The 72,089-nt window shown below is 40.2% G+C and overlaps 1 protein-coding gene and 1 pseudogene across 2 annotated transcripts; one reads left to right on the top strand and one right to left on the bottom strand.

Annotated features, from left to right (window-relative positions):
- Window positions 1-25,843: 25,843 nt before the first annotated feature.
- On the top strand, window positions 25,844-63,305 carry FMO1 (flavin containing dimethylaniline monoxygenase 1). 2 transcript variants are annotated; one of them, XM_004027892.5, is made up of 9 exons: window positions 25,844-25,964; window positions 35,469-35,606; window positions 44,930-45,118; window positions 52,739-52,901; window positions 56,131-56,273; window positions 58,199-58,398; window positions 59,391-59,746; window positions 60,517-60,589; window positions 62,546-63,305. In XM_004027892.5, the coding sequence occupies exons 2-9, from the start codon at window positions 35,475-35,477 to the stop codon at window positions 62,886-62,888; spliced, it is 1,599 nt and encodes a 532-aa protein (XP_004027941.4). In that variant the 5' UTR covers window positions 25,844-25,964; window positions 35,469-35,474; the 3' UTR covers window positions 62,889-63,305. The 2 variants fall into 2 exon arrangements, with proteins under 2 accessions (XP_004027941.4, XP_018882108.3); XM_019026563.4 differs by having other exon boundaries at window positions 25,844-25,973.
- Window positions 47,947-49,098, bottom strand: LOC129527470 (high mobility group protein B1-like; annotated as a pseudogene).
- Window positions 63,306-72,089: the final 8,784 nt, after the last annotated feature.

Here is a 72,089-nt window from a genome sequence, read left to right as displayed (position 1 = left end):
TTTCCTTTTTCTTTTTTTGAGACGGAGTCTCACTCTGTCACCAGGCTGGAGTGCAATGGCGCAATCTCGGTTCACTGCAACCTCTGACTCCCTGGTTCAAGCAATTCTCCTGCCTCAGCCCACCCAGTAGCTGGGATTACAGGCACGCACCACCACGCCCAGCTAATTTTTGTATTTTTAGTAGAGACGGGGTTTCACCATGTTGGCCAGGATGATCTTGATCTCCTGACATGATCCACCCGCCTCGGCCTCCCAAAGTGCTGGGATTACAGGTGTGAGCCACTGTGCCCAGCCAAGGGAAACACATTTTCTAATAAACTTTAGCTATTATTATGGCATCAGCCTTCCTGCATGGGAAAGCTTCTATACAACCAGAAAACATACGTTTAATGTGTCACTTGAAGGAACTCCATTTTTAAGTGTTCAAATGATCCAGCAGGTGTGTATCACCTGAAGTTTTTATTTTCTTATCAGAACTATGAGTTTGACAATTTATAACCAAAATTGGTTATAAATTTTAGCAATTTTAAAAGTCATGCCATCAATATTTTTTCATAATTTGAATCATTTTATCTCTGTCATGATGAATATGGAATTCAGAGCTCTTAATAATGGAAGCTTTAAGGACTCAGGAAGGACCAAGCAGCTGTCCAGACTCTTCATGAATTAATGCTTAATATTGCATTTACGTCTTTTTAAATACCAATTTTGTTTCTCCAATTCAGGTGAATAGTACTGCTCATTAAATAGGTTATCATAGGTAATTTGACAGTGATCAATCTTTTAAAGTTTATTCAAATTGCATATCTTAACAATTTCAGTACTTTTATGCTGACTTAGCATAAAAGTCTGCCAAATCATTTCACTGATATCTAATTAATTCTTGTCCTGACATATATTGGGTTCACAGTTTTATGAACCAGTCAATTTTTTCATTGTAGAATTCTTAGCCAGTCCAATGGTATGATCTTAAAGTTATCAGAAAACTATATTTGTCAGTGTCCTTTTCATGAATCTTCTTGAAGATGAAACACTTCAGGCTTATAGTTGCCCAGGAAAGTACCATAGTAAACAATTAACCATCTGTGAATGACAAGACTTAAAATTGCCATGGTTAAAAACCTGATGAGACCAGGCATGGTGGTACATGACTCTAATCCCAGCACCTTGGAAGGCTGAGGCAGGATGATTGCTTGAGCCCAGGAGTTCAAGACCAGCCTGAGCAACATAGTGAAACCCTGTCTCTACGAAGAATAAAATAATTAGCCAGGTGTTTTTGTGCATAGTAGTCCAGCTACTTGGGAGACTGAGGTGGGAGGATTGCTTGAGCCCAAGAGCCCAAGGCTTCAGCGAGACGTGACCATACTACTGCACTCCAGTCTGTGTGACAGAGTGAGACTCTGCCTCTGAAAAAAGAAAAGAACAGAAAAGAAAAGAAAAGAAAAGAAGAAAAGATATGAAAAGGCAAGAAAAGACAGACAAGAAAAGAAAAATAAAAAGACCTAATGAAAATTCACTACAATAATGATGGAATTGATAAGGAAATGAAGTTACTTCTGTTTCATACAACATTTTAAGATAATAACTAGAATTATGAATACCAGCATTATATGAGGACGACTTGATATCTATGAATTTCATACAATTTCCAAACCATATAGTAATAACACATACACACAAAAATAACCCAAAGAAAGTTAAGCATTACTTATTTTTGACAGTACTATTCATATAATTTAATGTATCAAATAAGCCCAAATACTTATTATCTATCTTTGTAAGGATGGATATCCTTTTGATGTGTTCCAAGGGCCCATGTGGAAAATCTCAAAGTTAATTCAAGGTCAAGAAAAAGGTTTAATTTTACATTTTATATTTGGGAAGTCTGTCCAAAATATCAAAGGTTTGAAACACTTGAGCAAAATATTTAATAGGATCACAGGTCACTGTGAATAGTAGTAATTTATTTAACCAAAGTGATAATTAAAAGACTTCAAAGGCAAATATAGAAAGCTACATACTTGTAGAAAAACTTTAGCTCTCCTAATAGAGAAGACTCAGTTCTCTTATGAAATCAAAGACCTAATAAAGACAGCGTGAAGCACTGGATATTATCTTAGTAAAATACAGAATATTTATCTCCTACACCAATTATCTAAAATGGAAAGAAAAACCCTTCACAATTTCCTGTTAGGAGTAGACCAAGAAAATGTTGTTTTAACAGAAACACCAAATTCTAGTTTTGTATCAGTGTAGTTCTCATACTAATACTGAACTTTTAGAAAAACTTGTAAATAGTTCTTTCTAATCCTAGCTAGCCTGGTCACACATGAAATTTATTCCACATGATTCATCTTCTACATTGAAAGAACATACAAGAAAAAAAAAAGATTTATCTTCCACAAACTCTCTACAACTTTTTCATCATTCAGTTTTTGTCCTGTACTTTACCTCTTCTCATTTTGGAAAAACCAGTCATTCTACTTTAGTCCAAAAATTATTCTTTTTTCCTTAACAAAACATAACATTCTCATATCTTATAGCTTTTCCTTATCAAAAGTAAATCTTACTTTCCTTGTATTCTTGCATACAAAGTTGTTTCCATTATTAGTTCTAGTGATTTTACTTACATGTATTAATTAGAATTCTTAATCTCTAGTGACTTTAATTTCCAGTGAACATTAGGAAGCAAGCAGCTGTGAACTGTCTGTCACACCAGCAATCTTTAAATTGGCAAATGTATGATCATAGTTTCTAGAAGCACATCCTTTCTCATAGTACAATTTGTCAGTGTGGCATAGAAGATATTTACTAACATTCCCAAATATCCTTAGTCTCTCTGCAATAAGAAACTGTAGAGGAGGCAAAATTGCATGTCTATCCTCCTAAGGGTTTGTTTTTGTTTGTTTGTGTGTTTGTTTGTTTGCTAGGCCTGAGAATTAAATTGTTGTTATTACAGATTACCCTCAGCCTCAACTTTTCTTTCTTGATAAGAATGTCAAAACTTTCTGGTACAGAAAGAATTTTTTTACATAAGAACTTTATCTTACATCCATTTAACTCACTTTTTTTAACAATTTCACTTGGATTGCTTGTAAAGGTTAAATATTAAGCAGCTAGTCATCATCTTAAGTTATTTTTCTTGCTGACAAGTTTTGTAATATAGACATAAAATACATTTATTTTATTGGTAACCCTAGGTAGGAAAAGTCATGCATCTGTATTATATTTAGTACTGAAAAATCTGAAGACATGCCTGTACAGTATCCTAATTTATCAAAGATTACCCAAATCATGTGAACTTGAAAACTACTTGGGTTAGTTCTTATTTTTCTAAACAAATACTTCATTTATGTAAACACTTATTTTTCTTAAAGCCAATTAGAGTTCTTCTACCACTTAATTTAGCAATATCATAAGTAGATAGAAAAATATGACACATATATATCATATATAGAGACATATATAAACATATAGACAGAAACAGATCTTACAGCTTTCATTCTAAAATTTTAGCCGTGTGCCAGTGCAATAATACAAGCTCACTAATTTATTAAAGAATATCTGGATCTAGGCTTGGAACAACGGCTCATGCACATAATCCCAGCACTTTGGGAGGTTGAGGTGGGAGGATCACTTGAGACCAGGCATTCAAAACCAGCCTGGGTAACATGGCAAGACCTTATCTCTACAAATGAATTTTTTAAATTACACAATTTTTTTTAAAGAACATCTGAATCCAAATATTTTCTGTTCATTAGAACTAGGATTTTTTGCCCAATGGCTAAAGATTTTGACTGGCATTTTTGAAAAATACTTTTAAGATGCTTTTCATTTGCCTTCTGTAAAGAAACTTTTTTTTTTTTTATTATACTTTAAGTTTTAGGGTACATGTGCACATTGTGCAGGTTAGTTACATATGTATACATGTGCCATGCTGGTGCGCTGCACCCACTAACTCGTCATCTAGCATTAGGTATATCTCCCAATGCTATCCCTCCCCCCTCCCCCCACCCCACAACAGTCCCCAGAGTGTGATATTCCCCTTCCTGTGTCCATGTGATCTCATTGTTCAATTCCCACCTATGAGTGAGAATATGCGGTGTTTGGTTTTTTGTTCTTGCGATAGTTTACTGAGAATGATGGTTTCCAATTTCATCCATGTCTCTACAAAGGACATGAACTCATCATTTTTTATGGCTGCATAGTATTCCATGGTGTATATGTGCCACATTTTCTTAATCCAGTCTATCATTGTTGGACATTTGGGTTGGTTCCAAGTCTTTGCTATTGTGAATAATGCCGCAATAAACATACGTGTGCATGTGTCTTTATAGCAGCATGATTTATAGTCATTTGGGTATATACCCAGTAATGGGATGGCTGGGTCAAATGGTATTTCTAGTTCTAGATCCCTGAGGAATCGCCACACTGACTTCCACAATGGTTGAACTAGTTTACAGTCCCACCAACAGTGTAAAAGTGTTCCTATTTCTCCACATCCTCTCCAGCACCTGTTGTTTCCTGACTTTTTAATGATTGCCATTCTAACTGGTGTGAGATGATATCTCATAGTGGTTTTGATTTGCATTTCTCTGATGGCCAGTGATGATGAGCATTTTTTCATGTGTTTTTTGGCTGCATAAATGTCTTCTTTTGAGAAGTGTCTGTTCATGTCCTTCACCCACTTTTTGATGGGGTTGTTTGTTTTTTTCTTGTAAATTTGTTTGAGTTCATTGTAGATTCTGGATATTAGCCCTTTGTCAAATGAGTAGGTTGCGAAAATTTTCTCCCATGTTGTAGGTTGCCTGTTCACTCTGATGGTAGTTTCTTTTGCTGTGCAGAAGCTCTTTAGTTTAATTAGATCTCATTTGTCAATTTTGGCTTTTGTTGCCATTGCTTTTGGTGTTTTGGACATGAAGTCCTTGCCCACGCCTATGTCCTGAATGGTAATGCCTAGGTTTTCTTCTAGGGTTTTTATGGTTTTAGGTCTAACGTTTAAATCTTTAATCCATCTTGAATTGATTTTTGTATAAGGTGTAAGGAAGGGATCCAGTTTCTGCTTTCTACATATGGCTAGCCAGTTTTCCCAGCACCATTTATTAAATAGGGAATCCTTTCCCCATTGCTTGTTTTTCTCAGGTTTGTCAAAGATCAGATAGTTGTAGGTATGCGGCGTTATTTCTGAGGGCTCTGTTCTGTTCCATTGATCTATATCTCTGTTTTGGTACCAGTACCATGCTGCTTTTGTTACTGTAGCCTTGTAGTATAGTTTGAAGTCAGGTAGTGTGATGCCTCCAGCTTTGTTCTTTTGGCTTAGGATTGACTTGGCAATGCGGGCTCTTTTTTGGTTCCATATGAACTTTAAAGTAGTTTTTTCCAATTCTGTGAAGAAAGTCATTGGTAGCTTGATGGGGATGGCATTGAATCTGTAAATTACCTTGGGCAGTATGGCCATTTTCACGATATTGATTCTTCCTACCCATGAGCATGGAATGTTCTTCCATTTGTTTGTATCCTCTTTTATTTCCTTGAGCAGTGGTTTGTAGTTCTCCTTGAAGAGGTCCTTCACATCCCTTGTAAGTTGGATTCCTAGGTATTTTATTCTCTTTGAAGCAATTGTGAATGGGAGTTCACTCATGATTTGGCTCTCTGTTTGTCTGTTGTTGGTGTATAAGAATGCTTGTGATTTTTGTACATTTATTTTGTATCCTGAGACTTTGCTGAAGTTGCTTATCAGCTTAAGGAGATTTTGGGCTGAGACGATGGGGTTTTCTAGATAAACAATCATGTCGTCTGCAAACAGGGACAATTTGACTTCCTCTTTTCCTAATTGAATACCCTTTATTTCCTTCTCCTGCCTGATTGCCCTAGCCAGAACTCCCAACACTATGTTGAATAGGAGCGGTGAGAGAGGGCATCCCTGTCTTGTGCCAGTTTTCAAAGGGAATGCTTCCAGTTTTTGCCCATTCAGTATGATATTGGCTGTGGGTTTGTCATAGATAGCTCTTATTATTTTGAAATACGTCCCATCAATACCTAATTTATTGAGAGTTTTTAGCATGAAGGGTTGTTGAATTTTGTCAAAGGCTTTTTCTGCATCTATTGAGATAATCATGTGGTTTTTGTCTTTGGCTCTGTTTATATGCTGGATTACATTTATTGATTTGCGTATATTGAACCAGCCTTGCATCCCAGGGATGAAGCCCACTTGATCATGGTGGATAAGCTTTTTGATGTGCTGCTGGATTCGGTTTGCCAGTATTTTATTGAGGATTTTTGCATCAATGTTCATCAAGGATATTGGTCTAAAATTCTCTTTTTTGGTTGTGTCTCTGCCCGGCTTTGGTATCAGAATGATGCTGGCCTCATAAAATGAGTTAGGGAGGATTCCCTCTTTTTCTATTGATTGGAATAGTTTCAGAAGGAATGGTACCAGTTCCTCCTTCTACCTCTGGTAGAATTCGGCTGTGAATCCATCTGGTCCTGGACTCTTTTTGGTTGGTAAACTATTGATTATTGCCACAATTTCAGCTCCTGTTATTGGTCTATTCAGAGATTCAACTTCTTCCTGGTTTAGTCTTGGGAGAGTGTATGTGTCGAGGAATGTATCCATTTCTTCTAGATTTTCTAGTTTATTTGCATAGAGGTGTTTGTAGTATTCTCTGATGGTAGTTTGTATTTCTGTGGGATCGGTGGTGATATCCCCTTTATCATTTTTTATTGTGTCTATTTGATTCTTCTCTCTTTTTTTCTTTATTAGTCTTGCTAGCGGTCTATCAATTTTGTTGATCCTTTCAAAAAACCAGCTCCTGGATTCATTGATTTTTTGAAGGGTTTTTTGTGTCTCTATTTCCTTCAGTTCTGCTCTGATTTTAGTTATTTCTTGCCTTCTGCTAGCTTTTGAATGTGTTTGCTCTTGCTTTTCTAGTTCTTTTAATTGTGATGTTAGGGTGCCAATTTTGGATCTTTCCTGCTTTCTCTTGTGGGCATTTAGTGCTATAAATTTCCCTCTACACACTGCTTTGAATGCATCCCAGAGATTCTGGTATGTTGTGTCTTTGTTCTCGTTGGTTTCAAAGAACATCTTTATTTCTGCCTTCATTTCGTTATGTACCCAGTAGTCATTCAGGAGCAGGTTGTTCAGTTTCCATGTAGTTGAGTGGCTTTGAGTGAGATTTTTAATCCTGAGTTCTAGTTTGATTGCACTGTGGTCTGAGAGATAGTTTGTTATAATTTCTGTTCTTTTACACTTGCTGAGGAGAGCTTTACTTCCAACTATGTGGTCAATTTTGGAATAGGTGTGGTGTGGTGCTGAAAAAAATGTATATTCTGTTGATTTGGGGTGGAGAGTTCTGTAGATGTCTATTAGGTCCGCTTGGTGCAGAGCTGAGTTCAATTCCTGGGTATCCTTGTTGACTTTCTGTCTCGTTGATCTGTCTAATGTTGACAGTGGGGTGTTAAAGTCTCCCATTATTAATGTGTGGGAGTCTAAGTCTCTTTGTAGGTCACTCAGGACTTGCTTTATGAATCTGGGTGCTCCTGTATTGGGTGCATATATATTTAGGATAGTTAGCTCCTCTTGTTGAATTGATCCCTTTACCATTATGTAATGGTCTTCTTTGTCTCTTTTGATCTTTGTTGGTTTAAAGTCTGTTTTGTCAGAGACTAGGATTGCAACCCCTGCCTTTTTTTGTTTTCCATTTGCTTGGTAGATCTTCCTCCATCCTTTTATTTTGAGCCTATGTGTGTCTCTGCACGTGAGATGGGTTTCCTGAATACAGCACACTGATGGGTCTTGACTCTTTATCCAACTTGCCAGTCTGTGTCTTTTAATTGGAGAATTTAGTCCATTTACATTTAAAGTTAATATTGTTATGTGTGAATTTGATCCTGTCATTATGATGTTAGCTGGTGATTTTGCTCATTAGTTGATGCAGTTTCTTCCTAGTCTCGATGGTCTTTACATTTTGGCATGATTTTGCAGCGGCTGGTACCGGTTGTTCCTTTCCATGTTTAGCGCTTCCTTCAGGAGCTCTTTTAGGGCAGGCCTGGTGGTGACAAAATCTCTCAGCATTTGCTTGTCTGTAAAGTATTTTATTCCTCCTTCACTTATGAAGCTTAGTTTGGCTGGATATGAAATTCTGGGTTGAAAATTCTTTTCTTTAAGAATGTTGAATGTTGGCCCCCACTCTCTTCTGGCTTGTAGGGTTTCTGCCGAGAAATCCGCTGTTAGTCTGATGGGCTTCCCTTTGAGGGTAACCCGACCTTTCTCTCTGGCTGCCCTTAACATTTTTTCCTTCATTTCAACTTTGGTGAATCTGACAATTATGTGTCTTGGAGTTGCTCTTCTCGAGGAGTATCTTTGTGGCATTCTCTGTATTTCCTGAATCTGAATGTTGGCCTGCCTTGCTAGATTGGGGAAGTTCTCCTGGATAATATCCTGCAGAGTGTTTTCCAACTTGGTTCTATTCTCCCCATCACTTTCAGCTACACCAATCAGACGAAGATTTGGTCTTTTCACATAGTCCCATATTTCTTGGAGGCTTTGCTCATTTCTTTTTATTCTTTTTTCTCTAGACTTCCCTTCTCGCTTCATTTCATTCATTTCATCTTCCATTGCTGATACCCTTTCTTCCAGTTGATCGCATTGGCTCCTGAGGCTTCTGCATTCTTCACGTAGTTCTCGAGCCTTGGTTTTCAGCTCCATCAGCTCCTTTAAGTACTTCTCTGTATTGGTTATTCTAGTTATACATTCGTCTAAATTTTTTTCAAAGTTTTCAACTTCTTTGCCTTTGGTTTGAATGTCCTCCCGTAGCTCAAAGTAATTTGATCCTCTGAAGCCTTCTTCTCTCAGCTCGTCAAAATCATTCTCCATCCAGCTTTGTTCCGTTGCTGGTGAGGGACTGCGTTCCTTTGGAGGAGGAGAGGTGCTCTGCGTTTTAGAGTTTCCAGTTTTTCTGTTCTGTTTTTTCCCCATCTTTGTGGTTTTATCTACTTTTGGTCTTTGATGATGGTGATGTACAGATGGGTTTTCAGTGTGGATGTCCTTTCTGTTTGTTAGTTTTCCTTCTAACAGACAGGACCCTCAGCTGCAGGTCTGTTGGAATACCCTGCCGTGTGAGGTGTCAGTGTGCCCCTGCTGGGGGGTGCCTCCCAGTTAGGCTGCTTTGGGGTCAGGGGTCAGGGACCCACTTGAGGAGGCAGTCTGCCTGTTCTCAGATCTCCAGCTGCGTGCTGGGAGAACCACTGCTCTCTTCAAAGCTGTCAGACAGGGACATTTAAGTCTGCAGAGGTTACTGCTGTCTTTTTGTTTGTCTGTGCCCTGCCCCCAGAGGTGGAGCCTACAGAGGCAGGCAAGCCTCCTTGAGCTGTGGTGGGCTCCACCCAGTTCGAGCTTCCAGGCTGCTTTGTTTACCTAAGCAAGCCTGGGCAATGGCGGGCGCCCCTCCCCCAGCCTCGCTGCCGCCTTGCAGTTTGATCTCAGACTGCTGTGCTAGCAATCAGCGAGATTCCGTGGGCGTAGGACCCTCCGAGTCAGGTGTGGGATATAGTCTCGTGGTGCGCCGTTTTTTAAGCCGGTCTGAAAAGCGCAATATTCGGGTGGGAGTGACCCGATTTTCCAGGTGCGTCCGTCACCCCTTTCTTTGACTCGGAAAGGGAACTCCCTGACCCCTTGCGCTTCCCAGGTGAGGCAATGCTTCGCCCTGCTTCGGCTCGCGCACGGTGCGCGCACCCACTGGCCTGCGCCCACTGTCTGGCACTCCCTAGTGAGATGAACCCAGTACCTCAGATGGAAATGCAGAAATCACCCGTCTTCTGCGTCGCTCACGCTGGGAGCTGTAGACAGGAGCTGTTCCTATTCGGCCATCTTGGCTCCTCCCCCCCACACTGCCTGTAAAGAACCTTTTAAAGAGAGAATCTTTGATTCATTTAATCTTTTAGATGCCTCTTTGTACCACTTACAGAATGCATTCCATTTTTTTTTTTTTTTTTGGCTTTTTGCATTTGTTTTCTAATGCACTTTGCAAGTGAACAATTTTATCTAGGTTAAAACATCCCCACTGTAGTCACTAGTAAAGTTAACCCATTTTCCCCAAAACATACAGGTTCTGGGCCCAGAATTTGTGCACGTAAAGGTAGCCAGTGTTGCAGAAAGTGGAGTCTCAGACTCCTAGAGTCCCAGACTCCTTTTTGATTTGAAAGGTACCTACATGAGGCCTCTAACTAGATCCAATCTAGTTAATTATTAAGTCCAATTTGATCCTATACCCAGTCAACTAAAAAGTGCTCAAGTAAGGTTAGAGAGTTTATCACACAAATCCATGGAGCTCAAATTCAGGACAGAATTCACCCATGACTCCAGTTGTTACAAGAGATCAATGGGCACAATGAGCCCTGGTGAGTACTTTTACTTTGTCACTCAGTGCTCCTGGGGGTCCCTGAAGGTCTACTCCAAATCCAACTTCTGACACCAATTGTTCAAAGAAAAGCTGTAGACAAATTAAATTTAGCAGAGTTTATTTTAACAAAGAAAAAAATGTATTAATCAGGCAGCTGCCTGAACCACTAAAGGTCCAGAATGCTTCGCCCAACAAGATGGGCAGGCAGTATTTACAGATGGAAAAAGGAAGTTATATACAGAAAGAGCCTGATTGGTCACAGCACAGCATTTGCCTTATTTGGACATGTCTGAGAAGTCTTCACCTGTGATTGGCTGAAAGTTCAGCTACTATAATTGGCCAAAACTCAATTACAAAAATGCACCCTCAAGTTAGGTCATAGTTTGTTTACATTTTAAGTTAGAATATAGTTTCCTACAGAGGCATCTTTAGGCCAATTTAATTAACTAAATTTATTGATTAAATTAATTTATTAGATAAATAATTTATTAATTTCAACAATACAGTAATAGCAATTATACTTGGCAATCAAAGCATTACTACAAGTCATTGGATCATTTTAGGTGTGGAAGGGACTGAAGAGAATGCTCTTAGATAAGAAAACAGGCTGAGAGAAATCAAGGCACTGCCCAGAGTCACATGACTGGTCAAGTCTTCTGAATATCGTGTATTGCTTCTTCTACTACCAGTCCAAACAAACCGCTGTAATAACTGGCTACTCAAATCATGTAGATGACAGTTGTATATCTAAAACTTGTGCTTTAATACTTAGGTTTCCATCTATATGCTCCACATATTCTGGGAGAAGGATTTTAATTATAACTAATAAAAAGAGTTTTATTGTTAGACATCCCTGCACTTTGAGCTGCTGGCTAATAGAGTAATTGATTATTAAAGAGCATCAATTTCTGTAGATGTTGAGCTATTTCAAGTTTTAGCAACTTGAGTAACCTGGATAAAATACTTAAAGCCACTACACGTTATAAACAATTCAATTTTATTTAATTATATTTAATTCTGACAACCTCTTTTGTGCATCAGGAAACTCAGAGAGTCAGAGTGATATGGTTTGGCTGTGTCCCCACCCAAATCTCATCTCAGATTGTAATCCAAATTGTAATCTCCACATGTTGAGGGAGGCACCTGATGGGAGGTGATTGGATCATGGGGATGGTTCCCCCATGCTGTTTTTGTGAGAGTGAATGAGTTCTCACAAGATCTGGTTATTTGATAGGTGCCTGGTGCTTCCCCCTTCTCTCTCTTTCCTGCCACCATGTATCCTGCCACCATGTAAGATGTGCCTTGCTTCCCCTTGACCCTCTGCATGGATTATAGGTTTCCTGAGGTTTCCCCAGCCACATGGAACTGTGAGTTAATTAAACCTCCTGTCTTTATAAATTACCCAGTCTCAGGTAGTATCTTTATAGCAGTGTGAAAATGGACTAATACACAGAGTAAACAACTTTCCCAAGTTATATGGCCTACAAGTGGGCTCAGGTAGGGTTTACTGCCAGGACTGTCTGACTCTCGGCCCTGTGCTAAATGCTGGCATATAGGATGATTAAACTATTTTTTAAAATCATGTTTTATCTCTGAATTCTTCAGTGTGCATCTTATATCCCAGATGGAATATTATGTTAATGTTTTGTTCCCTCTTTATATACAAAAATTACAAGTGATCCTCAACAGTATTGAAAAGTTGACAAACTACAAGTTGTCAAAGAAATTTCAGAAATGATTTTAAGATAGGTGGGTAGTGCATGCCTGTAATCACAGTTAGTTGTGAGGCTGAGGTAAGAGGATCACCTGAGCCCAAGGAGGCTGAGGCTGCAGTAAGCCATGGTTGTGCCACTGCACTCCAGCCTGGGCAAGAGAGTGAGACCCTGTTTCCCCCTCAAAGAATGGTTTTGTTTTTGTCCACATTCATAAATATTGTAATGATTTAGGTATTAAGGTATCTGTATAAAAAAGGGAACTGCATTTGTTCAGTAAAAATATCCTCATAAGTGCCTGAAGAAAAAAGTAGATACTTTGAAGGACCTTGTTTTGGGCAGAATTGCATTCCTCAGGATAACAGAAAGAACTTTCAAACAATTTAGAAGAGGAATGAAGGAAAAAATTAAGAACAAAGAGAAAGAATAGAGACAGTGGGATAACAGAATGCTGTGTAGGTTCAAAGTGACGTCTCCCTGTGGCCATCTGTATATTCAGTAAAGTTATTAAACACAAAAACTATGTAGTGGAGGTGGATTTTTTGTGGAATTGAAAAGGAGCTAAGCTTTATACATAGATTGATAGGAGGCAAAACAATAACAGCACAATCTGAGGCCAATGCAGACATGGACAAAGCCATGAAGTAGTAAGCAGAAGTCATGGACAGAGCTGTGAAATTGATGGCATGTGCCTGGGTACAGGGAGACCCCAGCTGCTATCCAAGTTACATAAATCTCAAAAAAGTCCTCAGGTTGCCTAAGCCTTAGAAAAGTTGCTAAAAACTCTGTGTATCACATAAGAGACCAGCTTGGAGTTGTTACTTTTACAAGACTCATAGTATCATAGAAAGACCTAAATATCCTCTTCAAGCAAGGACATATGGCTTACAGTTTATTCATTTGTTAAACATTTATAAAGTACCTACTACATGCCAGGCACTGTGCTATGTCTGGGAATACCCAGAGGCACAAGAAAAAAACAAATGCAAACTTTTGAGCTTTAGTTAATCGAGTTCTGCAACTATTTACAAAGAACTTCTATAAATATTATCCTACCTGATCCCCACTGCAACATCGTGGGTTAGGCAAAGCAAAAATGATTAACCCCCTCTACAGATAAGGATGTTAAGGAACTTTGATTCCTCACTAGTATCCTTTCTGCTTCACTCCACTATACTATACTATTCTAAATATAACAAGGCTGTGGGACCAAGACGGACAACAAGAAACAGTGGCATTTGAAGGCTCCCATTGAAAAAACCATAATATGTATTGGGGGAATCTGCCCCCAATATTTCAATGTAGGTTCTTTCTATTTTCCATAAGTGTCAGTCAGCTGACAAATAAAGAGAGACAGTACAAAGAGAGGAATTTTACAGCTGGGTCGTGGGGGGTGACATAACATATCAGTAGGGCCATGATGCCCGCCTGAGTCTCAGACCAGCAAGTTTTGATTAAGGGTTTCAAAAGGGGAGGGGGTATAAGAACAGAGAGTAGGTACAAAGATCACATGCTTCAAAGGGCAAAAAGCAGAACTACTAATAAGGGTCTAACAAAGATCACATGCTTCTGAGGGAACAGGACAAAGGGAAAAAGCAGAACCACTGATAAGGGTCTATGTTTAGCGGTGCATGTATTGTCTTGATAAACATCTTAAACAACAGAAAACAGGATTCAAGAGCAGAGAACCAGTCTGACCACAAATTTACCAGGGGGGAGTTTTTCCCCACCCTAGTAAGCCTGAGGGTACTGCAGGAGACCAGGGTGTATCTCAGTCCTTATCTCAACCGCATAAGACAGACATTCCCCCAGGCGGCCAATTATAGACCTTCCCCCCGGAATGCATTCCTTTCCCAGGGTATTAATATTAATATTCCTTGCTAGGAAAAGAATTTAGTGATATCTCTCCTACTTGCATGTCTGTTTATAGCCTCTCTGCAAGAAGAAAAATATGGCTGTTTTTGCCAGACCCCACAGGTGGTCAGACGTTATGGATGTCTTCCCTTGTTCCATAAAAATCGCTGTTATACTGTTCTTTTTCAAGGTGCACTGATTTCATATTGTTCAAACACACATGTTTCACTATCAATTTGTAAAGTTAACACAATTATCACAGTGGTCCTGAGGTGATGTACATCCTCAGCTTATGAAGATATAAGTGATTAAAGTAAACACAGGCAAAAGAAATTATAAAAGTATTATTTGGGAACTGATAAATGTCCATGAAATCTTTACAATTTATCTCCCTCTGCTGCTGCTCCAGCTGGTCCCTCTGTTCGGGGTCCCTGACTTCACACAACAAATATGCATGTGAATCCTTCACTGGCAACCAAGGTATCCAGGTTCTCTCACCAGAACTGATTAGGACGCTGGTTTGACCCACTGAGAGAAGGAAGAACAGTGTAGTATGGCGGCCCACCTGAGAGCCACATGGGGCTGGGGAGCCCCCTCTGCTCAGCCAAGGGGGGCAGTGAGCATATTACCCAGCTGGGAAAACTGTGCTTTTCCCATGGAACTGTGCAACCCATGGATCAAAGAATTTCACTCATGAACCCACATCACCTGGGCCTAGCATCCCAACCCCAGAACATGCAGACTCTTAACAGCCTTGCAGCTGGAATCTGCTTAAGCCTATGGAGCTCCCAGGGGGAGGGCCGATCAGCATCATGGCTGCATCTGCCTGCTGTCTAAGCCATTTGAGCTCCTTGCGGGAGGGGCAGCAGCCAGCACTGGGACTCACAACTGCCTAACACGCTGAGCTCCCTGGCAGAGGGAAGGGCAGCACCCATCTTTATAGCCCCAGGCTGTGCTTTTCCCCTGCTGGAGCCAGGGAGGCTGGTCAGCTTGCTCCCAAGACTTGTCCCCCACAGCCCAACACACCAGCTGTGGCAGTCTGCAGGCAGAGTGCCTCTTCAGGCCTGACCCTGACCCATCCTTCTTCAATGGGTGGGGCTCCCTTGCAGGAAGAACTCCAATAACTCCAGCCAGAGGCTCAGAGACAGAATGCAGATTCCCTGGGGCCTTAGCCACTAGCGGGAGATGTGGCCACAGTCTCCGCAAACCAGAAGACAGCCTTTCTTCCTGGTAGTTCTGAGGAATCCATGCAGTCCAGATGACTGGGTTTCCCCCAGTGAGGCACACCCCCTCCACCAAGGGACAAAGTGCTCCATTAAAGGGGTCCTGTTCCCCATGCCACCCACATAAGTGAGACTCTCCAACAGCAGTTGTCAGACACCCCATACAGGAGCAATCCTACTGGCATCAGGTTGGTGCCCCTAGAGGTCAGAGGTCCCAGATGAAGGAGCAGGCACCCATCTTTGCTGTTTTCCAGCCTCCTTGAGTGACATATCCAGGCACAGGAGCGAATCAGATGAAGAAGACCTGAAGTGAACCCCCAGCAAACTGCAGCAACCCTACAGAAGAGGAACCTGACCATTGAAAAAAAAATAAACAAGCAGAAAGCAACAACAACCGAATCACAACAACAACTAAAAGCCCCCACAAAAACCCCATTCAAGGGTCAGCGGCCTCAAAGACCAAAACTAGACAAACTCACAAAGATGAGAAATAATCAACAAAAACATGCTGAAAACCCAAAAGGCCAGAGTGCCTCTTCTCCTCCAAATAATCACAACGTCTCTCCATCAAGGGCACAGAACTGGACAGAAGATAAGTTGAATGAATTGACAGAATTAGGCTTCAGAAGATGGGTAATAAAAAACTACACTGAGCTAAAGGAGTATGTTCTAACCCAATGCAAAGAAGCTAAGAACCTCGATAAAAGGTTAGAGGAATTGCTAACTAGAATAATCAGTTTAGAGAGGAACACGAACAATCTGATGGAGCTGAAAAACATAGGATGAGAACTTCATGAAGCATACACAAGTATCAATAGCCGAATCGATGAAGCAGAAGAAAGGATATCAGAGTTTGAAGACCACCTTGCTGAAATAAGGCATGCAGACAAGACTAGAGGAAAAGAATGAAAATGAATAAATGAACCCTCAAAAAAAATGGGACTTTATAAAAAGAGCAAAGCTACAATTGGTTGGAGTACCAGAGGGAGACGAGGAGAATGGAAACAAGCTGGAAAACACACTTCAAGACATTATCCAGGAAAACTTACCAAATCTAGCAAGACAGGACAACATGCGAATTTAGGAAATACAGAGAACACCACAAAGATACTCCATGAGAAGACCAACCCCAAGACACATAATCATCAGATTCTCCAAGGTCGAAATGAAGGAAAAACTGTTAAGGGCAGCCAGAGAGAAAGGCCAGGTCACCTACAAAGAGAAGCCCATCAGACTAACAGTGGACCTCTCGGCAGAAACTCTGCAAGCCAGAAGAGATTGGGGGCCAATATTTAACATTCTTAAATAAAAGAATTTTCAACCAAGAATTTCATATCCAGCCAAACTAAGCTTCATAAGCAAAGGAGAAATAAAATCCTTTCCAGAAAAACAAATGCTGAGGGATTTTGTTACCACCAGGCCTGCCCTGCAAGAGTTCCTGAAAGAAGCACTAAATATAGAAAGGAGAAACCAGTACTAGCCAATGCAAAAACAAACCAAAATATAAAAACCAATGACACTATGAAGAAACTACATCAATTAGTGTGCAAAATAACCAAATAGCAGCATAATGACGGGATCAAATTCACACATAACAATACTAGCCTTAAATGTAAATGGCCTAATGCCCTATTGAAAGACACAGACTGGCAAATTGGATAAAGAGTCAAGACCAATTTGTGTACTATATTCAGGAGACCCATCTCACATGTAAAGACACACACAGGCTCAAAATAAACGGATGGAGGAAAATTTACCAAGCAAATGAAAAGCGAAAAAAAAGCAAGGATTGCAATCCTAGTCTCTAACAAAACAGACTTTAAACCAATAAAGATCAAAAAAGATAAAGAAGGGCATTACATAATGGTAAAGGGAATAATTCAACGAGAAGAGCTAACTATTCTAAATATATATGCACCCAATACAGGAGCACCCAGATTCGTAAAACAAGTTCTCAAAGACCTACAAAGAGACTTAGACTCCCATACCATAATAGTGGGAGATTTTAACATCCCACTGTCAGTATTAGACATATCAACAAGACAGAAAATTAACAAGGATATCCAGGACTTGAACTCAGCTCTGGATCAAGTGGACCTAGTAGATGTCTAAAGAATTCTCTACCCCAAATCAATGGAATATACATTCTTCTCAGTGCCACATAGCACTTATTCTAAAATCAACCACATAATTGGAAGTAAAACACTCCTCAGCAAATGCAAAAGAATTGAAATCATAACAGTCTCTCAAACCAAAGTGCAATCAAATTAGAACTCAGAATTAAGAAACTCACTCAACTATACAGTTACATGGAAATTCAACAACTTGCTCCTGAATGACTCCTGGGTAAATAATGAAATTAAGGCAGAATCAAGAAGCTCTTTGAAACCAATGAGCACAAAGAGAAAATGTATCAGAATCTCTGGGACACAGCTAAAGCAGTGTTAAGAGGAAAATTTATAGCACTAAATGCCCACATCAGAAAGTTGAAAGATCTCAAAAAAACACCCTAACACCACACTTAGAAGAGCTAGAAAGGCAAGAACAAACTAATCCAAAAGCTAGCAGAAGACAAGAAATAACTAAGATCAGAGAAGAACTGAATGAGACACAGACACAAAAAAACCTTCAAAAAAAATCAGTGAACCCAGGAGCTGGTTTTTTGAAAAGATTAACAAAGTAAATAGACTGCTAGCTAGATCAATAAAGAAGAAAAGAGAGAAAAATCAAATAGACACAATAAAAAATGATAAAGGGGATATCACCACTGACCCACAGAAATACAAACTACCATCAGAGAATAATATAAACACCTCTATGCAAATAAACTGGAAAATCTAGAAGAAATGGATACATTCCTGGACACATACACCCTCCTAAGAATAAACCAGGAAGAAGTTGAATCCTTCAATAGTCTAATAACAAGTTCTGAAATTGAGGCAGTAATTAATAGCCTGCTAACCAAAAAAAACCCAGGACCAGATAGATTCACAGCTGAGTTCTACCAGAAACACAAAGTGGAGCTGGTACCATTCCTTCTGAAACTATTCTGAACAATTGAAAAGGAATGACTCCTCCCTAACCCATATTTTGAGGCCAGCATCATCCTGATACCAAGCCTGGCAGAGACACAACAAAAAGAGAAAACTTCAGGCCAATATCCCTGATGAACATCAATGCAAAAATCCTCAATAAAATACTGGCAACTGAATCCAGCAATACATCAAAAAACTTATCCACCACGATCAAGCCAGCTTCATTCCTGGGAGGTAGTCCTGGTTCAACATGTGCAAATCAATAAAGGTAAACCATCACATAAACAGAACCAAAGACAAAACCGCATGATTGTCTCAATAGATGTAGAAAAAGCCTTTGATGAAATTCAACATCCCTTCATGTTAAAACTCTCAATAAACTAGGTATTGATGGAACATATTTCAAAATAAGAGCTATTTATGACAAACCCACAGTCAATATCATATTGAATGGGTAAAAGATGGAACCATTCCCTTTGAAAACTGGTACAAGACAAGAGTGCCCTCTCTCACCACTTCTATTCAACAGAGTATTGGAAGTTCTGGCCAGGGCAATCAGGAAAGAAAAAGAAATAGAGTGTATTCAGATAGGAAGAGAGGAAGTCAAATTGTCTCTGTTTGCAGATGACATAATTGCACATTTAGAAAACTCATCATCTCAACTCCAAAACTCTTTAAACTGATAAGCAACTTCAGCAATCTCAGGATACAAAATCAATGTGCAAAAATCACAAGCATGCCTTTACACCAACAATAGACAAGCAGGGAGCCAAATCATGAACGAACTCCCATTCACAATTGCTACAAAGAGAATAAAATACCTAGGAATACAGCTAACAAGGGATGTAAAGGACCTCTTCAAGGAGAAATACAAACTACTGCTCAAGGAAATAAGAGAGGACACAAACAAATGGAAAAACATTCCATCCTCATGGATAGGAGGAATCACTATCATGAAAATGGCCATACCGCCCAAAATAACTTACAGATTCAATGCTATTCCCATTGATATTCTTCACAGAATTTAAAAAATTATTTTAAACTTTATATGGAATCAAAGAAGACCCGGTATAGCCAAGACAATTGTAAGCAAAAACAACAAAGCTAGAAGAAACACACTACCTGACTTCAAACTATACTACAAGGCTACAGTAACCAAAATAGCATGGTATTGGTACCAAAACAGGCATATAGACCAATGGAGTAGAACAGAGACCTCAGAAATAACACCACACATCTACAACCATCTGATCTTTGACAAACCTGCCAACAACAAGCAATGGGGAAAGGATCTCCTATTCAGTAAACGGTGCTGGGAAAACTGGCTAGCCATAGGCAGAAAACAGAAAGTGGACACTTCTTAAGCCTTATACAAAAATTAACTCAAGTTGGATTAAATACTTATATGTAAAACCACAAACCTCAAAAACCCTAGAAGAAAACCTAGGCAATATCATACAGGACATAGGCATGGGCAAAGACCTCATGACTAAGACACCAAAAGCAATTGCAACAAAAGCCAAAATTGATAAATGGGATCTAATTAAACTAAAGAGCTTCTGCACAACAAAAGAAACTATTATCAGAGTGAACAGGTAACCTAGAGAATGGGAGAAAATTTCTGCAATCTATCCATCTGACAAAGATCTAACATCCAGAATCTACGAGAAACTTAAACAAATTTACAAGAAAAAAAACAACCCCATCAAAAAGTGGGCAAAGGATATGAACAGACACTTCTCAAAAGAAGACATTTATGCAGCCAACAAACATGAAAACAATCTCCACATCACTGATCATTAGAGAAATACAAATCAAAACCACAAAGAGACAGCATCTCACACTAGTCAGAATGGCAATTATTAAAAAGTCAAGAAACAATAGATACTGGTGAGGCTGTGGAGAAATAGGAATGCTTTTACAGTGTTGGTGGGAATGTAAGTTAGTTCAACCATTGTGGAAGACAGTATGGTGATTCCTCAAGGATCTAGGACCAGAAATAACATTTGACCTAGAATTCCAATACTGGATATATACCCAAAGGAATATAAATTATTCTACTGTAAAGACACATGCACACATTTATTGCAGCACCATTTACAATAGCAAAGACATGGAACCAACCCAAATGCCCATCAATGATAGACTGGATAATGAAAATGTGGCATATATACACCATGGGATACTATAAAAGGAATGAGATCATATCCTTTGCAGGGACATGGATGATGCTGAAAGCCATCATCCTCAGCAAGCTAACACAGGAAAAGAAAACCAAATACCATTTGTTCTCTCTCATAAGTGGGAGTTGAACAATAAGAACATATGGACACAGAGAGGGCAACAACAGACACCAGGGCCTGTTGGGGGTGAGGAGTGAGGGAAGGGAACTTAGACGATGAGTCAATCGATGCAGCAAACCACCATGGCGCATGTATACCTATGTAACAAACCCATGCGTTCTGCACATGTACCCATTTTTTTAGAAAAAAATTTAAAAAATGATACCATGTAATACCTTTTGTATTAATTACAAACCCCTTAGGCAGACTCAAGATAGAATTCTAAGTGATATGATAGATACGATAGTTTCTAATGTACAGTTGCAGGCTTTGTCACAAATGTTTATCCAGCTATAAAGATGTTTAAAGAAATTCTAAAAAAGAAAAACATAAAAGTGGCTATTTCCTCCAATCTTCAGATGGTAGATACGTGAGTCACTGAATCACCACTACTGACACTAGTAAACTCATTTCAAGCATAATAATTGGCCTTAAGTAGTCTTGGTTCTCCCTCCAACTCCACTTTCAGTGCTTTCATTCTAAAGGTGGGTTCTCAGGAAAAGAAAAATAATGACCTCGAGGTGTAAGGAACAGAGGGAATTACTTCCTTTAATGTGTGGCATTAAAAAACAAACACTCACATTTTAGAGTGACAGGCATCCGTGGAGAAGATCTGTGTAGGTAGGGGACCTTTGATGCTTCGAGTGTAGCAGGAAGTTGTGAGTTAGGGAATTGTGTTTGTCTTAACTTTGTTTTTTGTAGAGAGAAAAACAATTGCACGGGGTGGGTCCAATTTTCAGACTAAGTAAATTCTATGCTCTCTTTCAGCTCTAAAATTCTGTGGCTCTAAGTGTGAATCAGAGAAGTGAAATAGAGTAATGGAAGTGAGACTGAAGAAGATGGTTGACAATGAAGAAGATGGTTGACAACTCAAGATGAATGAAAGACAAATCTAACACCTGAAACCATAAAAATACTAGACGATAACATCAGAAAAACTCTTCTAGACATTGACTTAAGCAAAGACTTCATGACCAAGAAGCCAAAAGCAATTGCAACAAAAACAAAGATAAATAGATTGGACTTAATTAAATTAAAAAGCTTCTGCACAACAAATGAAATAATTAGCAGAGTTAACGGACAACCCACAGAGTGGGAGAAAATCTTTGCAATCTATACATACAACAAAAGACTAATATCCAGAATCTACAAGGAACTCAAACAAATCAGCAAGAATAAACGAACAATCTCATCAAAAAGTGGGCTAAAGACATGAATAGACAATTCTCAAAAGAAGATATACAAATGGCCAACAAGCATATGGAAAAATGTTCAACATCACTAATGATCAGGGAAATGCAAATCAAAACCACAATGCAATACCACCTTACTCCTGCAAGAATGTCCATAATTTTAAAAATATAAAATTATAGATGTTGGCATGAATGTGGTGAAAAGGGAAAACTTTTACACTGCTGGTGTGAATTTAAACTAGTACAACCACTATGGAAAACAGTGTGGAGATTCCTTAAAGAATTGAAAGTAGTTCTACCATTTGATTCAGCAGTCCCACTACTGGGTATCTAACCAGAGGAAAAGAAGTCATTACACAAGAAAGATACTTGCACAAGCATGTTTACAGCACCACAATTTGCAATTGCCAAAATATAGAACCAGCTCAAATGCCCATCAATCAATGAGTGGATAAATAATTTGTGATACATATATATATATATATATATATATATATATATATATATATATATACGCACACACACCATGGAACACTACTCAACCATAAAAAGGAACAAAATAATGGCATTTGCAGCAACCTGGATGGAGTTAGAGGCCATTATTCTAAGTAAAGTAACCCAGGAATGGAAAACCAAACATTGTATGTTCTCACTCATAAGTGGGAGCTAAGCTATGAGAATGCAAAGGCATAAGAATGATACAATGGACTTTGGGGACTTAGGGGAAAGGGCAGGAGGGAGGTGAGGCATAAAAGACTACACACTGCGTACAGTGTACACTGCTTGGGTGATGAGTGCACCAAAATCTCGCAAGTCACCACTAAAGAACTTTTTCATGTAACCAAACACCACCTGCTCCCTAAAAACCTATCGAAATAAAAAATATACTTTTTAAAAAAGAAGATGATTGAGAAATACAATGAAGGAGCCAAGAAACATCCCTCTAGTGCATTGATCAATAAAGACTTGGTATGATGCATTAACAACCAATCCCCAAACCTCGATACCTTGAAATAAAACAAAGATTATTTCATGTATGTGTCCATTAGTGTAGGCTCTGCTCATCACATTCACCAGGTATTCGGACTAATAGAAGAGCCATCTTGAAAGCTGCTGATTACCACACTGAAGGAAAAGAAAGTTCTATGGAATCTTACTGGCAATTAAGTGCTCTAGCCCAGAAAGGACACCTTACTCTAGCTCACAGTTCTTTGACCAGAACGAGTCACATTCCTCCCAACCAACCGCTAGAGGGCCAAGAAGAACAATCCTACCATTCATCTTCCCTGAAGGTAGGAGGTCCAGAATATTTCCTAAAGAGCATTATCGTCTACCAATTCAGCTTCTTAGGGTCTAGGTCCACTCGAATAAGGGGACTACATATCCTTCCTTATCCCATGGCCTAGAGTACAACTGACTAACAAAAATCCCTAAAAATAGCAGAAACTGAAGTTGCCACCGAAGGCCGGTCTTCTCATTTTTAATTACTACAAGTCTCTTGCTGATTATGGAAAATGAGATGATATAACAAAATCATCATCTTATTCTCAACCAACAGTTTAAAGTCCTATGATTCTCCTTATGTTAGCAGCATGCCTGGTAAGGCCCAGGGACAAGTTAAGTCCCACCATTAGTGTACCAAATCCCAGTACTTACATACTTACCTTGATGTGTATATGCTGCACACCAAGGTAAATTACAAATCAAACATATTCTGATTTTTAAAAACATACTTGAACTAATAGTCATTTTAAAGGCTTACTCTCTGGGTATAATTAAGCTTGAAATCATCCAAATATTATTATTTTCATAGCTGCAGCAAAGCAGCTGAATTTCGCAGAGCTAACAATGCTGTCTCTGTGCTGAATACTTAATAAGCCAGAAATGAGGCAAAAGGTGAGCCCAATGAGCAAGCAGTATACTCAGTGATACACAGGACCTCCAGGTCAAAGGGTTATACCATGTTGAAAATCAAGGAAAAAGACATATTCTTTCAGAAATTTCTCTCTGCTTCAGTCCACCAACCTCTCATGGAATTTATTCTCTGTACCTGTGGGAGTCATTTCAGTGTTATGAACCAGCAATCAAGACACCTTATCTGGTCCAGCAATGACAGCATCGTCATCATCATCATTATCATCATTACAATCATACACAGTATTTACTATGTATACACAAATCTCTTGACATAGATTATCTCATCTAATCCCCACTACAACTATCTGATGCAGATGTTATTATGCCTGTTTTATTTATTTTTTATAATTTTTTATTTTATTTATTTCAATAGCTTTTGGGGGAGCAGGTGGTGTTTTGTTACATGGATAAGTTCTTTAATGGTGATTTGTGGGTTTTGGTGCACGCATCATCTGAGCAGTGTACACTATACCCAATGTGTAGTCTTTTATGCATCACCCCCCACTCCAACCCTTACCCCCAAGTCCCCAAAGTCCATTGTATCATTTTTATGCCTTGGTATTCTCATAGCCTAGCTCCAACTTATGAGTGAGAACATAGAATGTTCAGTTTTCCACTCCCAAGTTACTTCACTTAGGATAATGGTCTGCAACTCCATCCAGGTTGCTGTGAATGCCATTATTTCATCCCTTTTTATGGCTGAGTAGTATTCTACGGTGTATATATACCACAAATTATTTATCCACTCGTTGATTGATGGGCATTTTGGCTGGTTTCATTTTTTGCAATTGCAAATTGTGCTGCTATAAACAAGTGTGTTCAAGTATCTTTTTTGTATAATGACTCCTATTCCTCATTTTCAAGACAGCATCAGCTGCGGTAGTATAGGGAGAATGCAAGATTGCCCTAAGGTCTCCTGGATAAGTATTCGTGTTTCTCAGGCTAATAGTCAAAACTATTACAAAGTTCATCTGGAAGTTTCCTTCTCCCTGTGGTCCTTCCTCAATTTCACTGGCAGCCCTCCCCAAGGACCCCTGTGAGATAAAGTCAGAAATGACTTCCCTGGGCACCAAGGGTACCTACAGGGCTCTTCCCACTGCTTCTACTTTTATATTTCGTTTTGCTCTCTAAATTCATCTCAGCTCTAGGTAAGGTTAAACCCTTCTCCTGTGATCTGGATTTTTAGGTTCCCTAGTGGGTTTGCATGTTTGGAGGCAGATTTTTTCCCCCACTCACACTTTGGGCACTCACAGTTTTTCAGCTGTCTCATGGAGTTTGCAGCGGCAAGCCACTTCTTTCAAAGGTTCTGTGAATTCTTTTGGTTTTCCTGGTATGTTCATGCAGTACTTCTTGGAGGAAAATTTCACTGTGTGAGTCTCCACATGCTGTTCTGTCTGTCTGCGTGGAAACTGCAAGTTAGTCCTGCCTCCTATCCACCATTTTCCAACAATCTGTCGTTAACCATTTCAAAGTACAGAATTCAGTGGCATTTAGTACATTCATAATGCTGTGTAACCACAACCTCTATCCAGTTTCAAAACACTTTCATCACACCCAAAAGAAAACTCCATACTCATTAGCAATCCTTCCCCATTCCCTTCTTTCCCCAGCCCCTGGCAGCCACTCGATCATGCCTATTTTAAATTGAGGAAACTAAAGCTGAGAAAAGTTTTACAATTTTTCCAACATGACTCTGATAATAGCTGGTGAACACAATACTTGAACCCAGGACTTGTGATTCCCAAGGTCAGACTCCTCCCATATACCTGTCTTTTATTTCCCAAGTGCTTGGGCAATCAGCTGCACTTAAAAAGCCTTTACAAGTTGAGTTTACTAATGTGAGTAATATATGATTTTTTAAAAATAATAATTGCCCCTAAAGGTGAAATGGATCAAAGCCCTTAAAAGTGAATCTGTGGTGTAGTAACTGTTAACATAATTGTCTTATTTTATTCTCATCCCCTTAAAGAATAAAATTGATGAACAAGTGAGGATGCTGGTGTAACTCCCTAACTTAGTTTATAGTCTGTAAGCAGAAGAGTGAGTCTAAAGTACATATCACCAGACAGTGTTTCTCCTAGCATTTTGCTGTTGCATTAATCAACAAGTTAAAATATAAACAACGGCTAACCCCGGGTTTCAAATTTAACATTCCTTATCTCTTAGACCAGGTTTATCCACTGTGCTGGGGACTCCCAAGCCAGCACTGGCTCATACTGATTCATTTTGATCTCTCCTAATACGAGAGTCCTGCATGGCAGAGCCATTGGCACCAGAAATTACAAGTACGTAAAGTAAGTAACCAGATATAATCTCTGATTTCTTTGGATGAGGAAAGTGGGGCCTGGATTTTTCCTGTTTTGTTATTGTGCTCCAGGGAAGAACCACCTTATCAGAAAGCAGCTTTCTCTGTCCAACCCTGGAGGAGCTATAAAGCTACTCCTTGGCCCAAAGTATAGGAGTAGTACACGTTTGGATACTTATAATGGGACAATATCATTGATTCAACCACTTAATAATCTACCCAGCAGTATACTTACCTGTCTTCCATGTACACAGGTAAGTATACTGTTGGGTAGATTATTAAGTGGTTGAATCAAATGGGAAAAACTTGGATTGCTAATGCAAGAGGAAAAGTCTTTTTTTTTTTTTAGTGCTTCCATCAGCAGCTTCTAACATTGTCTGAGATCATAGTTTTTCAAGGGTGACTACCAAATGTTGGCATTTGGCACAAGTAGGAAGCAAAAGGCAAGCCCCTTTAGAATTTGACTAATCTGTTCTGTCATGTCATCTTTTTTTCTGTTGTTAAAAGTGTTTCATGCTTCATTCTATGCATTATGTCAAAATTTATTGATTTCCATGTGATTGGCACATCTTTTTTACTAATCCTGCTCCAGCTAAATTCACAAGATCATAAACATCAAGGGTTTGAAAATCATTTTTAGATATTCAGGTCTATGCCATCTGTTCTGCAGATGGAGAAACTGAGTCCTTGGTTATTTCTTAGAGTTTCCCCTGCATCCTAGGGAACCTGCTATGGCCTTGTAACTGGCACAGAGGACCTAAAGCCTGGGAGAATTTTTATTTGCTTGTTGTGGTTAGGAACATTTGAGTAAATGAGGAGCTGCTGCTAGAGGACAGAAATCCCAGAGTATGGCCCTCCTTGGACCCAAGTTTCTTACCAGCTGTGCTCCTTTGTTCCCAGGGGCTAAGTAGGCATCTTCACCCACCCCAACTGCCATCCAGCTGAATCTCTCTCTGATTACTCCTGAAATGTCACAACCCACTTGAGGATAGGGTATCATTGTGCAGTCTGTGCCAACCAGTATTCTGAAGTATTTTCATGCACTAAGGTGTAGGAGTGTGTGTGTGTGTGTATGTGTGTGTGAGAGAGAGAGAGACAGAGGGAGTAGGGAAGGAGGAGAAGATGGGGAATGCATAAATAGAGGGCTGGATACAAATCTGACAGTGCCAATGGCTTCCTAGTAAATGCATAGGTGAGTCACACTGGAAACAGTTAAACATTGGCTAATTGATGCAATGCTAGCCTCAAATATAGTATAATATGCATTTTCTTGACACCAACAAATAAAATCTCCGGGTCAATAAAATAAACTCGGAAAGTAAGACTCTTGCCCAGAAGTTTTCAACTTTCTAGGTTCAAGGAGCCCTTGGTGTGCAATTTCTTCAAGGTGCCCCCAGACCATAGTTTCTCCTATTAAGTAGACAAAAACTTAATAACTATTTATGTTCTAACAACTTTGTAGTTGTTTGAACAAGTAATATACAAACTAAAAGAAAAATAATATTTTTATTTCATTCTTAATCCCAATTACTTAATAATAAGGTTTATGTGCCTGCTGAGCACTGCACAACTTCTCAAACCTTGGAATCATATCAGACATGAACCCTTCATTTCTATTCTACCTCAGTTTTCATGCAATACTTGCTTTTTGTCATAGCAATTGTCAAACACCCAGCTTTGCAAAGATATGATGTCAGCAAATGGAACACAGTCTTATATAATATTAAAACTGTTAACTACTTTCAGCTAATACTTAGCATAGTGTTCAACTGACATCAAGAATCACTGTGCTTCTTCAAAATTTTAAAATAGCTCAGAGCGCCGCTGCAGTTTGGGAATGACGGGCGTCACCTCATGTTTTGACCTCTCATGATCTATTGTCCTACTAAACCAAAGCGGACACTCAATCTGACTTCAGTAAATTATATATTTGCATTTTACAACTTTCAAGAAGAGGAAGCAGTATAAAATTCACAAAAAAGCATAGTAGTTTCTAACCGTGTAGTTAAAAATCAGTCACTTTTATACAACCAATAGCGATTTCCCAACTCATTTAGTAATTTTATGTTGCTTCAGTTATTTTACTTGTTTTTTTCACTCAATTTTCACCCATTGACATCTACCTTCCTAATTTAGTCCTATTTTCTTATTTTTATCTCTTATTTCTTTTATATTTAGTCAGCTTTACTGAGGCTTTTCTCATTAAAATAATAATAATAAATTTATTTTAAAACTTCCAACAAAGGAATGGCCAAATTTTTATTAAATATCTATGCTGGGGTTCAATCAGGCTGGTGGGAAAAATATTAAAGATAGTTACGGAGATAGACACAAATCTTCTTGGAAGGCCGAGAAGTTTGCATAACTTCAGTAATAGATATGGTTGAAGGCAACCTGATCTTTACCTTTAAACAAATTAAAGTAGTAACAAAGGAAGGCAGAGTAGTTTACCTACCTAGTTTGTTTACTCATGTGATCTTAAAACTAACCTTTGATGTACGGCAGGTGCTTAAGTGCTTTTTACTTGGGAAGTCCATAATATCAATTACCCTCTAACGGTGTTGACTCAAGCTTCTGTTAATTAATCTTACCGAATAAATGTGAGTCTGACTAGCTGATCAGAGCCAAGTCGCAACTGTTTACAGGACTCAGCAGGGAGCCTGTAAGTGGCTCGGACCCTCAGCTGGACTGGCAGAGCAGAATATCTGTGTGTCAATATACGTTTATTCATCCATTGCTGGGTCAGGGGTCTGCAAGGGACAGGCTCCCCGCAGCTGGTGCCCCCTCGAGAGGAGCGCTGCCGCAGTTGGTACCCCGTGTGAGAGGCGCTGCCGCAGTAATGACTTACTGATTACTCACTGACTTGACCGCGCGGGTTCTTTTCTTACCTTCGTTTTCGGGCGCTTCGTCGCGTTTCCTTCACAGCATTCCTCGCACAGTTCCTCACACAGCGCCTCACATGGGGCACCAGCTGGGGGCAGCGCTCCTCTCGAGGGGTCACCAGCTATGGGGAGTCTGTCCCTTGCAGACCCCTGACCCAATGACCGGTGAATAAAGTACGCTGACACACAGATATTCTGAGGGTCCCAGGTGCTTACAGGCTCCCTGCCGAGTCGCAACTGTTTACAGGGCTCAGCCGGGAGCCTGTAAGTGGCTTGGACCCTCAGCTGGACTGGCAGAGCAGAATATCTGTGTGTCAGTGTACTTTATTCATTCATCGCGTGGTCAGGGGTCTGCAAGAAACAGACTTCCCGCAGCTGGTGCCCCCTCGAGGAGCGCTGCCGCATATGCACATAAGGAGCAATAACATTTTTAATGTTTTTGCATTTGCACGTGAAATCGCACTCCAATAAACAGCGGTGGCATGTCAGTGTGCTTTTCACCCCAACAAAATCCCCTATAAATTGTTATCAATCACTCTGTCTAAATGCAAAGCAGTCACTAACAAGAAATTATTTTTAGTTTAAATAAAAAGTGGCGTGGGGAGACAAAACTTTTTCTGAAGAAGAACACTTAAATGTTTTAAACCACTTTGGTTTCCTCCAGGTCTCTCAGGTAGGCATGACCAGCTACAGGATGCGATGCCAGATCCTCTGATCCCACCCCAGGCCCTGCCCCTGCCCTCCCATGAATGGTTAATATATATATAAATATCCATTTTAGCAGTGACATTCCCAGAGAGCCCCAGAGCTGTCAAGCTCCCTTCTGCCAGGGTGGGGGTTCAGACTGTCCTGTCACCTCTGGGGTGCCTATTGGCATCCTCTCCCCCTGTGCTTACTAATACAGTCCCTTCCCCATACCCATCAAAACTGGACCAACTGCCCTCATCTCTTTCCCTAGGGCCAAAATTTAGGGGCCTCAGCCCCCCGCCATGCCTCTCCTCTTTCCACCTGGCCTGTTCTGTCCCTGAGCCCTGTGCCCTCCATCCATTCCATGGCTGAGAGTCGGTGATGCTGCCTCTGCCTTCTGATGCTGAACTGGCCTTGCTTCTACAAGTACGCTTCTCCCACAGCTGTGGCTGCAGGGACTTACCTTACAGGGAGGGGCCTGTGGCAGCTGCCACCACAGCCACAGCTGCACTGTGCTCACCACACATCTGGTGCAGCCTTTTCTGGCAGAGGCCCTTGTGTTTTCTCATTTTCCATTCCTCTCACTGTGGCTAATGGGTGGGGGTGAGGCGACAGAAGAGGGAGGGCTGCCTACCACGGTCTGGGGCTTCAGGAATATGAGTTTGTTTATTTAAATGAATCTCAGTCTTTCAAATAAAAAATAAAAAATCAGTTTGATTTCATATAATTGTCAATACTTGAAGGAGTGGTTGGAAGCATGAATTTTGATCTGAGAGTGAAGCTGATATTGATATTGTGCGCCTCCACATTCATGTGCTCTCATGTTGGCTTTTCTCACGTTTGACAACAACTCATATGGGAACATGGTGATACACCAAGCAGATCTGAAGTGAAAACTTAAAAGAAAAAAACAAAAAACCTTTCAGGGTGACTTTGAAACCGACTTTGTGTCCTTTTTTCTTTCCCTCTCTTTCTTTTATCATCATTCTTATATTTCCCTACTCATTTCCTTCACTTTCTAAAACACAATCATTAAACACACATTTCTAGTTTACCCCATGGTTCTGATTCCAGATATACTGTGGCTTTGTCTTCATAAATAAACCTGAAATTTTCAAGTCAGATATCCACAAAAATATCAAATTAAACCCTCTACCTGTACCATGAAAAGCTCAAAAGACTGCCAGGCATGGTGGCTCATGGCTATGGTCCCAGCTACTTTGGGATGCAGAGGCAGGAGGATCACTTGAGCCCAGACATTCAAAACTAACCTGGGCAACATAGTGAGACCTCATCTCCTCAAAAAATAATAATAAGGGAGGCCGAGGCGGGTGGATCACCTGAGGTCGGGAGTTCGAGACCAGCCTAACCGACATGGAGAAACCCCATCTCTACTAAAAATACAAAAGTAGCCAGGCGTGGTGGTGCGCACTTGTAATCCCAGCTACTCAGGAGGCTGAGGCAGGAGAATCGCTCGAACCCAGGAGGCGGAGGTTGCAGTGAGCCAAGATCATGCAATTACACTCCAGCCTGGGCAACAACAGTGAAACTCCATCTCAAAAATAATAATAATAATAAGGAAAAGCCCCAGGGAGATTTACTGCTCAGAGAAGTCTGACTACATTGGTCCAGCTGAGGTATGGTGGTGGCCCAGGGAGAAGGCTTCTGTTTATTGGATGTTTAACAAAAAGTTGTGTATTTTTTAAGACTAGTCAAGTACAGTAGTGAGAAAGGGGGAAAAAGTAGAACAAGGAGTTCAATCTGTAACTCTGTAACTGTAAACAATCAATTGAGTTAGCGCCCTACCTTTGGACTAGCCAATAAAAGGTAATTTTGAGGAAGGAATCTTTGACCCAGGATATTAGCTTACAGCAAATTTTTACTGAGTTAACTTTTTTTTAAAAAATGGAGTCTTGCTCTGTCACCCAGGCTGGAGTGCAGTGGCACGATCTTGGCTTACTGCAACCTCCACTTCCCAGGTTCAAGCAATTCCCCTGCCTCAGCCTCCCAAGTAGCTGGGATTACAGGTGCACACCACCATACCCAGCTAACTTTTTTGTATTTTTGGTAGAGACAGGGTTTCACCATGTTGGCCAGCTGGTTTCGAACTTCTGACCTTAAGTGATCTGCCCATCTCGGCCTCCCAAAGTGCTAGGATTATAGGCATGAACCACCACCCGGGCCCGAGTTAATTTTTAAATTGAAATGGATATAAGATGATAAATGAATTCATTTTACCCATCACAAAATCAACCCATTGCCAAATAGTTACACAACAGCTATTATAGACCAAGTGTGTTGTTAGGAGCTACAAGAAAATAAGAGATGAGCCAAAGAAAATGCCTACTTTGGGGAAACATATACCTTATATATACAGAAGACTAATAGACATGATCAGTTCATCAACAATGTCTTATGGATGATACACTGTCGTTGGTCTAGTAGTCAAGAGTAAGGCAAGCTTACTGTGGGGTCAAGCAGCTTCACACACCTCTGTGACCACCTCCAGCCCCTACTCTCAGTGCTCCCTAACTCTAGAGCCCACTTTCTTCCCTTCTCTGCCCACTGAAGTCTATTCATCCTTCAAAATCTGGAGCAAATAGTAATCCTCTGTGTTGTTTTCCTACCAACCCATTGTCAGAATTGGCACCTCTTTGTGCTCTTATTGCAATTTGTACATAAGACATACTTCTGTCTTAGCATCTTACACAGAATCTTGTAATTATATATTTTCACGTCTGACTTCCCTACCAGACTGATTGCTGCTCTAGAGAAAGCGTCATGCCTTATTCTTCCTTTGCAATCCCAATACACAACCTTGGGCTTAGCAATATAGAAGCCACTGAGTGTTTGATGCCTGAGCTCATCAGAGAATGAATCACAGATCTGAGTTGATAGAATGTTATAGGGCATTTCGTTTCACCCTCTATATAATGTGTTAATCTGCTTATAATACCTCCAAATATTTGTCATCTAGATGCTGCTTGAATAAAGCCAATTTTAGAGCTTGAAATGCTGGAAGGTGCTATAAGCAAAAATGTGCCTTTTCAGTTCCACCGCTGGCCATAATTCTAATCTTTCTCTCCATGTTGATCCTTCAAATGTTTAAAGGCAAATGTTTACATTACTGAGTCAGGTGCTTAGATTAAGAGACTACTTAGATCCTCTTTTGCAAAGTGAGCCCAGGGCAGTTCAGTCCCCTGCTCAAGGTCTCCACAGCTAGCTCACAGCAGATCCAGGTCTCCAGCTGTACTTCCCTCTGCTTCAGGCACTTGGAGTAGATAGTTCCTTCTTACTAAACAAGCCAGGTGCTTTCAGTCAGCAGTGGGTACCTGAAACTACATTCTAGTCAAGGAAATATATAACACTGGTCCTTTCTACACTAGGAGCCCATTCCTTCTGTCTGGGACACCCTTCTGGACACCCTGGCAGGATAAACACTACTAGCCTTTCTCCAGGGAAATAACACCGCCCTCTACTGGCCTCCTCTCTAGTTTCAGGGGAGATAGGAAAATTGCCTCACCCTCTTTCTCAACCCAGCTCATAGAAATGGCTCCTCACCCTCCCCTAACACAAAGAACCTGCTTTCTTTCCTGCTGTCCTGCTGTGGGCACTAATGTCATGCTATGGTCAGACCTGCTGTCTTTATAGAGCCAGCATGCTTCTGTCCACAACTGCCAATATCATATGTATATATGCAATACTCTTTCCTTTTTCCTGAAATTGTTTTTCTCATAAAAGTGGATATTCTTTATCGAATGGCTACTATGTCGTACAAAAATGAGTAGTATTCAGCCGGGCACAGTGGCTCACGCCTGTAATCCCAGCACTTTGGGAGGCCGAGGCAGGCGGATCACGAGGTCAGGAGATCGAGACCATCCTGGCTAACACGGTGAAACCACGTCTCTACTAAAAATACAAAAAATTAGCCGGGCATGGTGGCGGGCGCCTGTAGTCCCAGCTATTCAGGAGGCTGAGGCAGGAGAATGGTGTGAACCTAGGAGGCAGAGCTTGCAGTGAGCCAAGATCTCACCACTGCACTCCAGCCTGGGCAACAGTGCAAGACTCCATCTCAAAAAAAAAAAAAAAAAATAGTAGCATTCTATCCCATCTTGCGAGTGAGTAAACTGAGGCTCAAAAGGGGTAAGTCATTTTCCTATATCACCAAGTTGACTCATGATAGAATAGGATTCTGAAACACATGTGTCTACCCCCAATACCCATACTTCACAACTGCCTCTCTAAATGTGGGGTCACCTTACTCCTGTTGGGCCCAGAGAGGGAAAAATTATACAAGGTTTTTGATTTTATAGTGTCCTTCAGGGCCTAAAACATGACTTCCCCTGGAAGGAATCTACTAGTTCTTCCCCAGTAAATTATATCCAGTTGCTACGGGAAGCAACCAGCCCTGCAACACTTTTACATGTTGCTTGAAAAAAGAGGACCTTTTTATTTCATTAAAAAAAATTGAGCATTTTAGTCTCTACAGTTAAGACTAAAATATTGAATATTTTAGTCTCTACAGTTAAGACTAAAATATTGAATATTTTAGTCTCTACAGTTGAGCTGCTTCTCTCAGGTTCCTAATCCAAAAAAAAAAAAAATGCATATCCAGCTTTGAGAAGAGAATTCACCTGTGAAATAAAAAAATAGCAAATTTTTAGAAAAATTATGTCTTTGGGGGCACTGCACTTGAGAAACTTAGGGAGATAAAACTGTCACAAAAATATATTGGGGGAAAAGCTAACATCACATAATTTAGTGACAAATGTGTGTGCTACTGACCAGAAATGCTATAGGAATTAAAAGAACAGAGGCTCATTGATGTGAAAGGCAGATACCAATTCTTGGAAATGCTTTTAAAGTTTCAATAACTTACAGCTACTGAGCACTTACTATGTGCCAGGAGCTATTCTGAGACACCTTACATTATTAACTCACTTGATTCTCACAAAACACTTCAAGGAAGCTACTATTGTTTTCTTTATATTTGTGATGCACAGAAGGGTTAATCTGTCCGAGATTACACCGTCGTAACTGATAGAGCCGCACTTTATCTCAGGCAGCCTGGATCCAGAGCCTGGTTGCTTAATCAATGCACTCTATTGCCTCTTGGTGTTCTTACACATGTGTGTTATTAACACATGGCCTGGTGCCAGAAGATTCTCTGGCCCATCCCAGTGGTGACTGTGCCATGTGCCCTGGAGGTGAATCAGTATCCAATTGAGAGGGAAGGGATGGCTTTGCATGCCTACCTTTCTACACAAACCCTCCCTGGCAGCCACCCTCTCTCTCTCCCACTGGTGACCATCACTGGTGACCTGTGAAAGGGACACACCAACAGCACAGCTGGGGCCCTGGCATTGTGCCAGGGGCAGGATCACACAGGGCAGTGCCGCAGTAGCACCTGTGGTGCCACAGGTGTGGTGGCTCCTGGTCCCAACTCGACCCCACCAGCTGCTGTGTGGTGTTGTGTCAGGTCACCACACCAATCGGAGCTTCAGTTTTGTATGTGATAAAGAGATTGTGTCTGACAAGGTGACCTTTTCCTAGTCTGCTGATCTATGCAGTTCTAGGGCCACAGAATGGAGACTAGAGGCAGCAGCGCAGTCTGAAGTGCAAGACGTTATCCAGTAAAAGGTCCAATTCCAGCAGCTCTGCCAGAAGCTACAGCCTTGACAACTGTACAAACATTTGGCACCGGTGCTGCATGAGGGGCGGGAACATACCAAGCACAGGGTTAACCAGTGACCTGAACATTTTCCTTCTCACATTCACACACCAGAGACCCGCTACAGAAGATTCAAACTGAGCAAATCGCCTCATCTTCCAAATTCTTTTTCCTGGCTTGTTAGAGCAGCCAAGGGTGGGGTGGAGCTTGTGAATAACAAGCCTGCTTCATTTCCCCCACGCAGGAGAACATGGCCAAGCGAGTTGCCATTGTGGGAGCTGGGGTCAGCGGCCTGGCCTCCATCAAGTGCTGTCTGGAAGAAGGACTGGAGCCCACCTGCTTTGAGAGGAGCGACGACCTTGGGGGGCTGTGGAGATTCACCGTAAGTGGGGTTTCAACAACTTTATCTGTCTATTGGAGAATGGCTTGGCAGCTGGGTAATTATATCTGTGCTTCTTTCACAAGGGTTGGTGGCCTTGAGGAAAGTTAGAAATGTCTGCTGAACAGGGGGCCATGAGGAGCCACTGAAATTGTAAAAGAAACAGGACATGGGTGAGCTAGGGTGGAAGTCAGAACAGACTTGTACACTTTATCTAGAGCCAAGGGGAAGAAGTGTCTCCAAAGATGCCCAAGAAGTATGGAAGAGAATGGAGTAACTGGGCCAGGCCAGGAAAGCCTAGGAGCAAAGGAGCAGGACCAGGGCATCTGAAGCAGGGCCAGAGACAGCAGTGTTAGGAGCAAGAGCAAGAATTTCAGCCTCTGCCTGCAAGACTGAGCTGCTTTTACCTGCTTCTTTACCCAGCCTGGCTCCGTCTGCATTACAGACTCAGGGCTCTGTGTAGGATGAGCTCCATAATCAAGGTCCTGCTGACCTGGCAATCCCAGTGCAGGCCAAGAACAAACAGAAGTAAAGAATGTGAGTTTTGAGTCTTTTTTTTATTCCCTGAGCAGAAGAAAAGTAATATACTCAAGTCTCAGCAGGGTTACTGCCTGGATCGGAGAAAGGAATGAAGGGGTGAGGACCGAGGAAAGGGGACTATAAAGCCCACCCTTGCCTGGCCTGGGGCCCCACGAGATCACAAGGGCCCTTCTTAAAGCCATTGAAACCCTGAAGCCAGGCAGGGAAAATGTTCTCTGAACTCCATGGCTCAGTCAGGGAAACATTTGCATCAAATCTTTCCAGAGGTTCCTATTTTCCCTCCTTTTGAGCAAAAACATTTCCCATGAGCTTTAAATTTGCTGAGGAGAAAGCTGTCAGAAAGAGTGAAAAGAAGCAAGGTATCAGATAGCCCCGCCTCAGATCCCCTGAGGGACTGAGAGAAAGACACAGCATTTCTCTGTTACAGAAGGGTAGAATTTGGAACTGAAATAAAGTAATTATTTTCTAGCTCAGTGAGTAAAACTCCAGAGAGGCCAAGGTTACTAGTTTAGTCACAGTCCTCCAGCATAGGTGGCTTGGCTCACATAAAGAACTGCATATCTTAAAGTGTACCCACCAAATGTGATCATCAATGCATGGAGACTGCCAAAGAGGACAAGGTAAAAGAGCATGCCTCTTCTCAGGAATCAAACCACATATGTTCCAACAGGATGGCAGAAACCTGACACCTAGGCCAAAAATCTCCCCATTCCCATGTCCATCGAAGACATTACTAATCAAACATGATGCCTTTCCCCTAGGGAGCCTCAGAATCCTTCTTAACATTATTCCAAACAAGCATACCTAATCAGTCAGGGTCAGGAGTTGGCTTGAAAGATGAAACTGCCTAACTAAATTAGCCGAGTTATTTGACTAAAGTAATCTCAGTCAAAACAAAAACTAAACCTGAAGATCAAAAGCAGTACTTAGCCTCTTGCAGCACCAGACATAAATGCTCCTTGTATAGGTCACAGGCACCTAATCATTAACACTAAAAATCATTGATCTAAGAATCAGGAGAAATGAGTCTGGATCCAGCTGGGCCCATTTCCAGCTGTGTGACGCTGGTAGGTCAAACACCAGTGCACAAAGCACAAAACACTGTGGGGGACACAAAAATGAGAAGGATTCACCCTGCCCTCAGGAGCTGTCAGGTAGATGGAAGAAGGCTAGGATTCTGCAAGTCAGAAACAGTGCTGTGAGCATTTCATTGAGAGCAGGATGATAGCCACATTTAGGAAGCCAGAAAAGGCTTCACTGAAGAGGTAGTGTGTGATGGACTTTGAAAAATTTCAACAGGTAGACAAGATTGAGCAGAAGACACCAGGGAGGGTAGGGACAGTAAAGAAAAAGTACTGGGCATATTCAGAAAATAAAAATAGCTTTTTGGAGCATAAGGTACACGTAAGAGGAAGAATGGGAGGGAAAAGGGTGGCTGCATGTTTGGGCAAGGGGTTTATACTCAGTTTTAAAAGCAATAGGTAATGAGGAACAAAATTAAGGAGATTTCCTGGTTGGCGTGTTTGTTTTGATTGCATGATAGGAAGACCCAAAGATTTTTGTAGGCAAATAGAAACTATCTGGATGACCGGAAATAACTGAGCACATAAATCCAAATTGAGACACAATCCTGGCAGGAAAAGGGAGGAGTGGAATTGTAGGTACCAGTGGAAGGGTTAGTCCTGGCAAGGTGGGGAGACAAGAGATACACCCTCCCCAAAGATTGGAGGGGAAGGGAAGGTGAACATGGAAGAGAAATTTTGAGGTAGAGGAAGAAGATATAAGAGCATGCACACCAGAGGCCTCAATTCTATCAAGAAAATATGGCACCTGCGAGGGTGAAGAGGGTGTGGGGGTGGCAAATGGGGTTGGAGAATTAGAAAAACAGAGAAGGTCAGCCAGCCACAGTGGCTCACGCCTGTAATCCCAGCACTTTGGAAGGCCGAGGTGGACAGGTCACCTGAGATCAGGAGTTCGAGACCAGCCTGGTCAACATGGCGAAATCCCATCTCTACTAAAATACGAAAATTAGCCAGGCATGGTGGCATGCACCTGTAATCCCAGCTACTCAGGAGGCTGAGGCAGGAGAATTGCTGGAACCTGGGGGACGAGATTGTACCACTGCACTCCAGCCTGGGTGACACAGAAAGGCTCCATCTCAAAAAAAAAATGTGGAGAATGCAATAGGACATCAAAAAGATTAGTAAGAGGAATATCAAGCAGTAGCCAAGGTAAAATGGCACCCAATTTACAAGTCATTCCAGCTCTATTACCTCATTTATAAAATGAAAACATGGGACCAGTATGAAATACATACAAAAGCTGAATTAGTAAGGGGCTTAGGAAAATCCACCCTCACCTTCACGCAGCAGCCTTCTCTTGACACTGCAGCCTTTTTAGGCACCTCTGTAATACCTTGAGATTTCTCTAAAGCTTGACTGGACATTCCTAAACTAGGCAATCTTGAAGGTGCCTTCAGCTCTAATATGTGATGAGTCTCCTGAGTCTTTCTAGAGACATTCCTTTCCTTCCTTCCCCAACACACACAGGCACACACACACACACACACACACACACACACAAAAGGTTAGAGATGTCTTTGCACTCAAGGTAGGTGGCCCATTTAAAACCTGTAAAATCAAAAACCCTGCCCTGGCAATGGCTGTGCTTGCTAGAAAGTGTTCAGAAGGGAATTCTTACTGCCTTAGGGTGGAAGGGACCATAATGCAAAAGTAGAAAGGCAAATTGCAGAGATCCAATAAAACACATGTGGTGACAGTTTCCATTTCCAGATAGGAGAGGCCCCAGAGAATATAGACATCATAAATTACTGCATTTTGGCCAAGCGCGGTGGCTCATGCCTGTAATCCCAGCTCTTAGGGAGGCAGAGGCAGGAGGATAGCTTGAGCCCAGGAGTTCAAGACCTGCCTGGGCAATATAACAAGACCCCGTTCCGTTCTCCATAAAAAGGAAAAAAAAAAGACAAAAATAAACAAATAAATTACCGCATTTCATTAGATACTCACAATGTCGTGACTCTGGCCTCTCCCAGCTACCACAGTTTTAAGGAAAAGAGAGATAAGGCACGAGTTACAATGAAAAAGAAAGAACATCATACACTGGGGAAGGAGAGAGGGTGGAAACCACTAAAAAGAAAAATGCTACAGGGATAAAGAACCACTTCTGACTCAAGTTGAGGCTGGACATGTGTGTGAAACACTTCTCAGACTCTTGAGAGGGAGGGGAGGCTTAGGAAAGTAACACTGTAGGTTGACTATCGCCATTATAAAGTGATACTTGAAACAAAATTTGAGGAATTATCATCAAATATTACTTTCAGAGAATTTTAGTATAGGAAGGAACCTTGGAGAATTAGAAAAATAGAGAAGGTCAGCCAGGCACAGTGGCTCACGCCTGTAATCCCAGCACTTTGGAAGGCCAAGGTGGACAGATCACCTGAGGTCAGGAGTTCGAGACCAGCCTGGTCAACATGACGAAACCCCATCTCTACTAAAAATATGAAAATTAGCCAGGCATGGTGGTGTGCGCCTGTAATCCCAGCTACCCAGTCTTCAGGTAAAAGCACACAGACATCATCTAGAGGTGACTACCAGTACTGTGGGGTAAAAATACACTGTGCTTCATCCTTCACCTCCCTGTAACATTTGCTGGGGCCCAGTAACCCTCCCTAGAATGATATTTTCCTCATGTGCATCCAGTTCTTTTCCTCGGCACATGCACGCTTTCATTTATTCAACAAACATTGATTGAAACCCTACTATGTGCCTTACATACCACATTTTTTACATTCAGTGAGGGCAATGATGAAGTGTAAAAATACTTCACCCTTTTAAATCACAAGAATACTTCCTCAACTATTTCTTCTTTAGGTTTGGTAAATCTGATTCCTGTAACCTTTCATTAAAAGCCTTATTTCTAAAACATCTATTCGTATATTCAATAAACATTTTTTAATTACTATCATCCTAGTGGGGTACCCCTGACAGGCCCCTATCCTGTCAGGATAGGGAGCTTGCATTCTTGGAGGTTCCTCAAATTTCCTCTGAGGTTTCCACAGCTCTCCTGCGATATAAACCCAGAAACTAGACCCTGTCCTCCAGTGAGAGTCTGACTCTCACTAGGCAGAAGGGGCAACAAAGTAAAATGGGTGCCAGCTGTTTTAAGGAAATGAAAAGAAGGAAGAAATTAACATTCTTGGAGAACAGGAGACGTGAATGTTGTGCATATGGAGAGAAGGTCTCTATTTAGGGGTGAATTTTATTATCACTTTATATCTGTTTTTAAAATGAGAAAGAAAAGAACTGACCTGACAAAATTTTCTTCCCATTGCCTACACTCCTGCCTGAAGGATACAAGTTCAAGAAAGTAAATTTCCATGGTAGCTGTGAAAGAATAATACAAATAATGATTAATATTATTAACAGCCTAGAGGCGTTGTTCCATTAGTACCATTAGCATGATACGATTGCTTCATTGTTCCATTAGCATGATAGCTATCACTCCAATTTCTCCTAGGGGCTATGTAATATTGCGGTTCCAGCATATAGATATGGAAACTGAGAGAAGTTAAGAAAATTCCCAGATCAGCCAGCTAAAAACGTAGAGCTTGAGTATGAACCTAGGCAGTCTGACATTGAGGCCTATTCTGTTAAGAACTACATTGCATGCATTTCTGGAGTCTGTTTCACAGCTCAAGAATCAGGCAAATCCTGGGCTGCATCTCAAAGAGTCCCAGCAAGTGTCCCAGTGGTGATGGTGACCTCCCCATTGTGCTGCAGGACCAAAGTGGACCAGAAGGACAGAAACACCTCTGCTCATGCTCTTAGTCTCTTCCCTCTTTCCCTGGTTCAACCCTCCTCTCCTTTTTTCTCTACTCACTCATTTTTCTCTTCATGAAAACAAAAATCTTCTCCTAAGTCGCCCCATCCATTTTTAGAGGGCACGTGCTTCCACACTCGGAGTTCAAGGCAACTGGTGGACCCCCCACCAGGTACAATTCCCAGAGTGTCTGCAGCACGGGTGGGAGGGTGCAGGGTGGGTATTGAAGCCTGGCGGGGCCTGGGAATCACTGGGGCAGATTGCACAGTGAGGCGAACACTGGAGGTGAGGGGCCAGGTCCCACCAATACCATTCAGAAGGGGCATGGACTCATACTCCCTGTATATATGCTAAATACTCCAGACCTTTTCTATTTCCAGGAGAAACAATCAATAGAAGGAAAGAGAGACAAGAGTACGTATTGGTCTTAGATTTTATCCTAAGGGCTAAGTTTCCTCTCTAAGCTACAGTTTCTCATATGTTAACATCTGTGATACATTATTTCACAACGGGCTTCAGTGTTTCCTGGAAGCGCTTCATCTTTCTGCCTTGAAAATTATCTTCCTACGTTTTGAGAAACAGAAGGGTTATTTTTCCCTCTGTTTTTGTTAGTTCATTGGCCTTAAGTTCTCATAAAATAAATGGTTCCCTGGCTTATCCAGTTCCAATGAATTGCTGATATTTAAATATGCCGTTACAAACTGCTTTAAAATTTTTAATTTTTTGTGTGTGTGTATATATATATATACACACACACAAATTTATATATATATATTAAATTTATATTTATATATAGAGAGAAAAATTATATTTTGGGTATATTGAGTTAAAATATACTCTTAAAATTAATTTCACTTGTTTGTTTTTACTTTTTTAATGTGGTCACTGGTAAATTCAAAAGTGTTTATGTGGCGTCTATACATCCTATTGGGCATCCTAAAGCACTCTCACTCAAAATATGGTCCATGGGCCAGCAGCGTCCGCATAGGAGCTTCTTATAAATGCACAATCTCGGACAAGGGCAGTGGCTCACGCCTGTAATCTCAGCAATTTGGGAGGCCGAGAAGGGCGGATCACGAGGTCAGGAGATGGAGACCATCCTGTCTAACATGGTGAAACCCCGTCTCTACTAAAAATACAAAAAAAAAAAAAAAAATTAGCAGGGCGTGGTGTCCGGCGCCTGTAGTCCCAGCTACTCGGGAGGCCGAGGCAGGAGAAAGTCGTGAACCCAGGAGGCGGAGCTTGCAGTGAGCCAAGATCGGGTGACTTCACTCCTTCCTGGGCGACAGAGCGAGACTCCATCTCAAAAAAAAACAAAAACAAAAGAAATGCACAATCTCAGGCTCACCCTGACTTACAGAGTCAGCATCCACATGTTAGTAAGACTACCCAGGCAATTCCTAACAAAATTAAAAGGCGCTGAGCTACAGAGCTGTGCTTCTCAAACAGTGAAGAACAATCAAGTTTTTTTCCAATTAATTGTAGACTGTTGTCAAATATAATAAAAAAGAATCCGGCCGGGCAAGGTGGCTCATGCCTGTAATCCCAGCACTTTGGGAGGCCGAGGCAGGCGGATCATGAGGTCAGGAGATTGAGACCATCCTGGCTAACACGGTGAAACCCCGTCTCTACTAAAAATACAAAAAAATTAGCCGGGCGTGGTGGCGGGTGCCTGTAGTCCCAGCTACTCGGGAGGCTGAGGCAGGAGAATGGCATGAACCCGGGAGGCAGAGCTTGCAGTGAGCAGAGATTAAGCCACTGCACGCTAGCCTGGGCGACAGAGCAAGGCTCCGTCTCAAAAAAAGAAAAATAAAGAAGAAAAAGAAAGAAAAAAGAATCCTTAGAAAAATGAAAATGACACAAACAAAAAATACAAAATGTAAATTTGAAATTTATAGAGTCAGAAATTATAAAATTAATTTCAGTAAGTGTCATTAAACAACATAGATATAAAGGAAAACAATTACAAAAAATGAACACATTGTTCTTTGAAAGTGGGTACATAGGCAATTGACACAGAGAGTCATCATTACGTTTGTAACTTTTTGCCAAACAAATATTTTGTATGAAATTGCAGTTCTCCATGTTAAACACTGGTAGACACACTTTAAATACACATTTTTTATATTACTATTTAAGGTTTTTAATATGACAATTAATCTTGCTTCCTGGTTGTCAATTTACCTAATCTGGTTTGAATGGATGGCAATGCTCTTTGCAGGGGATAATGTGTATCTAAACTATTTCTAAACATTGCTTAACAGCAGTCAAAGTAGAGAAAGGAGGCTCACAGAGGTATGTTGATTGAAATGAGGAAGAGATTTTTAAACCAGTCTCAGCAAGTTCAGTGTATTTTTTTTAACTGCTATCCAAAATGAAGCTGATAGTGCTACATTTTTTTAATGTATCTTCAGTCTTCTATCCGTAGCCAGTTCAAATAACTTATACTGTAAGATTAAATATAAATAATCTTTCAATGAAAGAAAATGATTCCAGATTTTATGCACTTTTGGATAACAGTTTTCAAAATAACCTTAAAACATCGCACATGATAATACAGTCCTATGGCACATGACTAGTACACAACTCAAACTCATCACACAAGTTAGACAAAAACAAGACTGATTTATATCCTGTTCAACAAAATGGTGTCCACATGCTTACATATTGAGCAATGTCAAATTATTGCTATAAAAGTTTCTAAATGCTTACTCTTGATTTCTGTATTTATCCTGTAACAGACTAGTAACAAACCATTCATATCAGTATTGCTCTGCAGACTATGTTTGAATAACACTGCTTTAGATATTCCAGCTGAATAAAATATCAAGATTTAAATAGTCATCTTTCGCAAGCATTTTAGCTGAGTCTGTGTGACAGGTGGGCCACAGACAAGCAGGTTGTAATCAACTCTTATCAGTCAATGAGATAAATAACATTAATTTAAACCACAGAGATATGTTTATAATTTTGTTATCTGTGATTGCTGTATATTTCAGACACATACAGGAATCTATATATGATATCAATTCACATCCTTTGCAGAAACAGAGAAAGCCCTCTCCATATGTGAGATTTATGTTTATGTTTCTACTTGTTCACATAAATTAAATAATTTTTATTTCACAGGAAAAATGAACTATACATATGCAAGATGGTAAATAATGTTAAAATACAAGAACCTTACCACTGAAATTAGAATAATCCTCCATACTACTCCCCAAAAGACAGAAGCAATGTATATTAAAGACATTACTAAAATTGTTTATCATTCAACTTTGCAGTAGTCTTATGAGATATTGGTATTTGCTAGTTATTTGAGTAAAAACTGGGGGAGGGAAATTTGTTAGTGCTTTGCCACACACAGTTGTCCAATCTGGAAACCTTTGACTGCTTCCTCTCTCAACCCCTAAATCTAATTGGTTTTGCAATCCTATGTGTTCTACCTTACTGCCATCTCACAAATCTCACCTTTCTGGGTTCCAGCTGTCATTGCCTCTGCTCATGCCCTCATTAGCAATCAAGTGGATCTGTGTATTAGGCTCCTGGCTAGCGCCCCCTTCCTTCCTTCCCAGCTCCCTCTAATTCACCTTTTGTAGAACCAGAGTTATCTTTCCAAAATTTAGAAGTGATATGAATCACTTCTATATTTAGAACGTTCAGTAGATTGGCATAACCTTCCTGTAAAATCCAAATTCCTTAACTTTGGATACAAGATCCTTCATACTCTGAACCATCTTCTCCATAATCATTTCCAGAATATCCCATAAAACCAAATTACCTAGCAATTGTCCATCATTCAAATAAAGACTACTTCCTGATTCTCATGTATTTCTATATTCTCCTGTGCTTGGCAATGATACTGTGTGCATCTGGACCGGTGAGTTCTTCCCAGGCTTATTTATGAGCATGCAATGAATGTTCATGTGTGTGCACTGTTTGTACAGGAACATGTTGAAGAAGGCAGAGCCAGTCTCTACAAGTCTGTGGTTTCCAACAGCTGCAAGGAGATGTCTTGTTACTCAGACTTTCCATTCCCAGAAGATTATCCAAACTATGTGCCAAATTCTCAATTCCTGGAATATCTCAAAATGTATGCAAACCACTTTGACCTTCTGAAACACATTCAATTCAAGGTAAGACACAAAACATCAGTTAGTAGTCAGAAAGTATTTCCTACCTATTTTCTCTTATCTCTCCAGCCTAGCCCTGGGCTCTGTAGATGAGATACTAAACTGGCAATATTAATGACACCTGGCTGTATTTATTTTCTCCCTATACTCACTCCCCACTTCAAGTAAATCTGGAGGTGGGGGAGGATGCTTTGTGTAAAGATTCACAAGTATAAAATTTTAGTTTGCAATACTTATATCCAAGTATCTTAGGGAACCTAAAAAATATCAAGCCACATTTTCAGCTTGGGCCAAATGCCTGCCCACATGGACACTGAGAACCACCAGCCCCCTTCCCCAGTCTCCTGTTTGGTTTTTTGTCTGTTTGTTTGTTTTTGAGACAGGGTCTCACTTTGTTGCCCAGGCTGGAGTGCAGTGGCATGATCATGGCTCACTGCAGCCTGGACTTCCTAAGCTCAGGTGATTCTCCCACCTCAGCCTCCCAAGTAGCTGGGAACACAGGTGCACACCACCACACCCAGCTAGCTTTTTATATTTTTTAGCGATGGGGTCTCACGATGTTGGCCATGCAGTCTCAAACACCTGGGCTCAAGCAATCCTCCTGCCCTGGCCTCCCAAAGTGCTGGGATTACAGGCATGAGCCACTGCTCCCAGCTCCCACTCTCTTCTTGACTATCCTTTTATAGGAATGGACATGTGCAGTGGCCCATACACAAGAGAACCTTGCTATGTGAAAGAAATCTTTTCTAGATATTCTTGAGAATAGAAAAATCTTTGAATATTGTTATTCTACAATGCCCCCTTCCTCTCCCATTTCAGAGGTTGGAGACAGGAGGAAGGTAGTAGGACAGGGACAAATGAATAATATATCCTTTTTGTCCTTTTTTTGCCCTTTTTTTCTGTTTCCTCTCCAAGAAACATATGAAAATCTATGTTTCCCTTCTCCTTTCTCCCTCCCCTATCAGAGGTAAGGATGATGAGGAATTCACAGAGAATTATACACAGAAAACAACACAAATGGAGACATTGACCAAAACAAGTGGAAAATAAAATTTGCATTCACATTCACGACCTTAAAAGTCCTCTGATATGGTTTGGCTGTGTCGCCATCCAAATCTCATCTTCAATTTCCACATGTTGTGGGAGGGACTCAGTGGGAGGTAATTGAACCATGGGGGCAGGTCTTTCCCATGCTATTCTCCTGATAGTGAATAAGTCTCACGAGATCTGATGGTTTTATAAGGCGGAGCTTCCCTGCACAAGCTCTCTCTCTGCTTGCTGCCATGCACGTAAGATGTGATTTGCTCTTCTTTATCTTCCACCATGATTGTGAGTCTTCCCCAGCCACAAGGAACAGTGAGTTCTCCATTAAACCTCTTTCCTTTGTAAATTGCCAGGTCTCTGGTATGTCTTTATCAGCAGCATGAAAACCAATACAGTAACTTGGTACCAGTAGAGTGGGGAGCTGGTGAAAAGATATCAAAAAATGTAGAAGTGACTTTGGAACTGTGGAAACGTCAGAGGTTAGAACAGTTTGGAGGGCTCAGAAGAAGAAAGGAAAATGTAGGAAACTTTGGAACTTCCTAGAGACTTGTTGAATGGCTTTGACGAAAATGCTGATAGTGATATAAACAATAAGGTCCAGGCTGAGATGGTCTCAGATGGAGAGGAGGAACTTGTTGGGAACTGGAGCAAAGGTGACTCTTGTTTGGTTTTATGTTTTAAAAAAAACCTCTGCAATTATTAGTTTATTAGTATCATCCGGGACTTAGATGTTCAGTATTCCTCCTGAAATTACATAAACAAATGCAAATGGAAAGAATCCAAGTCAAAATTATATAACAAAACAGCACTCCATCACAAAAGCGTGTAAAATTACAATAACACTATTTTAAAATACTGGCATCTTAAGAAAACGATAATCTTGAAAATCACAAAATTGCCAAATTGTTCCCTAAACTGCTAAGCAGATAAACATGACTAATGAATGAGTTTGTTTTGTAAAGAAAAATCATTCAAATAAATTGAATAATTCATACTGAGAAGCAAAATTTAAGTGTCTTCTTTCCTCCTATTTGGATTTATGAGGGGGCAAACCATAATATAGGAAAATATACGCTATTTTGAATGTGGCATCTTTGTTTTAAAAGCTGGCCCAATTAATTAAAAATACTTTTAATGGAAAGTCTCATTTCCTGAGCAGTCCATATTTAGATAAATGGGAAAAGACATCTATAGCCAGCATTTTCATAGTCTTCACTGAGACTAATGTCAACAAAAAATTTAATACGGCAGTCTTGTATTTTAAGCTCACACTTTTGGGGATACATTCTCAGGTCTTCTTTAATGTGGGAACTGCAAAATATAACTGCCATTACATGGTAATGGGAGTTAAAGAATAGAGTCCTCGTGTAAAGGTTACAACATACTTTTCTATTAGTCCTTCAAGGACAGACTTTCAAAATGTTTGATTCTAGTAATCCCATGCTTTGAGTACATTGATTACTCTTCAGTTTGTAAATGTAAGTGGGCTATGTGAAATTTCTTAACTGATCAAGATTTTGGATGTTCAGTTATGGATGAAAACTATCTCAACTTAACTTTACCCCCATATGATATGCAGGGTGTGTAGACAAAAGCTTTTTATTAGCTAACTATATGAAAGGATAAACACTGTAATAATTCATGTGATTCAAAATGGGGAAAAGCAAAGAGTAGCTTCCCCTCAAAAAGAAAAATTTCAGACCTATGAAAAGGACAACAATACTAATAAAAAATTTGTATTTACTTAGAAGTATTCAGAATGTAAACAAAACAGCTGCAACTTTTTTTTTGCAATTACAGAGTGGTATTCAGTTAACAGAACAACAATTATTTCCTATAAGCTGCATCAGAGACAGCTGAAGATGAAAAAACTACCATCACCATATATAACTAATTTGTGCTGTGCACCAACAAGAACATGCTTTAAATTTCCATGCCAATTTACAACCCCCATACTGCACCAGGCAAGGTTAGTGGCTATTGAAAACACCACCAGGAGAGGGCTATCTAAAGACACATTCGGTAGTGTGTTAACTTTATAAAAAAAGACACTGTACAGTTTAAAAACAAATCCTACACAGACTTACATTTCAATTTTTTTCTTTAAAAGGAGTGACTTGTGTACAGAAGTGTTAAATGCTTTATAGATGAGAAAAAAAACTGCGCTAGAACCAACTTATTCATCATCTTCTTCATCTTCATCTTTTTCATCTACCTCCTCCTCATCATCTTCTTTCATCTTCCTCATCTTCCTCCTCTTCCTTCTTTTTCTTGCTTTTTTCAGCCTTGATAAATCCCTTTTTTGCTGCATCAGGCTTTCCTTTAGCTCAATATGCAGCAATATCCTTTTTGTATTTTTCCTTCAGCTTTGCAGCCTTCTTTTCACAAGGCTGCTTGTCATCTGCAGCAGTGTTATTCCACATCTCTCCCAGTTTCTTCACAACATCACTAATGGGCAGGCCAAAATGTTCTCCTTTAATTTTTGGGTGATACTCAGAGCAGAACAGGAAAAAGGCTGAAGGAGGCCTCTTGGGTGCATTGGGATCCTTGAACTTCTTTTTTGTCTCCCCTTTGGGAGGGATTTAGGTTTTCATTTCTCTTTCATAATGGGCCTTGTCACCTTTGCCATATCTTCAAATTTTCCTTTCTCTTTAGCAGACATGGTCTTCCATCTCTCTGAGCCTTTCTTAGAAAACTCTGAGAAGTTGACTGAAGCATCTGGGTGCTGCTTCTTATGCTCTTCCTGACAAGTTTGCACAAAAAAATGCATATGATGACATTTTGTCTCTTGGCTTCTTAGAATCTCCTTTGCCAATGTTTTTCCTCAGTGAGGCACAGAGTTGCCCAGTGCCCATCCGGCTCTCACTTGCCCCAGTGCTGTCTCTATGGAGCTCAATGTACTGCCTCTTCTTATGTTCTAGCAATGAGACTGGTGGCATTTTACTCCTGTCCTAGAGATTTATGGAACTTTGAACTTGAGAGATGATTTAGGGTATCTGGCAGAAGAAATTTCTAAGCAGCAAAGCAATAAAGAGGTGACTTGGGTGCTGTTAAAGGCATTCAGTTTTAAAAGGGAATCAGCATAAAAGTTCAGAAAATCAGCAGCCTGACAGTGCAATAGAAAAGAAAATCTTATTTTCTGGAGAAGAAATCCAAGCCAACTGCAGAAATTTGCATAAATAACGAGGAGCCGAATGTTAATTCCCAAAACAATGGGGAAAATGTCTCCAGGGCATGTCAGAGGTGTTCACCACAGCCCTTCCCATCACAGGCCTGGAGGCCTAGGAGGAAAAAGTGGTTTCATGGGCCAGGCCCAGAGGCCCCATGCTGTGTGCAGCCAAGGGACTTGGTGCCCTGCATCCCAGCTGCTCCAGCTGTGGCTAAAAGGGGCCAACATAGAGCTCAGGCAGTGGCTTTAGAGGGTGAAAGCCCCAAGACCTGGCAGCCTCCACATTGTGTTGAGCCTGCAATACACAGAAGTCAAGAATTGAGGTTTGGGAACCTTCACCTAGATTTCACAGGATGTATGGAAATGCCTGGATGTGCAGGCAGAAGTTTGCTGCAGGGACAGGGATCTCATGGAAAACCTCTGCTAGGGCAGTGCAGAAGGGAAATGTGGGGTCAGAGCCCCCACACAGAGTCTCTACTGGGGCACTGCCTAGTGGAGCTGTGAGAAGAGGGCCACCATCCTTCAGACCCCAGAATGTTAGATCCACTGACAGCTTGCATGTGCCTGGAAAAGCTGCAGACACTCAATGCCAGCCTGTGAAAGCAGCCAGGAGGGAAGCTGTACCCTGCAAAGCCACAGGAGCAGAGCTGCCCAAGACCATGGGAACCCACCTCTTGCAACAGTGTGACCTGGATGTGAGACATGGAGTCAAAGGAGTTCATTTTAGAGCTTTGACTGCCCTGCTGGATTTCGGACTTGCATGGGGCCTGTAGCCCCTTTGTTTTGACCAATTTCTCCCATTTGGAATGGCTGTATTTACCCAATGCCTGTACCCCCACTGTATCTAGGAAGTAACTAACCAACTTTTGATTTTACAGGCTCATAGGTGGAAGGGACTTGCCATGTCTCAGTTGAGACTTTGGACTTTGGACTTTTTGAGTTAATGCTGAAATGAGTTAAGACTTGGGGCGGGGGAACTGTTGGGAAGGCATAATTGCTTTTGAAATGTGAGGACATGAGATTTGGGATGGGCCAGGGGTAGAGTAATATGGTTTGTCTGTGTCCCCACCCAAATGTCATCTTGAATTCTCACATGTTGTGAGAGGGGTCCAGTGGGAGGTAACCGAATCATGAGGGTAGGTCTTTCCCATGCTGTTCTAGTGATAGTGAATAAGCCTCACAAGATCTGATGGTTTTATAAGGCAGAATTTCCCTGCAAAAGCTCTCTTTTTGCCTGACATCATCCATGTAAGATATGACTTGCTCCTCTTTGCTCCTGCCATGATTGTGATGCTTCCCCAGCCACATGGAACTGTGAGTTCTCCATTAGACCTTTTTCCTTTGTAAATTGCCCAGTCTCTAGTCTGTCTTTATCAGCAGTGTGAAAATGGACTAATGCATCCTCCTAAACAGATTTCCAAAGAGTATTTTATTCCACTTCCTTATTTTGCAATGGACACAGTAAAAATAAAGCATTATCATAATGAATATATACAACATATAAAAATCTTCTTTTTAATGCATCAAAATTTCTGAATTTGAAGCATTTCCTTTACCACATGCTGCCCAAGACCTTTTTTATTTTGTTGTTGTTGTTTGAAACAAAGTCTCTGTCACCCAGGCTGGAGTACAGTGGCAGGATCTTGTCTCACTGCAGCCTCCACCTCCTAGGCTCAAGAAATCCTCCCACTTCAGCCTCCCCACTATTAATAGCTGGGACTATAGGCACATACTACCATGCCCGGCTATATTTTTTTTTAATTTTTAGTAGAGATAAGGTCTCACTATGCCGCCCAGGGTGGTCTTGAACTCCTGAGCTCAAACTATCCTCCTGCCTTGGCCTCCCAAAGGGTGGGGATTATAGGCATGAGCCACTGTTGTCAGGCACAAGGCCATTTTAGAACAATTTTTAAAAAGCTAGATGTTCACCAAAGTTTTAAAAAGTAAACACAAGGCCAGGTGCATGGCCCACACCAGCACTTTGGGAGGCCAAGGTGGGTGGATCAAGACCATCCTGGCTAACACGGCGAAACCCCATCTCTACTAAAAATACAAAAAATTAGCCAGGCATGGTGGCATGGGCCTGTAGTCTCAGCTACTCAGAAGGCTGAGGCAGGAGAATCTCTTGAACCAGGGAAGCGGAGGTTGCGGTGAGCCGAGATTGCACCACTGCACTCCAGCCTGGGCAACAGAGCGAGACTCCATCTTAAAAAAAAAAAAAAAAAAAAGTAAACACAAATAGCTGTTACTCAACTGTGATCTGTAGTTGATTTTGTTTGGTTTTGCTTCTCATTCCTCTGTATATATTCCAAATTTTTAATGACAAGCTTTTTTTTTTTTTTTTGAGACAAGTTCTCACTCTGTTGCCCAGGCTGGAGTGCAATGACACTATCATGGCTCACTGAAGCCTTGACTTCCCAAGCACAGGTGATTCTCCCAAATCAGCCTCCTGAGTAGCTGGGACTACAGGCATGGGCCACCACACCTGGCTAATTTTTTGTATTTTTTTTGTAAAGATGGGATTTTGCCATGTTGCCCAGGCTACATATTTATTATTTTTATGATTAAAAATAAATCTATTTTGAAAGATTTTAAACTAACTGAAAATTTACTTTTAGAAAAGGCAGTTGCACTACAAATGTAGAAACACAATAAGCACTTCAAATAGTATAAATCAAATAGCGAACCCATTAAGAAGGACTTAAGAAGCCTATATTCTTTAAAAGCTTTAAAAAAGAAAGAAAGATAGCAAGCCACTTGGTCAGTGAATAATTTATCCTTTTAAATTTGACTTGTCTGAGATCTATTGTACATGTATTTCCTGAACCAAAGCCTGGTAATCATGTACATGTATGTACTCACTAAGAGCAAAAATAGATTCTTTGAAATGTGGACTACTCTCAAAAAAATTCAGGCCATAATGTTAGCACTTTTCAATTGCTTTCTAGTTCTGGAAAAACTTCAGCAACGTATTCTACAAAACCTCATAAGCTAATATACACAGGACCAAATTCAGGTTTTCAATTATATCTTACCCATGTATCTGTCAAAGAAATTTTTGTTAAAGAGACAGCCCTGTGAGAAATGAGGTTGCATAACAGAAAGGATAATGAAAAAGGCATCAGAAACTTAGGTTCTAATTCTGATTCTATCACTTTCTGTGAGAATTTGAGCAAATCACTTAAAATTTTTGGATGCCACCACTTGTCTTAGATATCTCTCCAAGCTTAGACTACCTCCATCTAGGGAATCATGATTAGTCCGCTAACCTGATTAGGTTTCTAGGGTTATACTTATTAATTATGTTTATTCTGTGTTTTAGAACTTTTAAAATATCAATGGTACATCAACTGGCAAGTGCTTAATGGAACATTGACAACTGCTAATCATATCTGTGATTCCTTTTTCAGACCAAAGTCTGCAGTGTAACAAAATGCTCAGATTTTGCTGTCTCTGGCCAATGGGAGGTAGTCACTATGCATGAAGAGAAGCAAGAGTCAGCCATCTTTGATGCTGTCATGGTCTGCACTGGCTTTCTTACTAATCCTTATTTGCCACTGGACTCCTTTCCAGGTACAGCACTTTCTGTAACTAACTTTAAGTTTTCTCGTGGGAGCCATTCTGATGCTTGATTGGTCTGGGAATGAATTCCTATGGCTGTTCCATTAAATAGTTAAAGTTGGGAGGTAGGAGGAGGCTTTTTTTGTTTTGTTTTGTTTTTTTCTAGCCAGCATTTTCTGGCCAGTTTTTGGCTTTCATTTGTTCCAAACAATCTGTAAATACATAAGAGCAAAATGGATAACTTTATAAGCAGTTTTATGCTTTACCAAGATTCAATGTCCCTCAAGTGACTGGTAGCACTCAGAAAGTCTTCTGAGACATGGGATGCTTACACAAGTCATTAACTTCAGCAGCAGGTACACATTGCCAAAGTTGAGTTTAGAGGCCACAAAAGTCAATCTGTGAATAAAGAAAAAAGTAATTTTTTCTATTTGTTCCTTTTATGTGAGTGATGGCAATTAGATTAGAGGTTTACGGCACTGGTCAATAGTCAAGAGGGAGATTAGTCTTGGGAGACAACTTAAGACATCTTTGGGTCTCAGTTTTCTTATCTGACTTTTGCAACCATAGTCATGTTAATCTATGCCAAATTTTAACTGGATTTTAACTCAATGGAACAGAAAATGAAATGGTTTGGTTTATTTCATCTGTAACAAGCATTCAAAAAGTTAAAACTTTAAGAAACTTTTCTCCAAATCATCTAATGATTGCCTAGAATGATCCCAAGACTCATCTTACCACAATAAATTTAGGAACATGCTATGGTTCTGGATCTGCCCCCAGAGGTCACTCAGATCAGGTTAGATTAGGATAAAGCATATCCTGAAAATTGCCAGAGAATAGAATCATTGAATTGGAAAGAACCAAGTTCAGTCTTCTTCCCAACGCAGGAAATTATTTTTCAGCAATTCTGAGAGAGGCTCCATAGCCTCTTCTTGAACCCGTTCAACCATGGAATCTCATCATCACAGAAGACAACCCAATTTTTTGTCATTCTTGCCTGCAGAGCAAGGCTCTGAGCAGCCATCCACTCCAAAATTCCAGAAAGGAGTACCTAGTCACTGCAAGAATCCAGAAAGTTCCATGGCATAGGGAGTAAACTACATTCATTCAGCACTCACAGTATATTGCACTAGGTGCTAAGAATATAGAAGTGAATAAGGCAACATGTAACCTGTATTGGAGGAATGAATAGAGTTTTATGGAGTCCAGTGGAGAAATCACAGTCTCCATATGACCTGAGTGATTCCAATACCCTAAACATACACCTCTCATGGTCCTGGATTTGCCCCCTAAAGTCACACAAGTTTACATCAGATTAAAATAATAAAGCATACCTGAAAGCAATTGAGCCAATATGCTCAGTTTGAGTAGAAGAGGTAGGGACCCAGCAGCTATGAATTCTAGCATATACAACCACCTAGCTGATAGTCTTGGGTCGCCCGCTTAACTTTTCTAAGCCTCAAATTCACCCACAAATTGAAGAGCTTGGATTACTTTAACCAACAGTACACATCACAAATCAAGCAAGAAGAGCTCTACAAGGCTTGCAGTCTTTCTTAAAACCCGTCTTATCAACCACTGCCAATTTAAAATCCCTGGCTAAATGATTAAGGAGTCTTTGAGCTCTAAAATTCTGTGATTTTAGAGTTGAAGAGCAGTTCTCCCAACCTCTCTATCTCCTGACTTACAGCAGACTTGCTTAGATGGCACACACTCCTTGCGATGGTTGTTAACTGTCAAAAAAAATTCAAATTCACTGAAGGTATTTAAAAATATGTATCACAAGCTCTAGAAGCAATTCCAGAGAAGGTGCACTAAAAAGTCGTAGTAAAAATAATAGGTATCACAGTTAGAATAAACGTATGATTTCCCAAGATGACTACTTTTATTATTCACATATATACATTCTGCTATTTACCTTTTTTCTTTTTTATATTATAAATTTTTTTCTTAGATAGGACATTCTGCTACTTACTAACACAGACACATTTAATGTAAGTTCTTACTCTGTCTTCCTGTGAGATAAGAGAAAGTATTAGTCTGTTAAGAGACAGCCACAGAGTCTCATTTTTGTCCATTTGTGACCCCCCAAAACAAAGCCTATCCAAAGAGAATCTAAAACAACATGAGATCCAGAGATAATTGTATTTTCTGCTTAGGCTTTCCAGCTCTTTCTTCGCAACAGTTCTCTGATCCATATTGGGTTCCTGTGCTGAGTAAATATTGGAATTTGGTTGCATCCTTGCTAAATTCCAAATGCTCTGTGTTGTGGTTAGGTTTTAACTTGGATTCGTGTTAGATTTCTACTAATTCAAGGTGAGCTAAAGAGCCAGCAGGCCTTGTAAGGCCACTCCCCACAAGTATATACATTTTTCCCCTGAGAATGTAGAGGTCTTATTACTTTTTTTAGGAAAAAAGAAGTTCTTTGTTTAGCACATATTACTTCTGATTATGTAATGTTGTCTTAAGAGTATTTTCTGCTTAAGTTATTGCTGTTAAAAAAGAAAAAGAGTATTTTCAAACCTTCTCCATTCATGTGATGTTTCAATAAGATTCGGCATCACTGCCTAAGGTATCCTATCAAGTTAGCTCAGTAGATTGAATCCTGGTGTAACTGACATCACTCCTTTTTCTCTGAGCCAACTCTGGCCAACCCAGCAAACTCAGCCTGAGTTACAGTCAGTCACCAAGTGAACTTCCCCAACTAACATGAAACTTTGTGAATAGGGACAACATTTTATTTATCTTATTCCCCGCATACCATCTAGCACAGTACCAGGCACAAAGCAGAGATCAAAAAGTTTTCTGAAAAGAGATACTGACTCACAGTTCCCTTAAGCTTCTTTGTCCTTGCTCCTCGCTTATGAAAAGCTTATATAAATCAAGTATTAATCAATAGAATATTATTGTCCCGTTGACTTTTATCAACCTTTAAAATGATAATGACTCCTTACACTTTTGCTTAGTATATCTTTATGCCATAATATTTCAGCTCAGTAGTTAACTATCTAGTAAGTAAAACTGGAGGCCTATCTAGTGAGATGGAGTAATAACCCCCATTAAATAATTACCTGCCAATGTCTTGTAAAGTCATGTATTCATATTTTCTCAAACTTGAGGATACTAGTAAAAATGACCAAAATCATCTGTCAAAAGAATGTTATCAACTGAAAAATATTTATGTTCCATTCACTGATCCTGTTAATTCTCTGTGTGACTTCTCTTTTATTTTCTATAGGTATTAATGCCTTTAGAGGCCAGTACTTTCATAGCCGGCAATATAAGCATCCAGATATATTTAAGGACAAGAGAGTCCTTGTGATTGGAATGGGAAATTCTGGCACAGACATTGCTGTGGAGGCCAGCCACCTGGCGGAAAAGGTACATTCCTGATGTTACTGGGTGAAGAGCTTTATCTTAAGATGCATGCCTCAAGCAAATGGTGTTTGACACCATGACAAATGTTAAAGGAATAAAATGCCTCACATGCAAACAACAGATTACTAAGGAATTTAATTTTTACTGAATGTTCACAAATTTTTCTATGAATTACAGTTGTCATCTTCCCTCCAAAACCAACTTCTCTGACTTCTTTTTACTTTTTTTTTTTTTTTTTTTTTGGTCATTTTCCCAGCCATCCAACAAGAGCTACAGGACATATTTCTTCCCTACTCAGTCCCATAGGTCAGAAAATTCTACCAACTTTTTCCTGCTACTATCTCCCATTTGCCCATTCCTCTCCTTATTAATTACCAACACCCTCATCAGGTCCATGCTACCTCACGCTGAGGATATTGCATTGTCCTCCTAATAATAGTTGTAGAAATAGTTAATATTTATTAGGATTATTCTGTGGCCGGCACTGAACTAAATGTGTTTTTACTGCACTACTTTATCCAATCATCAAAACAAGCCACAGAAGTAGGTACTGTTAGTATCTTTGACTGCACATGAGGAAACCAAGGCTTAGAGAAGTTAAAGAATCTGCCTAAAATCTTATCACTAGCATGTGGCAGAGCCAGTTCTCAAACCCAAGTCTCCTTGACTCAAAGCCTACGTTCCTAACTATCCTCTTCTACCTCCTACCTTCAGGCTTCTCAAGGGTTTTGCCCTGCATTTTATTTTTGCCTTGTACCACTACCCACAGGTCACTGCCACCCACAACAAGCCATCTAGACCCCAACTACCAACAAACAAATCCTCAGAAGAGCCTGCTCTCATTATAGCACTCTCATGCTGAAAAACCTCTAATTATTCTCTTTACCTGAAAAAAATAAATTGCAGATGTAGTAGCTCTGCATCAGAGAGTTTTCTATAATCTGAACCAAATCTGCCATTTTAATTTTAACTTCTGTTTCTTGCAAGATAATCAACTGCAGCATTTTCCAGTTCCTGTCTTTAGTTCCCCTTTGCTCACGCTACCCCTCTCTCTTCTTCAGAGCCCCTTTCTCTTCTATTACAATCTACCTTTACCTTCCCAGATATCTCACTCCAACACGAAGTGATCTCTCCCTATTCAGAATGTAAGTAATATTGTAACTTGCACCCCTCAGTTTTCACTTTTAAATTCTTAATATTGCAAATTACCTTTCATCATATATATCTTCTTTTCAACTATGCTGTAAACTCATTGAGGGCCATTCGGCTAACTAATATATGCTAGTTGCTGGCTCCCCAGTTTGGTGGGGGAAGAAACAATCTGTTAAATCAGCTGTTTTGTATCAGCAAAGCAACAGATTGCTTAACTAATTATTTTCTTTGTAAACAATTGTACAGGAAACTCCTTATTGTGTAAGTACTAAAACTATTAGCTTTGTGAATTCGGTCAACTGGTAAATTCAAACAGCCAATGTTAAAAAGAACAAATACCAAAAGTAATTGTAGTACTGAATTTTGCTGTCATTTAAGCCAATGGTTTGCACTGAAACTCTGTAGACAACTCTGATACTGCCATTCCCTGTTCTTACTGCCTACAATGATAGTGAGCACACCAAGTAGCAATCACCTGTTCATTGTTTTCTTACATAGACTTTAGGTCCCTATGGTTTGCTAAAGGCTGGCAGATAATAAGTATTCAATAATATGTCTTAAGGCATTTTAATACTCTAGATGCTCTGAATCCTAATCTCAAAAGGATTAACTTTAAAATAGAAGTTAGAAGAACCAAGACTATCTTGTCAGGGATGTATTTTGAGAGTGGCAGACTTTTCAGTGCCTTTCCATCCATGACACTTCTTGAATCTCTGGCAGAACCAGCCAGCCGTGTTCATAGTGTCAAATGAAGGGATGTCTTTGATTGCTTCCAGGTGTTCCTCAGCACCACCGGAGGGGGATGGGTGATCAGCCGAATCTTTGACTCGGGCTACCCATGGGACATGGTGTTCATGACACGCTTTCAGAACATGTTGAGAAATTCCCTCCCAACTCCAATTGTGACTTGGTTGATGGAGCGAAAGATAAACAACTGGCTCAATCATGCAAATTACGGCTTAATACCAGAAGACAGGTAAATATAATGTGACTGCCAAGGGCTTTTAGGAAGAAGGAGCCTCTGCCTGTCCAGCAGCCTATACAAGCCAGGCAGTACCACAGCAACATGGCTGAATGTGTGGGAACGCTTGATACAAATTTGCTTGATAATAACAGCTAACTGTTCTTAAGTACTCAGAAAGTGAAATTATGTATTTCACCTTGTCAGCAACACTTTAGGTATTATTATAATAATCCTTTTATTATGGAGAAACTGAAACAGCAAAATTCAGCCATTTACCCAAGCTCACTGAGTAGTAAGTGAACTCTGTGACCTTGGCAAGTTACTTGATCCTCAGCTGTAGCAACCAAAAGAGAATGATTTGTCTATGACTTTGTTGATAAAAGAAACACACTTGCCCAGTTTCACTGTGTGGGAAAAACTGAATCCCATAGTTGCCCCTCACCAACTCTCTAATGGTAGAGCCTTCTTCCCATTGTCAAGATTGACCTTGGCCCAAAAAATGGCTCAGCTTATACAAGATCAGCTCACAAAGTGTTTGTCTTGTGATTCCAAAGGTATAGCCAGAAAAAGACAATTCTGCCCTTGTTCCTTTAAATACATGCATGTTTCCCTTATAAAACTTTTTCCTAGGAAGAGACTAGAGCTTTCAGAAGTTCTCATCCAATCTAGAAGTCCCTGGTTTCCCTTGTAGCCCTTCAGCTCTCAGCCCCACTCTAGAATGACAGTGATAGATGAATGCTAAAAATCAGCAAGAGAAACAGAAGCTAGAGAAGGTGCTGGCTTCCTCTTCAGGCTTCCAAACTCTAGTAAATGGCAAGCATATTTTATAATCCTTCTTGAACATTCATGAATCCCCTTCCACTGAAGTAACATCTCCCAAGACTTGCAGCAATTCTTGTCCAACCAAGGAGAGAGCCCCAGAATGAGAGAGGAAGGTAAAGAGAAGGGAGAGCTGGCTGAATTGTTCACTGACAAGTCTCCTCCCTGTTCATGTTTTTGTTTAGGACTCAGCTGAAAGAGTTTGTGCTAAATGATGAGCTCCCAGGACGCATCATCACTGGGAAAGTGTTCATCAGGCCAAGCATAAAAGAGGTAAAGGAAAACTCTGTCATATTTAACAACACTTCAAAGGAAGAGCCTATTGATATCATTGTCTTTGCCACTGGATACACATTTGCTTTCCCCTTCCTTGATGAGTCTGTAGTGAAAGTTGAAGATGGCCAGGCCTCACTGTACAAGTATATCTTCCCTGCACATCTGCAAAAGCCAACCCTGGCCATTATTGGCCTCATCAAACCCTTGGGCTCCATGATACCTACAGGAGAAACACAAGCTCGGTGGGCTGTTCGAGTCCTGAAAGGTAAGTGTAAGAAATAGCAGGGCATGTGTTTTTGGTTTGCCATGTGATTCTGGATACTGGAAATGTTGAGACTATTATTCCTCCTGCTTCTATTTAAAACAACAGAATCTTTAAAAGCAGGATGCATTCTATTGTTTGCTGAATTATACTGTCATAATGATTTGTTCCATTACTGCATAAATGGTATATTGGGGTCAAAAATATAGGCTGTATCTATGTCAACTGTTATATTTTTTCTTTTTTATTTTTAAGACACAGGGTCTCACTATCTCGTCCAGACTAGTGTGCAGTGGCTATTTATAGGCATGATCATAGATTACTGCAGCCTCAAACTCCTGATCTCAAGCAATCCTCCTACCTCAGCCTCCTTAGTAGTGGAGACTACAGACATGCACACTGCACACAGCTACCTGTTATTTTGACTAAAACAAAATGACAGTTAACACTTCTGTCAGTTGACTGAATCAACTGGCTCAATTAAAATTTTTAAACTCAAGCAAATGAGTGACACCATTCAGCCAAACTAGTTGTGAGATTCTGCTATATCAAATAATTAGTGAGATGATCAGATGCTTATCTTTTCAGCTGATGGCATTATTACCAGGAGCATACAACCATTCAGCTCAGGCTGCTAACATTTTTGCCAGAAGGATCAATGAGTAGCTGGTACTAGACATGAAAGGAGAGCCATAGTAAAGCATCTTTATCCATAAGTCAACAGCTAGACCTAAACTTAAGTTGCATTTGAGGTTTTTATTTTAATCCTACAGGTGTAAATAAGTTACCACCACCAAGTGTCATGATAGAGGAAATTAATGCAAGGAAAGAAAACAAGCCCAGTTGGTAAGTTAACTACTTAAGGCACCCTTTTTAAATTATAACTGAAATTTGTAAAAAAAAAAAAAAAAGGAAACGAAAAAGAAAAAAAAATAGCAGAGAGATGAAAGTTACATTGGAGAAAAAAAGAAGCATCTGAGACTTAGAAGAAAAATACTAGGAGAGCCTATTTAAGAAGAGAGAAGGGAAAGGGGAATTTAGAATTTTTAATGTCCCCAAAGTCATCACTTCAGCCCATGGTTTTCTAGTATCACATAGAGTTTGAATTCCAAATCAAGTACTACATAATTAACTCTAATCTACCAGGTACATTATTCCATAACTTATCCATAATCAACAGGCAAGCAGTTGTACCTATTTACTCTGACACTAGAAGTGTCTGCTCATTCATTCACTGAACAAGTCTTTATCAGCTCTATTGTTTTTATTCGGAGTGTGGCTTTTGCTCTTCATTTATAATTGGCTGGAAAAAATGAAGAAGAAAAACAAAATTTTGTAGTATGTGAAAAATCATATGAAATGGAAACCATACTGGCCATAAATAAAATTTTATTAGAACACAGCCATGTTTATTCATTTACATATTGTCAATGGCTGTTTTTGTGTTACAGTACCAAAGTTGTTTAGCAGTTCAGATAGAAACTGTAATGTGGCTCTCAAAGCCTGAGACATTTACTGTCTGGCCTTTTTCAGAATAAAGTTTATTGAGCACTTCTCTATGGGAAAGGTTTTCACTTATGCTGTGCTCTGTGGCTACCACTCAAGGCTAGAGACAATGGAAGACTGATGGCCAGCAAAGTAAAGAGTCTTGGCCCTCCCCTCTCACTCTCAATCCAACCAAAACATTTCTGATTGTTTTGTGGTTTGATAAAACCACTTTGTTTTATCTGTTCATCTGTTTCTGCGTTTGATATACATTTTCACTTGAAATAAAGGTTCTGTGGCAAAAAAAAAACAGCAAGTTTTAAAATCATTGCATCTAAGGAACTTATTATCACTCTCTTATTCATATATATTCCCAAACTTCAAGGGTTGATCTATCCTTGTCAAGGTACCAAATTCCAAAACAATAATAGCATTTTAGATGTCTCTTCTTTATCCTCAACCTGGGATATGATTTGATCTTCATTATGGAACTCCAGTGTAATAGATAACTAATTAGAACTGCTCTAAAATGAAAATCTTCTTGTCACGCATGTCAGCAAACAATTTTAGGGGCTAGGTGCAGTGGCTCATGCCTGTAATCCCAGCACTTTGGGAGGCTAAGGCAGGAGGATCATTTGAGCTCAGGACTTTGAGACCAGCCTGGACAACATAGCAAGCCCCCATCCCTACAAAAAAAATAAAAGTTATTTAGGCATGGTGGCTTATGCTTGCAGTCCCACCTATTCCTAAGCCAGGAGGATCGCTTGAGCCAAGGAGTTCAAGGTTGCAGTGAGCTATGATCATACCACTGCACTCCAGCCTAGGTGACAGAGCAAGACCTTGTAAAAAAAAAAAAAAAAAAGAAAGAAAAAAAGAAAAGGAAAAGAAAAATTAATTAATTAATTAAAGCCTAATACCAGCATTTCAGGGAATTTTACCCTATAGATTTTTGTGGCTTTTCACATTACACAAATCATTGGATTTGTTATTACTGAATAATGGAATTTTATAAAGATTTAGAAATTTTAAAATATATTTTCCTCTACAAATTGCTAATTATTTCACAAAAGAACTAAGATGCATTATGAGCACTCAGAGCACCCATTAAAAGCCATATGTATAAAGTATCTTTTGAAGGGACTCATCTTGATTTAAGAAACAGAAGGAGACCGTTAGATAGGTAGGGAAATAAAGGGGAAAATGCAGAAACCATCCCAAATTCTGCAGCAGTATTTGTTTGCTTTGGGCACTTGTATTTGTTGTAACATTATCAATTTTTTTGTCTTCACCTTTTCCCCCAATCTTCCTTTTATAAAGGTTTGGCTTGTGCTACTGCAAGGCTTTACAATCAGATTATATCACATACATAGATGAACTCCTGACCTATATCAATGCAAAACCCAACCTGTTCTCTATGCTCCTAACGGATCCACATCTGGCTCTGACCGTCTTCTTTGGCCCATGCTCACCATACCAGTTCCGCTTGACTGGCCCAGGAAAATGGGAAGGAGCCAGAAATGCCATCATGACCCAGTGGGACCGAACATTCAAGGTCATCAAAGCTCGAGTTGTACAAGAGTCTCCATCTCCCTTTGAAAGTTTTCTTAAACTCTTTAGCTTTCTGGCTTTGCTTGTGGCTATTTTTCTAATTTTCCTATAAGTAAAAGATTTCCTAAATGGAAGATGCACAGAGTAGATTTACAATGCTCCAATTCCTCTCTTACAGCAATATTGCCTTCACAGTTATAAACTGTATTCAAATAGTAAAGGCCACCCTCTCGCTTCCCTGGCTGGCCCCAGGGCTACCACTGGTATTCCTGAGCCTCTCCCAGCTCCACTTCTAGTGCTAGAGAATGATAACTAAGATTTCTGTGCATTTGAAGGTTGTTGGAAAGTTACAGGTTCATTTTAGAAAGAAAGCTGCTCTTGACAGCACTCTGAGCCATCATACCTCTTTCCCATATAAACTATTTTCACAGATCTCAACTAAAACCCCTTACTTCACAAATGATTGTGTTGTGCTGAAATGGTGCTCTTATAGTACTGGCTTATTAAAAGTAAAAAATAAACCTAAAAATTGATTGTTTTAAGTGATCTTTTGTTCTCTTATTAAAGATTGGGAAAAGGGAGAAAAAGATGAGGATTCTATGAATAAAGCTCATAAAAGGATAGGGGGTTCAATGAGTTACTTCGAGAGTTTCCCAAAGGACTATACCTGCCTGGGACTGCTCATTCCTCCAGAACACTCTTTATAACAAAGCTGTTACTCCAGCTGGCCTCCCAAAGACCCAAATCAGATTCCACAGAAAACCACCACCTCCATGGGCTCTTAGAACCAGCCTCCAGCAGCCAAAGGAAAAAGCCTACCTGCTTAGATCCTCCTTCACAACCCTGCTGTAAGAGGCAAACGGAGCTGCCTCCTTGTAAAGAGTCAATGAGAACCAACCAAATTCAATTGGAATTCATTAGATAAAGAGCACAGCCGAGAAGCTCGTAATGGAGAGAAAGCAGGGAGAGGAAAAAAGGGAAAGAAAAAGAGGAACAAAAGCAAACATCGTGTCAAAAGCAGCAGTTTCAATGAAACTAGACCCAGCCTATCTCACAGTTACAGCTGATGAAGATATGACTCATAATCAGGAAAGGCTTTGCTTCACTTCATCTCGTGGCTTATATGGAAAACCCTGTGGGTAAACCTCACCTCACAGAGAGGTCCACAGTTTGGATGCAGGGACAAGATTCAAAAACTGTGGCGTCACGAAAGAGTGATCTCTGTAGGGCCAGTACAGATACAGATCATTTCTCCCCAACTTTGTTTGGCTCTGCCAACTCTTCAGTATTGTTCCATTTCTTACTTTTCCTTGTGACCTGTTTCACTCTTACCATAGAAACACATGATGAAGAATTGCCCCCACTGCATACAATCTAGATTACTCCTAGAAATGCTTTTCTTTCCATTGAAACAAAGCTGATATTTTAACTTTCCTCATGAAGCTGGCTGGGGAGAAGTTTAGTGCCCAAGGTGAAACAAGGAAGGATAAACTCCTCAGGCCACAGTGGCAAATCATGACACAAGCGGCCACCTGAACCTGATCATATCTACTGCACTGGGAGACTGAATATACATATGGTCAATGACCAGACCATTTACAGCAATAGATTTATAACTTACAACCCCTGCAGCAATCAGCTCAGAACAGTCAGGACTTGCTTAATGAGTGTCAGCTTCTCTACTTGTTGCCCCTGCTTCCAACTCAGGAGTGACGAAAGAAAGCCAAATAAGCTTCTCAAACCAGTCCCATCTGATGTCTTGCTTCTAGTTAAACCTCCCTCCACCTTCCCCATGCCAACAACCATCAATGAGAGTACCTGAAGCCTTCCCTTTCTTTCACTATAAACACACACAAACACACACACACACACAAAATCTCCCCTGCTGTCTTTGAATCTGTGCCAAACATTAGTGGTGGTGCCAGCAAGAAAAACATATATTATGTAAAGACTACAGCAGTAATTATAATGCTGCACATTTTATACTACTTTAAAATTAATAAAATGCCAACTGTCATCTCACTTAATCCACACAATAATGATGTGATTGGGAAGACGACTGTACTACATACACAATTTGACAAGTAAGAAAACTCAGATAAGGAGATGTCAATTGATTTGTCCCAGGTAACAGGTAAAATGTGGCTGAGTCAGAACATGAGAATCCAGAACATACATCACAGGCTCTTTACCATTTAAGCCCACTATCTCCAATGTTCAAATGACTCCAGAAGCCTTAATAGTGATATTGCAAAAGCCATATTACAAGAATGTTACTCCATGAAAGTATCTGTAGGTCTCTCTCCCTTTCTCACTCTCCCTATGAGTGTGTGTGGACCTGTCTGCCTGTCAATTGTCAATAGTTCATGCTGTGCCTAGAATTTCATATCTTTCCCTTTATATATATCTTTAATTTCTGAATCCATGGGTCTGAATCTCCACATGCATCTTTTTCCCTGTGTATTCCTTTTTTTTCCTGACTATGGCTGTGCTAGGCCTACTCTATGACTATATTATAAACGGACTCAAAAGTCTACAAGTCTCTAAGACTACGTTATAGAAAAGACTCATTTCTAGTCTAGAAATTATTCCATGCACACTCCTGAAAAAAGTATCATTTTTTTCTGTTCAGAAAATAAATTGAGTGAATTCTCATAAATCTAGCAAAATAGGAAATACGTAAAACATTTTGACATTACATTACTTACTCTGTTTCTTGCACACTATTTAAACCAGAAGAGCTTCTGAGGCATTTCCTGTTTCTTGCACACTATTTAAATCAGAAGAGCTTCTGAGGCATTTCATCACCAAGAGTAATTTTATGTTTTCTGAAAATATTTTTAATGTTTATTAATAGTACCCCCTGCTAGACCAGTCTTAAGTAAAGTTACCTATCTTGTCATGTACCAATGCTCTGGGTCTTTCAACATGTCCCATCGTGTGGAGATGCTTGGAGAACCAGCAAGAGCCCTGCCACTTACTAGCTGTGTGACCTTGAGCAAGTCACTTACTTTTCCTAAGTCACAGTTTTCCCTTCTATAACATAGAAGTTATCTTCTGAGAATTTATTTTGCCTCATAAGTATGTTATGAGGATTAAATGGCATGATCCACATAAAGTACTTAGCATAAATACTGTACAAGGTATGTGTTCAATAAATGATAGCTATTATTACTATGTTACCTAAGCAAGATGTATGTTTTATCGCCTGATTTATTTTTTCTAGGCCATAGACCTAGCTCCTCATAGGGCATTGACACCACAGTATGTCACAGGCCTCTCAAACGCAGTATGCTCAAAATTAAACTCATTTCCCGACAGTCCTTATTTTCCCCAACAGTCCTTACTTAACTGCTAATGTCATCATCCTTATCCTCTGTAGGGAAATGAACAATTTCCGTGATTACACGTCGACTAAGGACATTAATGAGGTTATCTGATTTTTATTCTATGGTAACTATTTTATAACTCAGTTAATTATAGATAACTAATAGCAGTGCAAAATAATTCTTGTCTATGGACACGTAGATAATGTCCAGTAGAAGTTAATTGGCGCCCCTTCCCCACCGTGCGAAAAACTAGTTTTACCTCCATTTGCACATTCATTTCAACATTCCTGATTTATACATGTGTATTTTATCTTTAAATTTTCTTCTGAACTGACTGTAACATCTTACCAATTTCCTTTTTAATAACAAGTGAAATAAAATCTCTAATACGTGTCTATCTTACATTTGTATGAATCACAATTCTACCTTCTTTGAAAATTATCTTTTAACTCTTCCAAGGAATAGCAACACCATTTACCAATAGTTATGTTTCCACTGAAACACATCACCTTTGACACTCTAACCCTCGTACCTCATATCCAACAGCCTATGAGCTTTATCAAGTGTGTCTCTAACACAGAGCAAAGACCACTGTGGTACTGAGTGCAAACACATGGGCTGTAGAGTCAGATGGCCCGGGTTGAATCCTACTTTGCTGCACAACCTTGGGCTAGTTATTTAATGTCTTCTAACTTCAGTTCCTTTATCTATAAAATATGGAAGTAACACTTTAGCATTGTTGTAAGGGAGAATTAATGAAGATAATGCATGTAAAGCATTAGGCCAGTGCCTGGCATGTGGTCAGTGCTTACCTAAAGGTAACTATTAATATCTCACAGACTCATCTGTCTCTTACCCTCCCTTCTTCCTCACTGGCTAGTTTAGGCTCATTTAATTTCTTCCCTAGGTTAGTGCTACCTGGCTTCACTGGTCCCCTTACCACCATTTAGTCCCTCTACCCCTGTCTCCCTGCTTCCCCAAGAATAATTTGTGGGTGATGCCATTCTCAGAAGCAGTCATAGTAAGAGGAGATAAAAATGAAGAGCTTCTTATGTTCTCCTACCCTCAGTGTCGCTGTCTCAATCACTGCTTCCCAATTTAGGAAGTTTCACATGGGGGCTGTAAACAACTGAGAAAAACAACACCTTTTAGAGTTGTCCTGTCCCTCATGAGATAGAATACATTATTATTCTAAAATATTCTAACTTGAGAGCACTTTGATCAAAAATGAAAGAAGACTGCATTTAATTCTTCCTCTGAAAAACAAAAACTTTGTTAGACATTTTAAAGTGGACCTAAATATTTTAAGCCAAAAGGAAAAATATGAGATCAGCCTCTATTATTGAGCAAATTTTCCTACAGAGTAAAACGTATACTACTTAACTATGCATTTTTTTAATTTCAGACATTCATTTTTGTGGAAGTATAAGCAGCCTTTATAAAGAGTATGCTTCTTATTAGAGTTATAGCCAGATTAGTAAACAGAGAAGGAGCGAGTGCAATATGAGGTTAGAAATAGGAGCTAATCTTAAATGCCGGCAGCAAAGGAGAATCCATGTTAGCAAAATGCTCCTCTGCAAAAGCCATACTATAATATCAAGACATAAAAGGACTCAAAGGGACATATTCCAGGCCATTAGGGGAGTAAAGTGGTCATTGTGGAATCAAAATGATATTAAATGCATTTGGGGGCAATTTGGCAATATCGTGCATAATTTTAAATGCATGTATCCTTTGACACAATTAACGTATCTCAGAGTCTATTCTATAGAAATTGTCATGTGTACAAAGATATTTATACAAAGATGTTCATTGTCATATTGTTTGTAAAAACAAAGAAGTGTTGTCAGTGGAGGAAAATGATGAGACAAGTCTCAATTCAAGGTTGTGAAATCTATTTAGTTACTAAAGGGTGTTAAATCAGACAAGGTAAGTGCTCTGTTCTTTATAAGACTGCTGTTGCCAGCATATCTAGGACAATAATTATAATGGTTATTGTACAATAAACGTAGGCATTCCTTTGTATACAGGCGTGGTTCTGTGTCTTGGGTTTAAGCAGTCCACAACAGCTGTCGTCTGCTTCTAATCCTGCATTAAAGGTTGATGTTTAATGAACTGGAGGCAAAGGTCTTTGGTGGGAGTTACAGTCTACTCAGGACATTGTGCCTTTTTAAGATGAGAGATGTGAATCCATGAGTCTATACCCTCTAATTTTGTGGCACATGGATTAGTCAATAATACCTGGTATAGTACCCCTTCCACTGGGGTTGAAGGAAGTCCTTTATTAGATGTCCTTCCCAGTAGACAAAATCTCTGAGTTGCAGATCATGACCAGGCACCTTATCTTCAGGGAGCATACTGTGAAAGGAATTATTTACCAAATCTTAATTTTTTTTTTTTGAGACAGAGTCTCACTCTGTCACCCAGGCTGGAGTGCAGTGGCGTGATCTCAGCTCACTGCAACCTCCGCCTCCCAGGTTCAAGGGATTCTTCTGCCTCACCCTCCCAAGTAGCTGGAACTAGAGGTGCGTGCCACTACACCCAGCTAATTTTTGTATTTTTAGTAGGGACAGTTTTCAGCATATTGGCCAGGCTGGTCTTGAACTCCTGACCTCATGATCCACCTGCCTCGGCCTCCCAAAGTGCTGGGATTACAGGCATGAGCCACTGTGCCTGGCCCAAATCTTGATTTTTTTTACGGTAATAAATGAGTCCCTCACAATATTGCAATATATCTCCCTTGAGAAGAGTTGGATTGGTTATGTTCATTCCCATACACATGGGCCTTCCTGTTATAATTTCATAAGGGGAAAGTTATGAAATTTCCTTATGTTTTCCAAAAGGGGTGGATCAGACCGTAAGCAGCTTTGGACCAGGGGAGGTGAAATGCCTCTGTGAACTTAGCCAATTGTGTTTTAATTATTCCATTGGTCCTTTCCACCAGGCCTGAGGACTGGGGGTGGTAGGCACAATGGAAATGTTGAAATATGGGCCAAATTTCACAAACATTTTGAATAACCTGGCCGGTAAAGTGAGCTCCCCTGTCACTGTGAAGTTCACAGGGGAGTCCCCACAGTGGGATAATTTTTTGTAGAAGAATTTTCCAACTGCCATGGCTGTTGCTTGCCTGCAGGGAAAAGCTTCAACCCAACGGGAAAACATGCAGACCATTACAAAAACATACTTAACAACCTTGAGATGATGGCAGCCAGATAAAATCAAGCTGCCATACCTCAAAGTGTCCAGTCGGAAGGAAAAAATGACCGTGGGCCCCATGGAGGGTCTTTCCTAAGTTTTGTTTGGGACAAATAGCACATTGAGAGTAACCTTTTTGTGCCACTGTGAAGGACGGTTTCCAGTAATATTGTTTACACCCGGATATTATTTTATCTAGATTCCAATGGGTTAGATTATGAACATATTCCATAAGGGACACCTGACATCCCATTGGAATAATGGGTTTATTATTAGGTCCACATCATATTTCACTTTCAAGAGACAAGTACCTCCCTGCCTGTTTCCAAGTAGATTTCTCTTCTGTAGGAGCTATGCTCTGGGTTTCTTTCAACATGTTTTTAAGTATTTGGGGTTTTATGGCCATTTCCCAGATTGGGACTGGTGGCTCGGATGCTGCTCTTTTAGCTGTAGCTTCAGCCAGTTGGTTACCCTAACTTTCTATGGTGTCTAATTTTGAATTACCTGGGATTTTCATAGTTGCCAAACATTTTGGTTTTAGAATAGCTTCTAACAGCTCTGATACTTGTTGTCCATTTTTTATGGGTTGCCCCAAGGAGGTTAAATATCCTCTCTCTTTCCATAACATAACAAAGTCATGAGCAACCTCAAAAGCAGCAGTCAGTGTACATGGTTGCAGCCTTGTCTTTTTGCCAGTTGGCAATCTCGGGTCAGGGCAATCAATTTGGCCGCTTGAGCTGATCTGGCCTGGGGAAGAGGACTGGCTTTAATTACCTCTAGTAAGGAAACCACAGCATATCCTGCTCTAAAATTTTCATCCTCTCCTCTTAAATAAGACCCATCTGTATACCATTCTGTCTCAGCATTATCCAGTGGCATCTCCTGTAGGTCTGTCCTGGGAGAGAGAAGTCAGTCAGTCATCAGAGCACAGTCATGGGAGGTTTTGTTGGAAGGGCCTGGCAAGAGAATGGCTGGATTAAGATTATTACAGCAGGAAATGGTAATATTGGGAGATGATAAAAGCAAAATTTCATAAGAGGCTAACCAGTTGACAGACAGATGTTGAGTATGATAAGAGTTTAGAAGGGCTTCAAGAGAATGTGGCACAAAAATGGTAAGAGGGGAACCTATAATTGTATCTTCAACAGATTTGTACAGAAGGGTCGTGGCCGCTATTGCTGTCACACAAGGAAGCAGCCCTTGAGCCACAGGGTACAGGTGTTGACTATAATAGCTTATAGGTCTCTGATGATCACCATGTCTCTGGGTCAGTACCCTGGATGCAGTACCTCCAATTTCATGTACGAAAAGGGAGAAAGGCAATTTGTAGTTTGGGTACCTTAAGGCTGGGGCATTAGTTAGAATTTCCTTTATTTGTTGTACAGCTGATTGTGCCTCTGGAGTCCACCTGATGGGATCAGGTTGTTTATTTTTTAGGTATGCATACAGAGGTTGAGACATAAGGGAGAAATATGGTATCCAGTTTCTACAATAGCCATCCAGGCTTAAAAATCCTCTAAGTTTTTTCTTAGCAATGGGCATTGGGAAAGCTAAAATTCCTCTCACTCTGTCGGGGTTAATACTCAGTCTTTTGACTAAGATAATATGCCCCAAATACTTAACTTGCAGTAAGCATAGCAGAAGTTTGTCTTTGGACACTTTATGTCCCTTGGTGGCTGTTTGAGTAAATATAGACTATCTTCCTGAAAGGATAGACAGTGTGTCTGGACAAAGGAGAAAGTCATCCACATACTGAATGAGTGTTGAGTCCTGGGGAAAAATTAAATACTCTAAATCAGCTTTTAATATTCGGGAAAAGTAAGTGGGACTTTCTGTATACCCTTTGGGACATTACAGTCCACATATATTGCTGTTCTTTCCAAGAAAAAGCAAACAAATACTGACTGGATCTACAGGAATACTAAAGAAGGCATTACAGAGATTCACAACTGAGAAATAGTGGCTGGTAGTGGGTACAGCTGATAGAAGGGTATGTGGGTTGGGACTACTGGGTGCCTGGGTATTACAATATTGCTTATTGCCCTCAAGTCCTGCACAACTCTCCGTCCTCTCTTGCTTAGTTTCTTTACAGGGAATACAGGGCTGTTGCAGGGGCTTGTGCAGGGAATAATGAGCCCCTTTTTCAGATAATCGTGCATGATAGGGGCAATTCCATCTATGGCTTCCTGTCATAGAGAATATTGTTTAAGGTTGGGTAGGGGTTTCTTTGGGCTCATCTCCACCTTTATTGGAGTGGCTGAGAATATTTTTCCTATATCTGTATTTGACTGAGACCATAAATGGGAGGGGACATCCTTGAGTAAGTGCTCTGCTTCTGGCATTAACAGGAAGACTGGGGAAGCTAGAAAGAGTTGTAATGTTTCCTGCTTTTTATTCCAGTGTTTTCTCTTCCCCCCAATATTTCCTTCTCTGTCTCCATTTTATTTTCCCAGTCACAAGCTTATGTTTTAACATTACTAGTAGTAAATTGTGGTACATTGTCAGGACATTTTTTAATTTGGTATTTTTGGTACCCTGCCTCCAATTCTAAAAAAGGTTCACTTTTTTATGAAAAAGAGATATAGACATTATGGATGTGGAGGAGGTCACAGCCCAAAAGATTGACAGGGGACCCAGGGCATGTAAGAAACATATGGGACCTACTGAGCATGTCACACTTAGAGCCTTCAGCGGGGGAGCTGAACCTGATGAACCGGTAAGGTACAGATGGACTTAAAACATGAGATTGTTTTATTAGACACACCGCCATGTAAATTCTTTCATTACTC

This window comes from Gorilla gorilla, chromosome 1, assembly GCF_029281585.2.
Source record: "Gorilla gorilla gorilla isolate KB3781 chromosome 1, NHGRI_mGorGor1-v2.1_pri, whole genome shotgun sequence".
Lineage (NCBI taxonomy): Eukaryota > Metazoa > Chordata > Mammalia > Primates > Hominidae > Gorilla > Gorilla gorilla.
Note: the sequence above shows the minus strand (reverse complement) of the source record. Positions and strands in the feature narration are given on the sequence as shown.

Bases quoted from the DNA above. Each gene is read 5' to 3' on its own strand.
- FMO1 (XM_004027892.5), top strand. From the start codon at position 35,475: ATGGCCAAGCGAGTTGCCATTGTGGGAGCTGGGGTCAGCGGCCTGGCC. The intron at 45,119-52,738 runs GTAAGACACAAA...TTCCTTTTTCAG, and splicing joins TGAAACACATTCAATTCAAG to ACCAAAGTCTGCAGTGTAAC. The intron at 60,590-62,545 runs GTAAGTTAACTA...CCTTTTATAAAG, and splicing joins AAAGAAAACAAGCCCAGTTG to GTTTGGCTTGTGCTACTGCA.